The sequence below is a fragment of the Furipterus horrens genome, unplaced genomic scaffold, assembly GCF_987537825.1.
Source record: "Furipterus horrens unplaced genomic scaffold, mFurHor1.1.pri manual_scaffold_8, whole genome shotgun sequence".
Classification (NCBI taxonomy): Eukaryota; Metazoa; Chordata; class Mammalia; order Chiroptera; family Furipteridae; genus Furipterus; species Furipterus horrens.
Genome location: NW_028327178.1, coordinates 88,880,364 through 88,945,177, shown reverse-complemented (window position 1 = coordinate 88,945,177; position 64,814 = coordinate 88,880,364). Strand labels below are relative to the sequence as shown.

The 64,814-nt window shown below is 48.3% G+C and overlaps 1 protein-coding gene across 1 annotated transcript; it reads right to left on the bottom strand.

The window, feature by feature from the left end:
• Window positions 1-21,325: 21,325 nt before the first annotated feature.
• Window positions 21,326-56,538, bottom strand: RSPO4 (R-spondin 4). Its single transcript, XM_090285248.1, has 5 exons — window positions 56,290-56,538; window positions 28,231-28,419; window positions 27,410-27,550; window positions 24,580-24,765; window positions 21,326-21,495 (listed from the first exon to the last, which is right to left on the bottom strand). The coding sequence occupies exons 1-5, from the start codon at window positions 56,366-56,368 to the stop codon at window positions 21,392-21,394; spliced, it is 699 nt and encodes a 232-aa protein (XP_090141374.1). The 5' UTR covers window positions 56,369-56,538; the 3' UTR covers window positions 21,326-21,391.
• Window positions 56,539-64,814: the final 8,276 nt, after the last annotated feature.

Here is a 64,814-nt window from a genome sequence, read left to right as displayed (position 1 = left end):
GCACTGAATCTGGATTCCATTTTAGTAGGTGAGACTCAGTTTCCTTATAAATAACATGGAGAGAACAGTCCCTTATTAGCAAGGTGTGGGGGAGGGTCTTCCAGTTGCTAGATCTGTGTCACAAAGTACCTCGCCTCTTAATGGTTTAAAACAATGGCAACCCCAATTTTACTCAAAAGCGCAGTTCTGGCCAGGTTCAGTGGGGACTCAGCTCCATTTGGCATTAGCTGGAGCAGCTTGAAGTCTAGAGCCCAGGCCATTCGAAAGCTCATCCATTCACATGCTTGAGACCAGGGCTGGGCCTGTGAGCCAGAATGACTCCATGCAGCCTCTTCATGCATCTGGGGCTTCCTCACAGCATGGTGGCTGCATTTGAAGGGCAAACACCTCCAAAGTCAGGTAGAAGGCATATGACATTTTAAGACCTCACAAATCACATAGGGTCAACTCTTCTAAATTCTACTCATAGAGGCAGTCCCAGAGCCCCATGCAAGTTCATGGGGAAGAGGTTTGAACGTGGGACTGGTGAGGTTTCAGAAGAGCATGTGAAATGGGAGGTGTTGGAAAATATAATCGCTGTAGGAGGGGAGGATGAGAAAATGCCATTCAAGTATTTAGCATGTAAATAACTGCCCAATATATCGGTAGCTATTATTATATTATCCATATTATTGTAAAGAGCTAGCATATCTTTGCATAAAAAATGTCCTTTAGGCCCTCTAATAGCTAAAGGTGAAGCAGAAAGTGGGACTGTTTCCATTGACACTGCCAGAGGAGTTGGCCCAGAAACACTCTGGGACTTGTCCAAAGTCACCCAGCACAGCAGCATCCAGTCTGTTCTCGGCTGGACAGGCCTCACACGCAGCTGCCTCTGCTGTTGGCAACACTTGGTACTCCTTCCCAGGAGTATCCACCCTAGCCTCGGTTTCCCCTCTGAATAATGGGGTGTCCCAGCCCCAGAGGCAGAGAGGACCAGGGGGGAGAGCATCTACCCTCTGCTGTGCTGCTTAGCCTGGGCCACCAGCCACGCCAGTCCTATCCCAGGCCTGGGGAGTTCGGCCGCCTCTGAGTCCACGCCTGGCACTCATTCCAGGACGTGAAGAACGAGCGAGCCTGCCAGGGCAGAGCACAGATCTATTTTGGAACCTGGGACCCCATGGAGGCCAGAGGAGCCTGTGACCCAGAGAGCGAACAGGGCCCTCTGTATTTTGTTTGTTTTTATTAAACAAGCACAGCATGTCCCTCATAGAAAAATCAGAAAAAAATATGTTAGCAAGAGGGGGAAAAGTATAAATGTTGCCTGTGTTCTCACCAGCCTAAGGCAAAACCCATAGCCAACATTTTGGAGTAGTTTCCTCCCAATCACTTCTCTCTACAGATAGATGTATATATGTTTGGATAGATTTTCTAGAAAAAAATAAAATAAAGGAGTATTCTCTAAACTTTCAAACATTTTACTTACTTTGGATTTACCTTTTGAAAAAAAAATCAGAAAAATGGGCAGGATAATATAACCCCATATACCCATCCCTCTGAATGAGCGCATGTCAACATTTTGCATGCTAATTTGTCCCAGATTTTTAAAGAAATGAAATTTATTACAGGCAAAGTTGTCATTGCTCAGGTTCTCCTCATCCCACTCTCATTTCCTCTCCCTCCTTGCCCATAGGCCCATATATATGTATCCATCAATAATGTACATTTTTATATGCATCCATAAATAACGTACATTAAGTATTTTCAAAATTTAAATACATGCAATTGTAACAGGGAATAAAAACTTCATACTACTCTGGGTTACCATGAAATGGAATTAGAATTAAACGTACTAACAAACTAGTAAAAAGAACTCCCATACTGACCCTTTCTTTGTAAGCATATGGCAAACAGTTTTGGCTCCTGCTTGTACAATAAACGGCCGTGACCACAGCTTCAGGTGACGCCGATTGCCCAACTGCAGGAATTGGGCCTGCACGGACCAGCTCCAGAATACTGACATTGAAGATCCATATCGGGACCAGCAAGGACACTGCCTGAAAGGACAAAGCCAGTGCCATTTGCTCTCGTGGCGCCATTTGCCGAGCAGGCCTATGACCGTGTTAGACATGACTGCCATTTCACTCTTCTGAGCTTCTGTGGAAATTACTGGAAAGAAAGAGCAAAGCATGGCTAACTGGCCCCCACAGCCATAGGCAAAAGATAATATTGGAGCAAATTGTAGCTTAGGCAAGCATCGTGTTACAATGCCCCCATGAGCCCAGCGGTCTCACAACAGCACCCCTCCCCCCTTTTATAATCCAATTATAACCCAATAAAAGCTCACAGCCCCCACCCCTCAGTGCTGGTGTCTCTCTCCACACAAGGCTCCTCTCCTATCTTGGAGAGTGAATAAAAACTTCACTCTCTGCACCTTCTTCTCTTTGTGAATTCTTTCACACCCCATTCACTGACCACCCTAACACTATCTGCTCCTCTACAGCCTCTCCCCATGATCTCTTTGTTCTCCTTGTCCCTCTCCCTCCTAATAAAAACCTCTGCCTGCACTGAGATGAAGATTGACTTTGACACGAGACTCCCCCATCTTCCAGGCTATTCATCTTCCTGAACAAAACCACGTTCCTTTACATCAGCACCTACCTCTCAAGTATTGGCTTTCAAAGCTGCGGGCAGCGGGGCAGGCACTGGGTTGCACTATTAAGCTATAGTCTGGCTTGCACAGTATGTTTTCCAGATCTATCCAAATGCCACATATAGATCTTGTGACCAGAGTCATGTTTTTTTTTTTTTTTTTTTCACTGCTGTGCAGCATTGTTTCAATACTACTCTTTATCCAGCCTACGGAAGATGGACATGTAGGTTGATCCAGTTCTTCTGTTATTCCTAACTAGGTGGCTGTGGCCATCTTCTACATGCGCCCTTGTGTCCCTGATCAGCGGTTCCTCTAGCGTACTTATGGGGGAGCGCTCCTTCTGGGATGCGGGGTACAGTCAGTGCCAGCCCAAAGCCACTGCCAAGCTGTGCACAAGTGTTTCCATTGCCCTGCACTCCTGCCCTCCCTCAGTAATAGCAGGCTTTACTTTTGTGGCAGATCTGATGGTTGTGAAGCAGTGCATAAAAACAGCATATTTTATAGCCTGTTTTTCCTACCTATGAACTACTTTCCTCAGCAACAGATTCTTCTAGAAGCACATGTCAAAAAGCGGCATAAGTCTCCGCTGAAGCGCTGCTGGGATTTTCTTAACTGATCTGCTGTTGTGCTGTTGTTGGACACGGGGCTTTGTTTTTGCGGTAAGTTCTAAAACAGAACACAGACTTCTCCCACCACTGTAAACACGATCCTTTGCCATGTGACTTCGCAGCTCCTCTTATTAAGAGGCGGAGTCTATGTTTCCAGTCCTCCAATCAGAGTTTGGCCGTGTGACTTGCTTGGCCAATGGAACCTTTTCAAATGTGGACGCTCCCAAGGCTTTAAAGGGGCTGTGCACTGGCTCTTATTCTGGCTCCCTTGAAAGCTGCCCTGGATAGATTTCTGGATGGTGAGAGACACATGATCAAGTCATCCTGTCACCCAGCTGACACCGAACCAATCCCCAGATCCATGAGTGAGGCCATCCTAGACCACCCAGCCCAGGCCAGAAGAATCCTCCAGTTGACCCACAGAAGGTGAGGGAATAATAGATGTTTGAGGTATTAAGCCACCAAATTTGGGAATAATCTGTTAGTTACTAAGAGCTGATTACAGCTTCAGTTAGGTCTTTCCTTTGCTCAGTTCATTCCTTGCTGTGAACCTTGGTCAAGTTATTGAGTCTCTGTTCCCTCAGTAAAATGGGGGATATCTGTCTCTCAAAGCCATGAAGATCTAAGGAGATGGCACATGCCAGTGTCACACAGTGGGACTCCTCTTTCACATCCTGATGGTCCTAGATACGACTTTGCTAATTTCCCATTGGTTCTCCCTACTTCCCAACCCCCACACCTCCACCCATCCAAAATTTACTAAACTTGCCAGGATTTCTGGAAGGTATTGATATTTAAATGTAGGTGCAAACATGAAGGTGTATTTAAGGGCAGTCGTGTGAACATCCCTAGCTCTAGGTTTCCAGATCTCTTCTCCTTCCAGGACACCCCCTCTTGAGTTTGGGTCTGGCCACATGACTTGTTTGGCTACTGAATTTGGACACTTAAGAACCACTGTGTGATTATCTGTATTTCCTTCCCTGTGCAGAGAACCGGGAGCCTTGTGCCGAGGTAGCTGCAGCATTGATTGTTCACAATTATTGGTTCCTGTGTGGTTTCAACGAGCTTACCTGATGACCCACACTGGGGACAAGAAGCATGAGAAAGAAAAAAGATCTTTGTTGTGTTGAGCCATTTGTTATGGCAGCATAACCTAACTATTTTGGATTGAGCTCTGTCCCCCACCCCCAAAATTCATGGTGAAATCCTAACCCCCAGAACATGACCTTATTTGGGGAAAAGGGTTGTTGCAGATGTAATTAGTTAAGATGAGGTCATACTGGAGTAGGTGTGCCCTTAGTCCAGTATGCCTGGTGTCCTTATAAGATTATGGGAAGATATAGGTGCAGAATTCCATGTGAGGATGCAGGCAGAGATTGGAGTGATTCGGCTTCAAGCCAAGGAGCTCCAAGGGCTGATGGCCTCCACCAGCAGGCGGGAAGAGCCAAGGAAGGATTCTTACCAGGGTCTCAGAGGGAACATGGCCCCGCTGACACCTTGATTTCTAGCCTCCAGAGTTGTGAGAGAATTGATTTCGTTGTTTTAAGCCACACAGTTAGCTGTACTTTGTTATGGCAGCCCCATGAAACCAATATACTAACTTACCTTGGCTAGTACGACAGTCAATGAAGGTGACCGAACAGTCATCACAGTGTTTGTTTACTTAGACTTTTTTGTGTACCAGGTGCAATGCTCAGTGCTCCATATACAATATTCAGTTGTTCACTTTTACATGTGCATTTTATTTAGCATGTGCCTACCATGTGTGCAGCAGTGCATTGAAGATGTGCGTGACACCAAGGCCTGGGCCCTGACCTAGCGGACTCCTGAGCGCCCGAGGGTGGAGAGCCCCCCTTAGTCCACACTGCTTCACACTTCAGGCACAGGAGGGCGCCATGCTCACTGGCCTCTGGCCTCAGACATCTTGGGCTCACTCTTCCTTCCCTCTCAGTGGTCCTGGGCCAGACACTTCCCCTTCTCCAGGATCTGCCTTCGGAAGGTGAGATAATAGTCCCTACCTCACCAGGAGTGTGAGAGGATTACCTGAGTAAACGGATGAGGTGGGAAGGCTGAGCCAAGGCATGGCGCACAGTGGGGCTGATGGGGAAGGTAGAAACAAGAAAGATAGCCTCGGACATTCTGGAGGACAAGATCATACTCCCCACAGATGTACCTCCTTGGCAGAAACCGTTCTCTGAGAGTTGGCAGCAAGATGAAATTCTACGAGTGACAAATTCTCCAGTTGGCCTTGGGGCATTTTCATTTCACATTGGGGCAAGAGGAGTACACGTGGCCTCGGGGTTGCGGTCCGTAGGATCATGCATTTATTTAGACGTTTCCCCTGAATCGGTCATTTAAGGTCAACCCGAGGGGCTGCTGTTCCCTCTCCCTAGATCACTGTTTTCTCAGTGGGTATCTTCTTATCATACCAGGTAGGCTCAAGAATCTCCTCTCAAAGTGGTTTTCCCCGGGCACCCTATAAAACAAATTCTTTATCCCTTTCCTCACTGTGGTTTCTTCATGGCATTTTTATTATCAGACATCGTGTTTTAATTTATTTGCCCACTTGCTGTCTGTCTCCTTCATTTGATTGTGAGCTCCTGAGAGCCCAGACTGTATTTAAGGCATTCATTTCTGTATCCCCATTGTGTACAGTGTACCTGGCATATGTCGCTGGTTCGATCTTCCAGTCAGGGCACATCAGAGAAGAAAAACTCTGATTCCAAAAAACCTCCGCTGCCTTGCGGCATACCTCTTCAGGGGAAAGGCTAAGGGAGTATAAACCCTGACAGAAAATCCGGAGCCGGAGTCCCTAAGGCGGTTTGACGTTGTAGTCAACACCGGCAACTCCTGCGGCGCACCTGAAGCCAAGCTGTATTGACTCCGTCTTTCCCTTGGACCCTTCAGCTGCGAAGAGAGGGGGGGTCTGCTGCATGGGCAACAGCAGACCCTCCATATCACCCCGCCCAGGCTCTGTAGCTTCAGCTTCACTGGAGAGGACACTCCAGCGTCATCGCAAGATGTCGATTCAACACGGGAGGAGACAGATACCGTGTCACTCCCGAGTCGGACTGCACAACCATTCTCGGCGGTGCAGATAGACTCTTAAGAAGCTACACCATCGTCTCTCGAGACGGACGGCTGCCGACGACGGAGTACAGTACTTCATTCATCCATTTAACAGATGTTTACTGAGCACCTGCTGTATGCCAGGTCGTCGTCGTCGTCGGCAGCCGTCCGTCTCGAGAGACGATGGTGTAGCTTCTTAAGAGTCTATCTGCACCGCCGAGAATGGCTGTGCAGTCCGACTCGGGAGTGACACGGTATCTGTCTCCTCCCGTGTTGAATCGACATCTTGCGATGACGCTGGAGTGTCCTCTCCAGTGAAGCTGAAGCTACAGAGCCTGGGCGGGGTGATATGGAGGGTCTGCTGTTGCCCATGCAGCAGACCCCCCCTCTCTTCGCAGCTGAAGGGTCCAAGGGAAAGACGGAGTCAATACAGCTTGGCTTCAGGTGCGCCGCAGGAGTTGCCGGTGTTGACTACAACGTCAAACCGCCTTAGGGACTCCGGCTCCGGATTTTCTGTCAGGGTTTATACTCCCTTAGCCTTTCCCCTGAAGAGGTATGCCGCAAGGCAGCGGAGGTTTTTTGGAATCAGAGTTTTCCTTCTCTGATGTGCCCTGACTGGAAGATCGAACCAGCGACACTTAGCTCACAGGCCGACGCTCAATCCACTGAGCCAAACCAGCCAGGGCTGAAGTATTGTACTACCTAATCTAATGCAAGCATTTCTTGAGCACCTGTGGTCTACAGGCTGTAGATATGGAAATAAATCAGACATAGTTCTTGGCCTCAAAGAGCACAGGGAAAAGAGAAATTTGGAAAAATGCCACAGCAAAAAGAGCTGGGAAATTCACCTCCAGCTGCCACAAACTTCACAGAAGTGAATGAAGGGAAGGCAGAAGACAGTTACTGTGTGTTGAGGGCCTACTTTGTGACAGGACCTATCACATATTACATTGGGCTCAGTCCACACAATAGCCCATTTTACAGATTAAATATCAACAATTCAGAGAGGTGCAATGATGGCCAAACCCAAACTCACGGCAGAATCAGGACTGAACCCAAGTGGCCTGATTCTAAACTCTGAGTGCTAGTTCTTCTACCGCGAGGCCTCTCTTGCCCAAGAGAAAGAAGTTAATTAAGTCCAGCCTGAAGGGGCAAGCAAAAAATGTATGTATTTTTTTATATAAAATAAATTATGTATATTATATATAAATACCTTACAAAGTATTTTATATGATATATACAATATATCATATAAAATAAAAAATTTAAATATAATAATAGTATTTATTATAAGAGGACTTATTATTATTATTATTTACTCATGTAATGGCTACATCCAAGAGTAGCAGCCTTCAGGCACAGCTGGATCTTGGTTCTCAAACAATGTCGCCAGAACTGGCTCCATTCTCAGATGGCATCTCAAGTCATAGTGGGAAGGTGACTGCCTGCAATGCCAGCCCCCCATTCCCTTCCCACCTCCCCAAAGATCTAAAGCCTGAGGCAAAAAGAATTTCCACCACAGGCCTTGGGGTGGGCTAATCCAGTGCCCATTCCCATCAAGCTTCTCTCACCACAGAGGCTGTGTAGCCAATTATCCAGCTTTCCTGCCTCTCCTACAGCTGTGGGGGCACATGACACAGCGATGGCCAATGAGATGTAAGCCAACATCAGTGGGCAGGAGGAGAAATTTTGCTGCTCTGATTATAATGACTGGAACACAAACATGATCAGGGAGCATGGGTCATTTTGCAGCCCTGAGGGAAAGGCCTAAATATCATCATGACATTAGTCCCTACATGGCCAAGCTGCTGAACTCCTACCTTCAGACGTTTCCTAAGAGAGAAAAATAAAAACTTTGTTTAAGCCACTGCATTAAGTCCTTGTTACTTGTAGCTGAAACGTTCCTGACTGGTACAGCTCTCTGTCAAGTCCACGCAGAGTCCTTGGGGAAGCATCACCGTGGCTCCAATGGGGTCCTGAAGAGCTGGCCAGCAGAGGTGGGATATGCCAACTGACAGCTCCAGCTGCCACCTCCACCTCATTGGCTTGGAGTGGGCAGGGCTGGTTCCCCAGTGGAAAAGTGGGGGGCTGTCAGCAGAAGAGGACAATGGTGGCTATACACCCTATGCCCCAGGATCCGTGGAGATGGGACACCTTGTTCTTGGCCTAAGCTTTCTTCTGTCATTTCCTGGATCACAGAGTTCCTGGCTCATTTATCCTTCAGGCTTTTTATTGGGGAGGCGAAGGCAGGATAGTTAAGTGGAATTGTCCAGAGAGGGGTAAAGTACAAGCCGTAAAGACCACATTAAATGCAGTGTGCACAGTGTCCTTCCTGTGTCCAGGACCGGGCCATGCCCTTGTCTGAATCCATCCTATCATATCTCATTCCTTGCTACCCTAAAAGAAGAGGAAGACAAAACTCAGACTTCCCCCCTCCATTTCCCTGTAAGACTGCTGAGCCAGACAGGTTTGAGTTTAAACCCACCTCCATCACCCTAGCAGTTGGGTTGGCCTCAGGCTGTTATCTTATCTCTCTGTACTTGTGTCACTGACCCTGGAGATGGAAGGCCCCTCCATAGGGGCTTGGGGGGGGGGGGGATGGCATGAGAAAGGGTGGACCAAGTGCTTGGCCCATGGTGGCCCTGTGACCATCAGCAACACTGAAAGCACTTTCTCTGCAAACCCTTCCCTGACAATCCCAGGATCACAGCTAGAAAATCTGCTTCCACCTGAGAGAGGTGCCACCCATCAGTGAACCATCCCAGGCATGTGACAAGGCCACATTTCCCAGCCTCCCTTACATGTGGGAGCAGGTGGGAGCGGTCATGTGACTGAGCCCCACTCCCCTCCGGAGCCATGGTGGAAGATGGCAGGGCCATAAGATGGAAGAAACTTGGGTCCAGAAACCATTGCTTGGCAAAGTGCTCACTTGCTGGGCACACCCTGCCAGGCTTTCAGGGAGTGAGAAATAAACCACTGTGGTGTTTCCTGCATCCCACCTTTTGGGCTTACTCAGGTTGCCTTAACTCGGGTGGCCTGGAAAGACTTTAAAGGTAAGTGATGGGTGGCCAGTCCGAGAGGGCACCCTGTGTGGGTGTGAGCAAAGACAGATGGTGGGAGGTGAGGAGGACCGAAGAGCCAGCTGTGATCACACTGTGTGTTGCTGAGACCAGACTCTCCTTGTGCCCTCCTCCCTTGACCAGCAGACAACAGCTCAACATGTCAAGCCTAGAGTTGGGGTAAGAGACTAATAATAACACTAAAACTAATGGGAGCCACCGCCAATATTCAAGAGTACTCACCACTTGCCAAGCGCTGGGCTGACTGCTTCCTGGGTTTGATCTCATTTAATCCTCATGATGACCCCCAGCAAGGAAGGTATCGCTGGTGTCAGCCCCATTTTGCAGATGAGAAAACAGAGGCCCATAGAGTGTCTGAGGATACTTTCCAAAAGGCAAAATCTTTAGATTAGCAGCATTCCGATGAGATAAACTTCCTTCCCACAGCACAGCCTTTCCTTGGGGCTGGTGCCTGCATTTCATTATGTGCCAGCATTATCTAGGGGGCTGAGGACACAGCAATGAACAAAATAGATGGAAATCTTGGGCCTCGTGGGGAAAACAGGCAATAAATACATAGGCAAGTCAACAAGAAGGTTTGGATAAGGATGAGTAACATGACGACATTAAGTCAGGAAGCTTTGGGTAGGCAATGGGAGGAGGTGGTGCCATGCATTTTGAAGTCAGAGGAGACCTCCCTGACATTAAGCTGAAGGCAGAGGGAGTGAGCCACATGAAGTTCTGGGCAAGGGTGTCCCTGGCAGAGGAAATAGCACGTGCAAAGGCCCTGAAGTGGGAATGAGCTCGAAATCTTCAGGGAACAGAACAGAGGGCATTGTGGCTGGAATGGAGTGAGCAGGAGAGGGAGGGGCACAATGAGGCTGCAGAGGGTGCAGGGATGGGCCACAGGACAAGTTTGGGTGGGCAATGGTGGTGGTGGGGTAGGGATACTCCTGAAAGAACTCATCTGGTGCCAGTTCTGTGGGTATAGGTGGGAGTTTCCACAGGAGGAGAGAAGATTGGGGTCTTAGCTCAAATTTACCTTCCTCGGCCACTTGATCTTTCTCCCCCCCCCCCCCACCCCGACACACACACAAGTGGAGGCTAGATCCCTTGGGAGAATGAGGCTCCAGCTTGAGTCCATAGGCCCTTGGAATGGCATGCACACATTCCTGGCTTCTGAGCCTGGGGCAGGACAAAGGGACAGACACCCCTGGGAGTCAAGGCCTCACAGCTCCTGCCGTGTCTCCACCTTGGTGAGCTCCTGGTGCTTGTCACTGCCCACCTCTGGGCTCCCCTTTTCTCCTCCATTTGAGAAGGGGCTGGTCTGGCTTCACTTTTTCTAGCTGTCCGTCTGTGGCCAAGCTACTTAACCTCCCCATGACTCAGTTTCCATGGGGAAGACGCAGTCCCCTAGGTTATGGTAAGAATTAAATGTACAGTGACAGGTGCTCAGTAACTGCTAGGAATGACTGTAATCACTGCTACTTTGCCATTCTATTGCTATTGCTGTTGCTGTTATTAGCATTAATGCAGATCCTTTCTGAAGCCCCTTCTGGCTTTCAGATTGCCTGGTTGTTGCCTAGACCTCCACCCCCCAGATACCTACTGGATGCTGTGCCTGGAGCAGCAGTGCGGATGGGCCTTGACCTCCCCTCCTTTCCTGCTCCAGCCTTGCAGCTCTCCTGGCCCAATGCCCTTCTGCGGGAACCCAAGCTTTACTCCCCTGAAAAAGATCATCCTTGCCAGGAGGAGAAGTCAGGATCAGAAATCTTCCCTGAAGCCTAAATGGCTACTTGGGAAGATTTGTTTTGAGAGCCTGGAGGGAGCAGAATGGGGCAAGAAAGAATGAGGGAGGATGTGGAACCCCAAGCATTTGCTACCTCCAAGAAGATGGCTCTCCATCAGGTCCCAGGGGTGGGTTTCCCCACATTCTTCCTGCTTCCCGGCCCAGCCTGGCTCCTGGCCCCTCCACGTGGTGCTTCCCTTCCCTCCTCTGAGGGTATTCTCCCCCAGTCCTGCCCCAGCCCCACTGGAGAGCAGCAACTTGGGCTGCTCTCTTCTTGCCCTGCTTGATTAAAATGCAGAAGGCGCTTCTGTCCAAAAAAATGTGGCTAGGCTCTAATCACTCCCAGTCTTCTTGGCTGAGTGGCCACGCTCGGCTGCTGGCTGCCCTCACCCAACACTGGGAGGGACTGAGGGACTCAGGGACAAAGCAGCAGAGGCCAGAGTGGGTCACAAGCCAGGCTCAGACTCCCAGTGCAGTGCTCAGACTGGGCAGGAAATGCTGTGAGTAGAAGGAGGGGTGGGCAGCCCATCGATCATGCCCCCAGCTTTGGTTTCTTCATCTGCACCATGGGGATGATAATGGAAGATTTCATGCTTTGGCTGGTGCCTGGCCCATTGTAAGCACTTGATAAATCCCTCCTAAGACTTTAGCCCTCAGACTCTTTACTGTGCCCTCATCTCGGCTTTCCCATCCCCTCCTGCCACCTTCATAAAACTGCTCACAACCAGACACTCGCCACAGTCCAGGGAAGGGGCCCCTGGGGGCCCCCTTTAGAGCCCTGGCACCAAGCAGTCACCAGGGGCTCAAAGCACCTTTGTCGGTTTCGGGTGAGCCCCCCACTGTGCTCTGCACAGTGCTGCATGCTGCTCTCCCTTTTCTCATTCTAATAAAAACAATGATTGATGCAGTGAAAGAAGATCTAGAAGGATATGAAGCAAAGAGTTAAAATTGTGTCCGGATCCCCTTCAGTCCCCTTTCTGGCTCCCTACACACAGAAAGCTCCAGGGGGACGCGCCCTGCACACGTGGCCTTGCAGCTCCCTTTGTCCTCAGCACATTGAGGTTTGGCCGGAGCGTCAGCTCATGAGCCCTGCGTCAGGCTTTTTCATCACTGCATAGTTTGCCACCGAGTGGCTGGGCCACCCTGTCAGTGGAGCCATGGTCCCTGATGGAGCTCTGGGCTGTGGTTCTTTCCATTTCTAACAGGGCTGCAGGGAAGGCCCTCACCCATGTCTCTCTGTCCACATGGGCATTGTTTCTCTAAGGCAGATCCCTGGACGTAAGGTTGATGGACAGCATGTGCTCCTTCCATGTGGGGAAGGGTCACATCCCACCTCCGCAGCAGGCTGGTCTAGACCTGCATACCTGCTGCCTCGCCTCGGCTCGTGTGGGAGGGCCCTGGTCGCCCCCATTCTTCCATCCTGGCAGTCCCCTTACCCTCCTGCCTTCTTGTTCCACTCAAGTTGGCTAGAGGTTGAGCATCGTCTCATGGCCATGTGTTGGTGCTCATCTCTCAGTCACACAACACTGGTTGAGAGCAGTGTTCATTTCTGTCTTGGGGTGCACTGTCATAGGCACTAGCAGGAACCAGGGATCAGTGGGGAAGAGGCTGAAATCCTCAAAGGCAGTGTAACTTTGGAGTTGGGATTCTGGAGTCAGGTGACCCGGGTTTGAATTCTGGCTATGCCCTTGCTGGCTGTGTGACTTTGTGCAAGTTACTCAACATCTCTGAGCCTCAGTGGGGTCATCACAAAAGCCAATCGAGTAGGAGCACCTAGCTCAGACAGCTGTTGTGAAGTTTGAAAGAGGTAGGACATACGCAGTGCTTCAAACAGTGCTGGGCACGTTCCCTGTTGGTGTTATCGTTTGGGCACCCACAGTAAGGAGACCGGGAAGGATCGGGGCAGAGAGAGTAACAGCCATTGCTTACATTGAATGCTGAATGTGCTGAGTGCTTTGCATGAACTGGCTTATTTAATCCTTACAACTGGGGGAACCTGAACCTCCCAGAGATAAAGGGACACGCCGGCCTGGATCTCAGGTCTGTTTTTCAGGTCCCAGTGAGGAAAGGTGACTGGTGTGAGGGTGGCCTGGCCCAGCTGGGAAATGGGATTTCCTGGGCCGGAGCCTGGTCCAGAGCACGAGTGTTGATGAGAAGCAGATGTACATAGAACTGGGGCCCCCACCCATCTCTCCTCCGCAGCCTGGGGTGGGGGTGGCGATAGCTTCCAGATGGGCTCGGCTCTGACCTACACTGTAAGTGACTTTTTCTGGGTCCCCACAGGGCAGGACTTCAGGTCTCTTCTCTGGCTCTCAGCCCCTCTGGCTCTGGCAGATACCTAACAAGGTACCTGGGTTTGGGCTAGGGGACCTCAGGAATGTCAGCCTTTCTCAAAGCGTCAGTTTCTCCACCTGAGAAACAGGCATCCTCCATCAAGCTGGCCTGGCAGAGCTGCTGTGTGCTAGGAAACCCGAGGAGGAACATGAGAGAGTCCCCAGACTTGGAGAACTGTGCACACCCGATAGAATCTCCCAGACCAGGCCCAGAAGTAGAGCTTTTTGGTTTGGTTTTAATTTTCTCTTCGTATTTATTTTCTGAATGTATAATATTTATCCATTGCATAACATCTCACAGGTACGAAAGGGTGCATAGTCTTACTCTGCCGTCCTATCACCCAGACGCTCCTTCCCCCAGGCAACCCCTGTCACCAATTTCTTCTAAATATTTTCAGATATATTTAATATATATTTTATCTTCATCTGAAGACCTGCTTATTAATTTTAGAGAGAGGGGGAAGGAGAGAGAGAAACATCAATGCGAGAGAGAAACATCAGTTGGTTGCCTCTCGCATGCACCCAACCAGGGATCAGGCCACAAATTAGGCATGTGACCCGACTGGGGATCGAACCTCGACCTTTTGGTTTATGTGATGACACTCCAGTCAACTGAGCCACCTGGCCAGAGCTTTCCAGAGATATTTTATGTACATTCAAGGAAATCCACATAGGAATTTTTTACCCAATGGGGGCCAGCTTTATCCACTATTTAGTTCTGTTCTTTAGTTACTTAACAACACACTTTAGAACTCTTTCTACATCACTCCATAAATAGCACCTCACTCTTTTTGACACCTAAATAAGATGACGTTTAAAATCTCAAACAACTGTTTAGCATGGACACTGACCGACCAGAATGGATCCCAGCAGTGCACACCCCTGCCACTGTGCGGCACTGGCAGCTGGTGTCTGCTCTGCGTCTGCGCAGTGTCTTCATCGCATGGGTGTGCCCTGTCACTGAACCAGTCTTCAAGTGAGGACACTGAGGCTATTTCCAGTGTCTTACTTTTTCAATCAAGGTTGCAATAAATATCCATTTTGTACATTTGTGGGAGGATGTAAATAGGGTTATTCTCTAGAGGTGAAACTGCATTCTACATCAGTATGTCAAAAATTATTTCAGCCTGTACCTCATATCACATACAAAAATTAACTTGAAATGGACCATAGGTCTAAATATCAAATCTAAATCTGTAAAACATCCAGACAAAAACACAGGAAAAAAATCTGCCTGGCCCATGAGCACAAAGATTTTTTTAAACAAAAGACAAAAAGCATGAACCATAAAAGAAAAAAAATATGAATTGGACTTAACCAAAATTAAAAACTTCTTTTCTAATGATAATGTCAAGAAAATGAAGACCACAGATTGGAAGAAAATATTTGTGAAAGTAAATCTGGTTTTAAAACCTTGTATCCAGAATATATTAAAAGAGCTTTCACAATTCAATAATAAGAAAAGAAATGAGCAAAACATTTAAAGATCCTTCGCTAAAATATAGATATTGATGGCAAATAAGCACATGACAAGATACTCAATGTTACCTGCAAATGCAAATTAAAGCCACAGTGAAACACCACTGCACACTTCTTAGAATGGCTGGAATTAAAAGAAACTAATACCAAGTGCTGGTGAGGGGACATAGCAACTGGAACTGGAAAAAACAGTTTGACAACTTTTATAAAATCAAACATATGATTACCACATGACCCAGCAATCCTATTTCTAGGTATTTACCCGAGATAAAAATTGTGAAAAAAACCGTACATAAATGTTTATAGCAATTTCTTTCACAATCATCACAAACAGCCATCCTCCAACAGGTGAATGGATAAGCACTGGGCAGGAATGAACTGTCGATTTACACACACAAACAATATAGAGGAATCTCAAAGGCGTGATGTGCAGTAAAAGAGACCAGACTCCAAAGGCTACCTGCTGTGTGATCCCTCTTCTGGAAGAGGCCAAGCTGCTTGGAAGAGAGAAACCTGATTAGTGTTTGTCAGAGGCGGGTGGGGGTCGGGGGACGAGATCAACTGCCAATGGGCCTGAAAGCTTTTTTGGGTGATGGAAATGCTCTAGATCATGACTGTGGTGGTGGTTCCCTGACTGTATGTGTTTGTCAAAATGCAATGAACGTTACATCACAAAGGAATGAATTTTATTTACTGTAGTAAATCATATCCCAATAAACCTGATATTTAAGAAAACCACACATCTGTTGATAAATTTGGTAACTGTTTGTAGACGCCCACAGAGACAGAGCTTGTTCATGCTCATAGCATGCGAGTGAGGGCTGTGTTTCAATGGGAGAGTAGGGAGTGGGGAGTGGGGGGTCGATGACCAGACTGGGGGCTGTTTGCTGGGGCCTTGGGGTGGTGGCTGGATGCTGGTCCACTGCAGCCTGTGGATGTCACAGGCAGTGGCTGCTGCTTGACAGGTGGCACCAGATCTCATTCCTGTCCAGAGCCACTTTGGGGGTCCTTCATACTTTCATCCATTCAGCTGTGTCCTACCCTTGTGCCAGATTGGGACTGGGCACTGGGACCCAGAGATGACTCAGATCCAGGCTTTACCCTCAGGGGGCTCCTAGTCTAGGGGCCAGACAGACACAGAATCAGGGAAAACAGAGGCATATCAGTGCAGAGCTAAAGAAGGAGGCACCTGGCCTACCTTGGGGGTTGTCAGGAAAGGCTTCCAGGAGGAAGCAGGGTCCAAGCTGAAACCTATAAGATGATCGAGGTAACCATAGCTCCTATAAACATGTACAATGTGTTCAGTTTTTTGTGATCATACACAGGCTGCGGAGAACAGCCATGTACAATGTACACTTGTTATTTTTGCATGTGGGTGAGGCTAATTAGAAGACAAATTCGTAGAATGGATTACTGGGTTAAGGGACATATGCATTGTAATTTTGATACATGTCAATTTGTCTTCCATAGATGTGGGCCCTGTCCCTTCCACTAGGAAGGCAGGAGAAAGCTCCAGCTCACCTACCACCCGCCCAAGGCCCTTTGGTTTCAAATGTTGGCTCCTTGCCAATCGGATAGGTGAAAAATGGTACTTCTATGTGACTTTATTGTCACTTACTTAGAGTGAGGTGGACCATCTTTTCCTGTGTGTGAGTAAGAGTCATTTGGAGTCCTTTTCGCAGATGCCAAGCAGAAGACCGGAGTGGGGCTCTGGATGCATTTCCTCCACATGACTGATACTCATCTCCCTGGGGGCTGAGTGGGATGTGCCCAAGGGGTCCCTGTACATAAAGCAGCCCCCTGGGGGAGGGCAAGGTTTGAGTTTTCACTTCACTACTTACTTTCTGAGCCTCAGATTCTGCATCTGTGAAAAGTAGGAATAACAAAACCTACTCACTTCAGAGGGCTATGGGGAGAATGGATTGAAGTTTTTGTTTGTTTTAAGTATTTTTTATTGATTATGTTGTTACAGTAGTCCCAATTTCTTTTTCCTTTGCTCAGTACACTCTCAGTACACTGCCCAGTACACTCCCCTTCCTTCCAGCAATCCCACCTCCCTTAGTTCATGTCCATGGGGCATGCATATAAATTCTTTGGCTTCACCCTTTCCTATATAATTCTTAACTTCCCCATGTCTATTTTGTACTAACCAATTATGCTTCTTAATCCCTGTACCATTTCCCCATTTCTCCCTCTTCCCCCTCCCAGCTGATAGCCCTCCAAATGATCCCCATACCTATGATTCTGTTCCTATCCTGATTTGCTTAGTTGGATTTTGTTTTTATTTTTTAGAGTTAGTTGTTGATAGTTGTGAGTTTGTTGTCATTTTTATTTATTTGTTTATTTTTTCTTTTATTTTTTGGTTTTTCAATTACAGTTGTCCCATTTTTCCCCCATTGCTCCCCCTATTGTCATTTTAATGTTCATAGTTTTGATCTTCTTTTTCTTAAATAAGATCCTTTACCATTTCATATAATAATGGCTTGGTGATGATGAGCTCCTTTAGCTTTACCTTGTCTGGGAAGCACTTTATCTGTCCTTCCATTCTAAATGATAGCTTTGCTGGATGGAGTAATTTTGGTTGTAGGTCGTTGCTTTTCATCACATTGAATACTTCTTGCCAGTCCCTTCTTGCCTGCAAAGTTTCTTTTGAGAAATCAGCTGATTGTGGCTAACTGTCTGTTTTTCTCTTGCTGCTTTTAAGATTCTCTCTTTATCTTGAAACTTTGGCATTTTAATTATGATGTGTCTTGATGTGGGCCTAGCTTCTTTGGGACTCTGTGCTTCCTGGACTTGTATGACTATTTCCTTTACCAAATTTGGGATGTTTTCCTTCATGATTTTTTCACATAAGCTTTCAATTTCTTGCTCTTCCTCTTCTCCTTCTGGCACCCTTATGATTCGGATGTTGGCAGGTGCTTTTGTATATGTATTGAGTGGACGGATAATTGAGATTGACGAATGTTGAATGACTAACTTGAGCCTCAGTTTTCTTTTCTGTAAGTTAGCTTGCAGGGTTTCTGTGAGAGTGGCAGGAGATAAGGATATGACAATGTTTGCACATTAAAACAAGCCATTTCAATGAAAGTTATTATGATCTTTATTGGGGAGAGGAAAGCAAAGGAAATGAAATACTCCCCCAAAGCACGTAGCACTGTCTGTCACATACGTAGTAGGCGCTCAATACATATAAGACATTATTATCATTAATCATTATTATGATTACCATTGTTTTTGTTATTATAAGAATGCAATTTCCTGAGTCAGAAGGATCACATAGGATAGTCTGAAATTTTCCTATACGCGAAAACAGAAATATAACGCTATCCCCTGGATGTCTTAGCAGTAGGTCAGGAACCACCACAGTCAGGATTACTGGCTGTGGGATGCCAGGCTCGGGTCCTTCTCTGAATGCCACTCAGCAAGGTCACCATTGCAACTCTCATCGTTCAGCCTGAGGCAGAAGGCAGACTCTCCTCTTTCCCACGTCTTGCTAGGAGAGAAAACAGACACATCCTCCCTACTTCAGAAAAATGTCATTACAAGCATAGCTGTTGCCTTGTTTCCGGTTGGGCGGCGCCCTCTAGTGACAGAAGGTGGGAATGAGAGGCGGGGCCGTGTGCAGCGTCAGGTGGGGATGGAGACCGAGAGAACGCAAGGGGGGAGTGGGGGGCATCCGCTGCAGAGACGGCCCTGGTGTGGCCCCGCTGGAGTCAGGGTGGGAGGAACCCCTCAGCTCGAGCTAAACCGTTGTTCTCTCCCCTTAGAATAGCATTGGAAGGGCTGGTGGCTGGCACTTCCATCTGGGCGCTGCCCACTGGCCTCTTGCTGGTTGCCCGGCCAGTTTATGAGTTTCTCTCTGAGCCCCACCTGTAAAAGGCAGTTCCATGGGAAAGCCGTCCTCCCAGTTGAACGCCTCAATCCTTAGGAGAATGTGGGAGAGGCTGGGGTTGGAAAGGGTTGGGATTTGGAAGGGAGGGAATGTCTGAGATCCAAAGGTTATAGGAGAGTTTAGGCCTGGAACTATCTCCTAATTTGAAACATAAAAAAAATAACCTTGAACATAGACCCCAGTTGGGGACAGAAAACCAGTCTCTGGGAGGGAAAGAACACAGCCAGGGAATTGCAGGAAGGGACACTTCCACTCCCATGTTGGTCTCAGAATTGTGGGTTTTAGAAACTTCAGCATCCTAGCATTTGAAACTTACCAGAAAAGTCTGTATTTAGATCCCAGTGCTCTGGGGCTGGAGGTCACCTGAGAGCCACCCTTTCTGCTGAGCTTGTCCTGGAATACTCATTCCAGAATACGCTTGCTCTCACCATCTGCTCCTAAACTTGTTCACATTCAGTAAGTCTGGGGTGGCACCCTGAAGTCTGAATTTTTAGAAAACACCCCAGATGATGTTAGAAAACACCCCAGATGATGCTGTTGGGCCACCCAGGTTTGGGCAACGAATTAAACACATTGGGATTTTCACACCTCTTAGGTGTCCCTTAGCCCCTCAGCCATGTCGTACAGAGCACAGATGGGTTCCTGGGGCCACCTCCGTGATCATGGGGCTAAAAGGCACTGGGGGTGGGAGAAGCATGGTGTTGCTCTCTTCCCTCTCTGGCTGAGCCCCCTTCAGGAGAGGCGCCTGGAGGATCCGAGGGCCCAAGCCCACCCCCAGGCTCTGAGCATTCCAGTGCAAACAACCCATATGGTTTAGATTCGGCTTCTCCAAACCCATCAGCAGGAGGCCCAAGAAATATTTGCAAGTTTCTTTTTTCTTTTCCCTTTATTAAAAAAAAAAAGTTGGGATCTTGAAACAACAGAGCATTTCAGAGGCACAAACTTCTGCAGGATAGAAGCTGGTGGTTGGGCTGGGTGTGGAGTGGGGGCTCTAGCTGTCCTTAGGGAGGCAAGAGGGGAAGTGAGAGTGAGGGGGGCTTTGGGAGTCAGGGGTTCCCCATGTACCAAGCAGAGGGAGGCCTGAGGCTAGACATTCTCTTGGGGTGGGGAGTGATATTTTATCACATTCAGCCTGCCCCAGCCTGCTGACACCCCCTTCCCCAGGCCCCCAGGGCCCCTCAGATTCTTCCTCACTTAGCTGCTGAACACTCTGAGTTCAGACCAGCCAGTGCAAATTGAGAGCGCCCCTTCCTGGGGATTTGAGGAACAAAGGTGAAAGGGGCACCATGGTGGTGGAGTGACAGGCAGTGAGAACAAAGCCAGCCCTAGACTCCACCCACTGTTCTTCCTGCCTGGCATATGGGGTGTCACAGTGAAACACCAGTGCTCAGTGCTGGTGTGGGTGATAGGGAATCTTCCCCTGCTCCTGAACCAACAACTTCCTTTATTTCCCACCCCCCTCCAAAGGCCCTGAAATCTCCTCTCAGCTGTGGACTCGCTGAGCAGGGCAACCAACAGGTGGAAGGCACAGCACCTGGGTTCCCCATGTGACCTTAGGTAAGTCCCTTCCTTCTCAGGCCTCAGTTTCCCCATGGATACAATGGGCAGGAGGCTCCAGGGTGGGGAACAGAGTGGCCTGGATATTCTCCAAGTTCCTTTCAGGTCTGATGGCCTCTTGTGGGCTGAGCCAGTCCCCCCAGGCATGCCAGCCCACCTGATGCAGTGCTTGGATCCCTGAAGGACACGGGAGACAGTCCCATGGGAACAGGGAGGGCACTGAAGCGGCTGCAGCTGGCAGCTTCCAGGAGGGCAGACTCTGTTGCCCCAGACAGGTGCAGGGCTGGTTGTCCAGCCAGAGGCCCCAACGTGGCTCCTTCAAGGCCAGCTGGGTGTTGGGGGCCCCCAGAACCTCTTCCAGAGGCTTCCTAGGGGAGCTGTGGCTGAGGGCTGTGGAACTGTCCTCCAGGGATTGGTTGGAGCAGAAGGGCAGAAGGCAGGGGTAGCCCTGGGGTCAGGACTCAAGGGGTCTGCCTTTGTTGTGGCCCTGGCCCTGCCCTTGGAAACCCCTTTTCTGCAAAAGTGGGGTCAGGACAGGGTCAGGGAAAGGCCTAGAAAAAGATATTTACTTCCTTTAAGGAGCAGATAGAAAGAGTAGCTGGGGGGCAGGGCATAGACATTTGGTCTCTCAAAGTGTGTGTGTGTGAGAGAGAAAGAGAGAGAGAGAGAATGAAGAACAGGAAGAAAAATGAAAGAAAAGGAAAAGAAAGGCAGACATACAAGGAAAGTGAGGATGAAAAAGGGAAAGAGGGAGGGAGGACAGGAAGAAAGGACAAAGGAGAAGGAACTAGATATTGAAGAAACACAGGAAATAAAGGAGAAAAAAAGGAAAAGCAGATGACATGAAAAAAAGAGAGGAAGTGGGGGAAAAGAAAGATGAAAGAAAAGCAGCAGCAGCAGCAGCAGCAGCAGCGAGAGAGCAGAAGGGCGAGGGAGGAAACCAGGGGGCTCGGGGGAGGGTGGTCCCGGCGGCCCGTCAGGCTTGTGGGGGGCGGGGCCTCACGTCCAGCTTGAGGTCCATCTTCCTGTCTTTGCGCGGCCGCCGCTCCCTCCGGCCCTTCTTCTGGCTGGGGTTTCTCTCTGCAGCGGGAGCACAGGGCGTGGTTTCTGAGGCCAGTTGGGCCCTGGGTGGCCCCTCAGTCCTGAAAGATGAGGGTGTCCCCCACTTCTCACCAGCAGGGCCCAGAGTAATATTTAGGTTCTCACTGGACAGACACTCCTGTTTGGAGTCTGGACTGTAGGCTAACTGACCCCAAACTGAACACTTCTCTCAGTTCCTCAGGGGCTGAGACGCAGGCTAACCTCCTGAGGAGGCCTGGAGGTTCACATGGGGCGCCCCCGGACTTAGGGTGGCCTTGAGGGGGCGCCCCTGACCCTCCTACATACACTCTGTGGTTTACAGGGATCTTCGCTGGAGACCACGCGTTTCGCCCAGGTCTCCACAGCAACCTCCCCACTCACCTGTGGGCCCCGGCTCGGCCCCTGGAAATAATGACAATCAAAACAATGACGGCAATAACGGGAGTATTTAGCTAGTGGTCCCACACGGCAGCCATGTTGCAAATGCTCTATGTCTGTGAAACTCATGTCCCATATCTCAGATGCAGATCCTGGTGCCATTTTCAGGCGGTACCCAGCTTACCTGGAGGAAACGTCCACATCCTCTCCCTGGCCTGCCTGCCCCTCTCACCCCACCTTCCTGTTCACTTGGCCCCAGTCACTGGCCTCCTCGCTGTTCCTCCAACACAGCCATCCACGCCAGCTCCGCACCTTTGTGCTGGCTGTGCTCCCCGTCCAAATGCTCTCCCCAGTTGCTGTTTAGCACTATTATGATCAGCAGGCGAGAAGACAGAGAGGCGTGGGTGGGAGAGCAAGGCCAGCCCTACGATTCTGGTTTATAGAGTGTCTCCACACCCAGGCCATTCTCATATATTGTTGGGCCCCCATGCTGTCCTCTGAAGGGTGCTGTGTGCCCACTTAAACATGGAGAAACTGAGGCTCAGAGGGTTACTTCCCAAGGTCACGCAGCAAGGAATGAAAGAGCTGCGAGAGGCTGGGGGAAGGTGATTTGATTTCTTGAGTGTCACCTGTGTGCCTGTCTCCCCAGGAGTTGGGGCTTCTCCCTCCTCAGGGCAGATGTAGGGTCATCTCCTCAGACCAGGCTGCCCACTTATGGGGCTCCCTAGACCCATGTTTGAGCCTGCAAGAGTCACAGAAGCTAGATTCCCACTCTAAGCTCCAGGGCTGTGTCAGGCCACAGGGGAGGACAGCATCTGCGGGACAGGGCGAGGGGGTGCCTGAGAGGCCCTGGCCAGCTTTGAAGGTGGGAATATGAGGTGAGTGGCTTTGGGTCTCCATCTCTTCCCTATGCCTGCCTGATGTCTGCCCACCTACCCACCTAGCCTCCCATCCCCTCATCCAACCAATGTTAACTGAGCACCTACTATGTGCTAGGGCCTGTCCTAGGCACTAGAGAGTTGGCTGTAAACAAGGCAGACTAAGAGCTTGCCCTTGCAGGAGATCACAGACACTGAACAACACAAGAATGAGTGCCATCGCTGCAAGGAGATACAAGTGCTATGACGTGGTTTCATGGAGGGCCTCTCTGAGTTGAGACCTGGATGATGCAAGGAGCCTGCAGAAGAGTTGTAAGAATTAAAGGAGTGATATTTACAAAGCATTTAGCACAGTGCCCAGCACATGGTCAGTGCTTATGAATGTTTGCAGCAGCTGCTATTATCATCATCATCATCATCATCATCATCATCTGTGAGAAGAGCTTTCCTCTTTCCATCCCTCTAATCTGCCACCAGCTGTCAGATGCCATGAGAGGTGTGCTTACAGTCACAAGTGCTATAGACCATCTGTCTGCGCGCTTCTCTGGGCCTGGGCCTCTTAGCTTCTCTGGTCCCAACTGCCCATGATGACTCCCACAGGCCCCATTTCTGTTATCTGCACTCCCAACCCAGATACCACAAGTCCTTCTGATACCAGGGATGTCCCTGGGTTCAACTCCTGGCTCTACCATGTCCTAGCTATGTGCCCAGCTGGCCTCATCATTAAGCATGACTTTAGATTCCTCTTGGCACACACACTTAACCTCTCTGGGCCTCAATCTCCTCACCTGTAAAATGAAAATAATAACAATATCTACCTCATAGTGTCATTGTGCAGATTAAATGACTTGATGAGTATAGAGAATCAGCATAGTGCCTGGCACATAGTAGGAGCACAGTTAACATTAGCTAATTCCATATTATTACTACTCATCATTCACATCTTACCTACCATACTCTGCAGCCCCTCTTTTATACATCAGTGGTTCTTAAGAGCTCCCCAGGGGGTATTTTGGATGTCTATGTGATAGTCTTAATTGTCTCAAAGAAGGGGGTTGCAGAGGCATTCAGTGTATGGTCCCTCACAAAGAAGAGTTGTCCCTATCCCATCCAGCTCTCAGGTAGCTGAGAGATCTTCTTGCTCAGAGCCGAACTCCATCTTGCATGTGAATGCCAAGGATGTTTGAACACTTGCCCCATTCACTGACTAGCCTAGGGCTGCCAGGGCCCTGTTAATCAAGAGGTCAGACAGTTCTGTTGACTTTATTAAGAGCTGGTCACCATTAGGGAAATTACATCTCTGACGGCAACACAAACATGCACTTGAGCCCTGACCTTGGCTGTCACCTTTGCCATGACTGTACCTCACTGAGCATGCTCTGTTCTCTGGTGTGCTGGGCCTGGGCACTGCCACAGACACATTTCTTTTGTTTCTCTTTTATACTGTGGTTAGGGCACTATGCTGACTTTTCTTCATAATGACCTGGGCAAGTGGGTTACATTAGCCAGGCATTGTATTTCAGAGTAGTACAGAGAGTGTTCCAAAATCCTTGTGATTAAAAGGCACATGGTCAGTCTGAAAGTGTTGAGAACCCTTGATGTAAAGGACAAACTCGATCTTCCTACTGATCTGGGGCTGACTCGCAGCAAGGATGACTCTCCTTTGAAAGGACACTGGGAGGGCAGTGCTTAGCCCACATGAAGTTGTGGCTAATAGACTTCCAGGTAGCCTTCCATGTGCTCTCTGTGAGACCAGTGTCCCGAGGCCACTCAAAGTAACCTGTGGGCCCTTCCTGCTGTAGCCCTGCATGCCCGGCCTCGTGCTCACCTCCTGGGCAGGGCCTCCGGATGGGACATTTCCTGGACTCGGACAGCACCTGGCAAGTCGCTGCTTCTTCTTGCCCAGCACGGCCTGTCTCTCGTACCCGGCTCTCCAGACCCCAGGCCGAGCCACAGGCCTTCCCATTGTGCATGCAGGGGCTCCAGCTGCCCCAGGGACCCGGCTCACACTCCTCTGTGGGGTGGAGGAAAAGACAGACAGACAGACAGGTGGAGTTAGCTGGCAGGGAGTGTCCTTCAGCTCCAAGGGCAGGGTTTGGGGGGTTCAGTTCCTTCGCATGCATCTCTGCATGCAAGGGACTCAGGATGTACAAAGGGCAGAGGGGAGACATTTAAATTGCTACTTATGAGAGCCTGGGATGAGAGCTATTCTAAAGCATGCACAAGCTGCTGTGGGCTATCATAAAGGGGAAGGCTTCCCCGAGGAGGTGACACAGAGGCTAAGGGGAGAGAGTAGTTCGCTGTGAGGAGAAGGAAGGGAATGCACCCCAGGCAGGCAGGCGCAGCCCTGGGGCTTGGAAAACCATGTTTGAGAGACACCACAGCCAGAGTGGGGGCAGAGTGAGGGTCTGGGAGGGGAAGGACAGGAGAAGAGACCAGAAGGTTGACTGAATGGTCCTCAAAGCCAGGACACGGGTTTTGAACTTGATCATGTGTCATTGATCAGCTGTAGAAGGCAGAAGCTATGCAGTGCTGTTGTGAGGAAAAATTAGGTATGGACATTAAGGCTTTAGTAGGGAGTAATTAAAAAATATATATATATATATATAAGATGTATATTCTTTCACATTTGGTGCTTGTAAGAGCCCCCAAGAGGTAGCAGAGAATGGAGGAACTGTTAACAACCCCATTTTGGAGATTAGGATATTGAGGCTTAAAGCAGGGGAGGGGCTGGCTAAGGGAACAGAGCAGGGGCTCACGCAACAGAACACAGCAGGTTTAACATCCCATAGGGTCCGGAACTGGGCCTCCAGACCTTAGAACAATATCCTCCTCCTAGATGTTTTCTTTTGACAAGCAAAGACTGAGCACCTACTGCATGCCAGGTGCTGTGCTGGGTGCTGAGATGCAGCAGGAACAAAGCACACCTGGCTCTGCCTCCTGAGTTCACATCTGGAGAAGTCAGGCTGAAGGGCAGGAGGCTCATGCAGTAATGGGAGAAGTACAGGCAGCTGTAGGAGCCCAGAGGCAGTGCAGGTCCCAGCCTGGGGGATGGGAAGACTTCCTGGAGGAGGAGACTCCTGACCTGAGTCTTGAAGTGGGTGTGGGGAGGATAGCCAGGCTCAGGGAGGGGCAGGAAGCAGAAGTGCTCCAGGTGGAAGGACTAACCCCTGCAAAGTCTCTTGGAGAACTTGGCCTTGGCACTGGCCTAGAACTGGGGAAGTTGGAGTATAAATTCAAATGGAGAGAAAAAAAAAATGATGGGGTAGGGAGGCTGGCAGATAGGGACCGGATTGCACAGGGCCTGGGAGGGCTCTCCCTGAGGACAATGAGAGCCACTGAAGGGCCTTGAGCCGAAGAAAAACCAGATCATACTGTCATTTTGGAATAATCACTCTGACTGCTCAGATGAGAGCCAGCATGGACTGGAGGCAGTGAGACCTGAGACAGGTATACAGGCAGGAGGCTGTGGCCAGCATCCCGGTGATGCGCAGTGTGGGGAGCAAGAGATGTGTAGGGGTGGAGTGGGGAGAAGGGGGCGGGTAGGGGTAGGGTGGGTTTGGGGGCTTTATTCTGAATCATTTCCACCCCTCCAAAGTTCTTTTGGCCACCTGACATCTGTATTTATTTTTGTATGTCTCTTCTGTTTCCCCAGCAAAATGATACATCCACGAGGGCAGAGGCTTTGCCTGTTTTGTTCATTAATATGTCCCCAGCTCCTCAGAAATTGCATGGCACATAGCAGATGCTCTAACAAATATTTCTTGGCAAAGAATGAGCAGATTGGATTGGATGTAGGTTAAGAGAGGAGGGTCATTAATGATGCTCATATCTCCAGCATGGGCAGAATGGGTCACGAAGCTGGTTATTGACAGAGGAAGAACCAGGCCGAGGGAGGGGAGGGAGGGAAGGAGACATCCAGAGGGCAGGTGTGGAAGTGGTCTGGTGCTCAGGGAGGGATGTGGCCAGGGACAGTGAGTTAGGAGCCACCAGCGTTTGGAATGACTGTCAACATAAGCCCAGAGGGAATGTGTGGGCAGAGATACATGATTCAGGTGAGAACACCAGGAATGGGCTCATGTAAGGACAGATCACAGAAGAAGAGCTTCCACAGGAGTCTGAAAAGGATCAGTGGGGAAAACAGAGCAGTAATAATAATGACAGCTGATATGTCATGTATAATAATGACATGTAACAAGCACTTCCTGTATACTTAGTCACTGAATTAAGTGCTTCAAATTTTATTAATTGCTTTAATCCTCATAACAACCCTCCCCCATGAAGTAGGTTCTATGTTCCATGGTAATTTTTTTTAATGTTTGGACAAACCGAGGGACAGAGAGCTTAAATAACTTGCTCAAGGTCACTAATTTTAGAGCTAGGATTTGAAACCAGGTCAGTCTTATGCCAAAATCAGTGCTCTTCTGTACTCAGCTGCCTCCCTTGGTAATAACCATGATGCCAATGTTGGTAGTAATAGTAATCATAATGATGGTTTTAGCAGACTGAAGGATTCCTATGTATACCTGGCATGGTGGTGCTGGGCCTGCCATCCTTGTGACATTCTACTATGATTTCTTCCAGGTCTCCTGACACCCTCACCAACCCCTGCTCCAGGGAGAAAGGGGAACGGGAGGGATGAGGAGGCCCCCACTCACCCTGGCACTCCCGTGTGCTCTGCTGAGCTGCAGTGCCCAGTGGGCAGGTGGGCAGACACTTTCCCTTGTACAGGTAAAACCGCCTCTTGCACTGGATGCAGAAGTCCTGGCTGAAGCAGCTCTCACACGTGGCCCCACATTCTGAAATAGAGCCAGGACCACCCCTGGTGAGGATGGCTGGCCAGGAAGAGGGTGTTCTGGGACACTGAGGTGGGAAGGCCTCTGAGGAGTCCCAGGCCCTGTAGCACTGGAGGCAGGATTCAGGGTCTCCTTTGAAGCCCAGACTTGATCAAGGTCCAGCTGGGTTGCATTCAAGGAGAACTTCCTTTCTCATTTAAACTGAGGCCCAGTAGGGGCAGGGAATGAGTCCAAGGTAACATGGCTATTTGTATTTAAAGCTGAAGCTCAGAAAGGGCAAGTGACTTGCCTAAAGTCACACAGCAAGTCTGGAGTAGGAGTGAGGACTCCCTGCTCCATTTCCATCAGAGCTCAGAGGTGGTCATGATTTGTCTCAAGTCACAGCAAAAATTAGAGATAGAAATTAGGACTCCTTTTCTCATTTGAGCTAGGCTCAGAAGGGTGAGTAATATTACCAAGTCCACACAGCAAACTAGGGCAGAGGTGAAGTTTCTCTGCTTTCACCAGAGAAGGTACTGACTTTCTTAGGGCTTTAGAGCCAGCCTGAAACCAAGCAAGTATCTGAGACTGGGTTCAGGCATTCGCCTACTTCCCCTGTGGCTGTGTTGGGGTAAGAGATGGGATATGGGCCAGAGGTGCCTAGGAGCCCAACACTAGCACGGGACAAGGGAGGAGCCACGTACTTTTGCATCTGTTGACCTCCTGGCCGCGGACGCCGAAATAGCCGGGGGGACAGTCATGCACACATTTGCCGTACTGGCGGATACCTTCTCGGCGGATGAACAGGAAGAGCCTCTGCTGGCAGGTGGAGCAGCCATTCTCCTCTGAGCAAATGACACAGCCTGTGCAGTTGCCCCCCAGACCAGTGCCTACTGCCAGCCAGACCAGGGTGAAGGATGAGGGAGAGGGAGAGAAAGATGGTCAAACCATATGTGTGAGCAAGTCACACAGTCTCGCTGGGATAGTTACTGAGCACATACCCACTACACAAATGACTACATTTCCCAGCTTCCCTTGCAACTAGGAGCAGTCATGTGATCAAAAGCAGCCGTTTGGCCTCTGGGAGCCCCACATATCCTGCTGATAACTCCCAGTGCTGTTGCTTACATTTGGGATCCCTGACTGACCCAGCTGGCTCATATGGAGGTAACTGATGCTCCTGGGAAGAGAAATTGCCACAGGGAGCAGAGTAAAAGTTTGTGTGTTTCCGAAGCTGTAGACCCGGCAGGACCTGCAGCTAGAGAGAAAGTGCGATGTTGTGAGACGGATTTCCAGGGCCAGAGAGAGGACATCAACTGAGAAGTGAATAGAGCCTAGACCTCCCACCCTATTGACAACCATCTTAAGTTCTGATGACATCAAAGGCTGGCAAGGATGAGAGGAAATGTCCATCCTGATAGGAGCGTATACTTTGGAGAAAAATCTAGCAGCACCTAATAATAAATTTGAGGATGTGCTTCTGTTATAAACCTTGAGCAGTGGTTCTCAAACTCTAGCCGGCATCAGCATCTCCTGGAGAGCTTCTTACAACACAGATCACTGAGTTCTACCCTGGAGTGCCTGATTCTGTAAGTCTGAGGTGGGGCCTGAGAACCTGCATTTGTAACAGATACCCAGGTGATGCTAATTCTGCTGGTCCAGGGAACCATTAACTTGTGTATGTGCACAAACAGACATGTATAAAGGTGCTTATTGCAACATTAACAGTTGCAAAAATCCAATAACCGTCTATCAAAATACGTAAATACATTGTGGTATAGTCATATACCACAGTCATAAACCACATATATGACCCAGCTGTGATGAATGACAGAGGCAGTTACAGTTGTCTTCATGGCTACATCTCAAAGACAGTGCCGAGAGCAAAAAACCAAGTTGTACAATGAATCATACAGTAAGAAACCATTTATATCAAGTTCAACGATGTGCAAAACAATATTTTGTAACATTTATTATATATAAAATTTGTATTAAGAGTAAAAGACATATAAGGGACTGATAAACACTAAATTTTGGATTTAACACCTCTGAGGTGAGAGGTGGGGAAAGAAATTGGGGAAGAAAGCAGGGAACTTCACTCATATATATAATATTTAATACCTTAAAATCTAAAGCAAATATGACAATGGCAAGGCTGCCAAATACACAAGTTTTCATTATATTATGTTTTATTTTTAAAAAATTTACCATTTTTAAAGTGTATTTTGTTGATAATGTTGTTACAGTAGTCCCATTTTTTCCCCCTTTGCTCCCCTCTGCCCAGTAACCCCCTTCCCTCCAGCAATCCTGCCCCCCCCATGGGTTCATATAAGTTCATTCCATGGGTTGTGCATATAAGTTATTTAGCTTCACCCCTCTCTATGTTATTAACTTCCCCCTGTCTAGTTTGTACCAACCAATTATGCTTCTTAATCCCTGCACCATTTCCCCATTTCTTCCCCTTCCAGCTGATAACCCTACAAATGATCCCCATACCTATGATTCTGTTCCTATTCTGGTTTGCTTAGTTGGATTTTGTTCCTATTTTTTAGATTCAGTTGTTGATAGTTGTGAGTATGTTGTCATTTTAATGTTCATAATTTTGGTCTTCTTTTTCTTAAGTAAGTTTCTTTCACATTTCATATAATAATGGCTTGGTGATGATGAGCTCCTTTAGCTTTACCTTGTCTGGGAAGCACTTCATCTGCCCTTCCATTCTAAATGATAGCTTTACTCAATAGAGTAATCTTGGTTGTAAGTCCTTGCTTTTCATCACATTGAATACTTCTTGCCAGTCCCTTCTTGCCTGCAAAGTTTCTTTTGAGAAATCAGCTGATAATCTTATAGGCACCCCTTTGTAGGTAACTCTCTGCTTTTCTCTTGCTGCTCTTAAGATTCTCTCTTGACCTTGAACCTTTGGCATTTTAATTATGTGTCTTGGTGTGGTCCTTTTTCGGTCTAGCTTGTTTAGGACTCTCTGTACTTCCTGGACTTGTATGTCTATTTCCTTCACCAAATTTGAGGAGTTTTCCTTCTTTAATTTCTCATATAAGTTTTCAATTTCTTGCTCTTCCTCTTCTCCTTCTGGCACCTCTATAATTCAGATATTGACATGTTTAAAGTTGTCCCAGAGGTTCACAAGCCTCTCCTCATTTTTTTTCAATTTTTGTTTCCTCATTCTGTACTGGTTGACAGTTCTTTTTCTTCTTTATGTTCCAAATCATTGATTTGAACTCCAGTTTCCTTCCCTTCACCATTGGTTTTGTGTGGATTTTCCTTTGTTTCACTTAGCATAGCCTTCACTTCTTCCCTTATGCATTTGCCATACTTAAGCATATCTGTCAAGCCTGTGAGCATCTTTATCTCCAGTGTTTTGAACTCTTCATCTGTTAGGTTGGCTATCTCCTCGTCCCTTAGTTCTCCCACTGGAACATTGATCCGTTCCCTCTCTTGGGCCATACTTCTCTGTCTCCTCATCTTGACAGGCTCCTGTCTTTGTTTGCCTTTGTATCTTAGGTAGAGCTGTCGCTCCTGTTATCTTGTAAGGGGCGGAGCCTTGGGGATTCATCAGTACAGGGTGACCTGTTTCACCATGTTGTGGCACTGTTGGGGGGTTGGGGTCTGAGAGGGAACAATGCCACCTGCTCAGCCCTTGCCCCTTTTCCAGGCACTTCTCCCACTTCTGTATGGGACTGGCGCCTCTCTAGCAGTTGCCCTGGCTGTCATTCCCAGAGTGGGTGAGTCTGTGGATGTTCTAGGACCGGTGGGTCCTTTTAAACAAGCAGACTCTGCTGAGAGACTAGCAGTTTCTTCCTCTGACCCAACCTCCACTGGTTTGCACAGTCAAAAGCAATGAAGCTTTATTTTCCTCGGAGCTGGGACTGTGAGATGCGTGGTCTGGTCTGGTGCTGGGAGCGCTCCCCAGGTGTCCCTCCTGACTTTTAAAAATGTGTGACTGTACTTTCTGCCGGCCTACCGCTGCTGCTGCTGCTGCTGCTGCTGCTGCTGCTGCTGCTGCTGCTGCTGCTGCTGCCGCCGTCACCACACCTCGTCCTCTACACCCTGGCTCTGCCCCTCCTACCTGTCTGGATGAGTATTTCTTCTTTATATCTTTGTTTGCTAGACTTCCATGCAGCTTGGTTTTCTGGAACTTCTGGTTGTCTCTAGTTTTGAGGTAGTTGTATTCCTTCTTAGTTGTGGAGGGAGATGCAATGTGTCTGTCTAGGCCTCCATCTTGGCCAGAAGTCCCCCTTATTTTTTATTCTTGATTGTAGGTTGGAAATATTTCATCATAAAGTATATTAAAAAAAAACAAAAAACATTTAGACCCATTGTGTCCTGGGGTGGGGGTGGGGTAAAGAACTACAGTCTTTCTGCTCCTCCTCCTGCCAGCTCCCAAGCACTGGCCCATCCTGAAGCTCAGGTCTGGAGCAGGGGAAGGTTACAGAATTCTGAGAGCAGTGGAGACCTGCACTCCTGAGCACTATGCTACCTGTTCCCATGTCCATTCTCTCTCTCCTCCTCAGTAACAGAACCCTGATTTTTAGCAGAATTTATGTCTGTCAAGAACAAAGACTACATTTCCCAGACTTCTTTGCAGTTGTGTGTGGTCATGTGTCTAAGTTCTGGCCAATGGACTTTAAGTGGGAGTGCCTTGTGCCACGTCCAGGAAATGCCCCTCAAAGGAAGGGCAGGGCTATTCTTTTCCCTTTCTTCCTTCCAGCTGGGAGGCTGAGGACTAGGTATCTGAAACCATGGCAGATGACAGGTGACAGAGGGACCTGACAGCACAGCCGTACCAACCCAGGACTGTCTATCTCGGATTCTTTTATTGGAGAGAGAGGAAAGTGTTGTCTCTCCTATTTAGGTCATTGGGCCTTTCTGACAGATACTGAGGGACTAAATGATAATGACTGATGGTGTCACAGCTGGGCACAAAGGGATGTCATTGGAGACTAGGGTGCCTCTCCTCAGTGCCTGAGCACTGTTTAAGTGCCCCTCACCTGAGATACCACTCCAACAACAAAGGGCAAAGGGACCCTCAATTGGCTTGAAATGATCTCTGTTATTTGGCAGGAAAGGAGTTCAGATTAGAAATTATGTTCAATTACAGAAAAACAAAATGGTATTTCCTGCAAACTGAGTTTGTGGACTGAGACTTATACCCTGAGAGGGGTGTTGTTGCCCATTTTGCAGCTGAGAAAACAGGCATAAAGAGCTGAAATGATATGCCCAGGGTCCCACAGAATCAGTGGGGCAGGGACCATGTCAGTAGGCCCTCCACAGCCCCCTGGAACACTAATTTAGGCCCTCCTCTGTGCCAGGCCAAGCCTGGGGCCTCAGGGGTGAACCACACACAGCACTGCCATTACAGGACCTCATGGGAGAACTGTAGCCTGCAGAAGTGACTGATGGCAACACAGATGGGGACAAAGCAAAACTCTAAATAACCACTGTCGCTCAGGAAAGCTTGGGAACCACTCAGCCGAACCCCTGCAGTTTCAGTAAGGAACCTGAGGCCACAGGGGTGGCCCCAAGTCAGGCAGCCAACAGCAAAGAAGCCCCAACTGGAGCTACAGCATTAATGTTTGTATTTCGACAGTTTGAAGACAAAAGAACCCAACAAGGACCCTCCCCTTGACCTCGGACAGTGTCAGGGTGTATGTGTACATTTGTATGTGCATACAAGAATACACCATGGATCTCAATTAGCATCTTTCAACCCCAGGTCTTTGAAGAAATGTGGCTCTGCCTTGGTCCTGGCGTTTGGCTAGGGTGCCCTCTAGTGCCTCTATATTGTAATGGCACCTCTGACATTTTGAGTTCTGATAGTCTCACACTGGGTTTTCCTCACATCTCTATAACCAGTTAAAAACAGCAATGCTGTTTTCCTCCATCCCCAAGGTCATGGATGTAGAGAGTTAAATGCCAATGTTATGAGTAATAAGTAATGACAACTAGGGTTTGTATAATGTGGCTTTAGAAATATCCAAGCTTAACGGTTCTTAAATTTGACTGCACAAGAATCCCCAGGGAAGCTTATAAAGTGTTTGGTGTGGACCCAGGAATGTACATTTTAGCAAGTCCAAAACTAATGTAATAGGCATTTTGGAAGTGTCCTCCTCACTCACAATCTCTTTTCTCCGAGAACTGGCCCCAGCAACCACGCGTGTACTGTGTGCCCCAGTTCCTTGGTGGATGACTGAACCAGGGACTCGCAGCTCATGTGGACTGGGCCAGTTAGACTGTGTATCTTGAGAACTTTGACTCTGAATTGGCAGACAATGGTCTAGGCTGGCCTCTTGACCTAAGAACATTTGCAGGAGGGCAGGGCGGCTCATTCTGGTGCACATGTGTGACAAGCTTTGGTGAGCATTAGCATCTGTGGCCCCTCTTTGCTAACAGAGGCTCCATCCGTTTGCACTCCCTGAATCTGAGGGTCACATGGAGCCATCTCTACCCAGATGTGCTTGGCCGATCAGAGCATCAGGTCCCCTTGACTGTATCGTGGGTTCAGACAGAGACATGTATCTCAGCATGAGCTAGTCTTGCTTGGGGTGTTTTTTTTTTTTTTTTTTTTTAGTCAGTGAGTGTGTGTGTGTTCTTTTCTACTCTGTTTGTATTTGGGAGGATGTAGATCACAGCTGGTAGGCACCAGATGAGGGGAGAGTGTCCCAAGAATAGAGGCTACACAGCAACAGCAGAGCCACGAGATTGGCTGTGCACCTGGATCCACTCCCTGGGGGTGGGGTCCATAAATTTTCTTATTTTCTCAAGCTACTTTGAGTTAGGTTTTCTGTCACTTTCAACCAGAAGACTTCCGACCTCCACAGAAACAGAGAGAGAGAGAGAGAGAGAGAGAGAGAGAGAGAGAGAGAGAAATCAGATGCAGAGAGAGAACAGCAAGCAGAAACCTCATGGGCCCCAAAATATTGAGTTTTTGACCACCTTCCACACTCAGGTTCCAGTCCCCCTGAGGCTTGGCTCACCCCATAGGTCCCCCAAAAGTCACATTTTCACTTGAGCTAGCTCTTCTCCTGTCAGCTTACAACCAATAGGATGTAGCTTGCCAGAGAGGACACAATCATGGTGGAGCAGGGGTGCCTCAGCAAGGACAAAGGGCCTGCGGTACCACCACCATGGCATCCCAAGGGGCATTAGGTTCTAGGGAGCATGCTCTGAAAACCCCTGGGTCCTTCTACACCTCACCTGGATCCTGGCCTTCATTGCTGCCCTCTTCCAGCTCAGATGCATGTTTCTAAATGAAAGCATTGGAGTTCTAATGGCTACCTCCCTGAGTTTTCTTGGGGCACCAGAGGGGATGGAACCACTTGTGATTTCCCTTAACAACTGTTTCCTGTAATCGAGACCATCCTTCCCCAGCCAAAATGCCAGTTGGACCAACAAGTATGGCCCTGTGTTACTCCATCAGCTGGCGGGGGTGGGGTGGGGTTGGGGAATGACATCTGAGTCACTTTGCCTTTCCAACTACCTGGGGGTTGAGTTGAAACTTGGATGTCCATGTTAGGGACAATGATAGCAGAATTCATCATGTCAGGCTGGGCAATTTACAAAGGGATACAGGCTTAAAACAACTCTGAATGCATGCAGTAGCCCAGTATTGAATGATTCATTCATTCATTCATTCATTCATTCATCCATCCATCCCTTCATTCAACAAGTAGTTACTGAGGCACTACTCTGTGTCAAGTCCAGGTGGGGAGCAGTGTGCTCATGGGCAAAGGACTTTAACTGTCTGAGCATCAGTTATTCTAACTGTTAAAAGGGGTAATAATGCTTATCTTGCAAGGTTGTTGTGATTAAAGGAAACAGTGCATGGGGAACTTTTAGCTTACAGCCCTGCACACAGCAGACCCTTGATAAATCATCTGTTATGATATTGAAGCAGATGACATGTTTTCTGCCCTCAAAAATCTAAGGGCATGTGTATGGTAAGGTGCCCATGTTCTAATCCAGGCTCTATCATTCGCTGAGTGACCTTGTACAAGTACTCTAATCTCTGTGGGCCTCAGCTTCCCAATCTGTAAAATTGTGACAGCAATTCCTAACCTCTTGGATCTTGTTACGAGGTGTGTGCAGATGAACCAGCAAGTGCCTGGCACATAGTAGGTGTTCTCCATAAATGTAAGTTCCTTTTCTGTCCCCGCACTGTCATGACACATGATGGGATTGTAAACCCACATTTGGACACTCCTCCCCTTTCACAGGTGAGCAAACAGAAGCCAGAGACGTTGGTGGCCAGCAATTACCAACTGCCATCGCCAGGGAAATGGTCTGTCATCCTTGGGACAGTGAAGGGCTCAGGGCAGAGATGCGAGGAGATAAATTTGGTCTTGAGCGAAAGGCAGGTTATTCTTCCTGCTGGGATCTGGGAATGACTTGTGCTCTTCAAATGATGGTTTCCAACCTCAGGGCGACCCACATAGTGGGCAACAGAAGTCAATGGCTCAGCGTTTGCAAATGACCTCTGTTTTTTCAATTTGGGGATTTGGAGTAGATCCAGGGTTGCCGCCCACCCACCTTTACTCTGAGAGTTTTCCTTGAGGGGGTCAAAAGGCACAGGGTGGCATCCAAGACCCTGAAAAGTATACTTTCTCGCAGACAGGTTCATCTGCTTGGCAGCCCAGAGCAAGTCTGTCACTGAAAAAGCCTCAATACCCAAGTGAGGAACATCAGCCCCACACTTAAATGAAACAAAACAAAACAAAACAAAACAAAACACAACTCCCACTCAGCAATTTGGATAGATTGCCAACATTTTAAAAAAGCAACTTTCACATAAAAAGCTGGTATTTGGGCTTTTCTGGAAAAGGTCAGAATATCTGCCAACACTGGGCCTGCATTCCTGCAAGGCAATAATTGGTTGGAGTTACACAGATGGGGCAAATGCACTCCAGTTTGCTGCAGTCCCCACTGCTCCCTAGTATCCCTGCCACTGAGGGCAAAGGTCAGCTGCTATGTATTATTATCCTTGAGCTGCTGTTTCTCTTCCATTCACTTCACTACTTCATGTTGGAAGACCACATGGCACAGGGGTTCTTACACTAGGGCATGCGTCAGACTCACCTGGAGAGCTTGTTAACACAGAGATCGCTGTGCCTCCTCCCAGGGCCATACTTTAAGAGTAGAGAAGGGTTAAGAGTCAGATTGCTTGGGTTCAAATCCTAGCTCTGCTCCTTATCCTTGCCCACGTGATGTAGAACTAGTACCTTAACGTCTCTGAGCTTCAATTTTTCCCTCTATAAAACAGGAATCATATTGGCTGACCCGACAGATACTGTTGTGGGGACTTGAGCAAGCCTGACACTTAACGAGGGTCTCAGTAATATTACTGTCACTGCCTGTGGTGCCCCTATGGGTGTTTGCAATCCTGGACTTACTTTGGCAGTCAGTCTAGAACTTTTTATTTTGATGTTCACATTTTAGGGGATAGAGTTTCTTCATAACCGGGGTGTGCCCAGAGAAGTGTGTCTTGCATGAGAACATCATGTGTCACTGTGGACTGAGGATTTAACACAGCTGGCCCGAAGGACCCCCTGGGGGGTGAGAAGGATGGGGAAAGAGAAAGACACCACTGCCTTCTGCCCCAGGGTCATGTAACCTGGGGAGGGACAGGCCCTGCTCTGTCCTTGGGAAGGACCCAGAACTATGTAGGGGGGCCACACGCAGGGAGTGCTGGGAAGTGTATCCTCTAATTCCTGCCTGGTAGTGGGGGGATGCTATCACCAATGACCAGAGGAAATAAACAACATCTGGGCTCCCCCCTGCCTACTCGGGTGCCACATATGGAAGGCAGTCACTACCACGGGAGGATGGCTCAGAGGATCCCCAGCACTTTCCTGCCTAGGGGGAAGATTGCACCATTCCCAGCAAGAGATGGGTCCCAAAGATCACTCCTGACTTCAAGACTCCTGGGGGATTCAGGGCTAGGGGTGTCCGGCTCACCATACTCTTTTGAGTGCTCAGGAGGAGACATAGAGGGTCTCACATTCAGCAGAATGTTGAGGTGATCTTGACTTTGGGGCTTGACAAACCACTACATCCAGGCTGGGTGATATAAGGCAAGTGCCTTCACTACTCTGAACCTCAGTCTTCTCTTCCGCAAAATGAGGACAATAGTAGCGATCACCTCCCTGGGACTTGTGAGGATGATGTGAACTCATCCAGGCAAAGTGCTTTGCACAGCTCACGGCAGATGAATAAGCACTATTTTATTACTTGACTCATGGGAGATAAATGGGAGACACCCAAAGGTGCTCCCTCGAGGGCTGGGGCTCAGCTTAGCTTGATCTCCTTCAAATATCCATAGCCTTGTACATTGTAGGTACCTACTATTTCTTTAAAAAATTTTATTTATTTATTTATTTATTTATTTATTTATTTATTTATTTATTTTTAGGAAGAGGGGAAGGGAGGGAGAAAGAGAGGGAGGGAAACATCAGTGTGTGGTTGCCTCTTGTGCACTCCTAACTGGGGACCTTGCCTGCAACCCAGGCACGTGCCCCGACTGGGAATCAAACCAGTGACCCTTTGGTTCACAGGCCAGTACTCAATCCACTGAGCCACACCAGCCAGGGCCTACTATTTCTTAAATGAATGAATAAATGATGGCTTAATAAACGTTTTCAACAACTGTTCTGAGGGAAGCTGCAGTCTAGTTGGGAGGACCAAGATCACACAGTGCAAAGAAAGCTGATAACATCTGCCCAGTGTTGCTCAGAGCCAAGTGAAGGAGAGGCAGAGGTGGCGATGGGAGCAGGACTAGTTTGTGTAGGAGGAGGAGAGGTTTCTAAGAGAGGTGAGTACAAGATGGCATCTGAGTTGGTACCAGGCAGGGAGGGAGCTTGGGTAAAGGAGCAGATGGCGACCCCCTGTTAAGGTGTCAATACATGACTGTCAAGGGGTGAATGGATAAGACCCTCAGAATATAATAATAATAGGCACACATCCAAAATGGAGACTTTGTATCCTTTGCCCTCCAAACTTGCATTTCCGTCTGTCATAGCCAATGGTCACTGTACTCAGTCAAAAGCCTTGGAGTCATCCTGCCTCTACTCTTTCCCTCATAACCTACATGCAGTCTATCAGAAATTGGTCCATTCCACCTCTGAAATATGTCCAGGATCTGACCACTTCTCTCTACTTCTGGTGCTGTCGCCCTGCCCCCTGCCCCCTGTGTATCACCTACAAAGACCTGGAGCCCCCCCAACCCTGCTCCTGCATGAACACGTTCTCCCCCTCTCTCCCAATTACTCTCCATGCTCCTGCCACACTGGTCTCATCCTTGCTGTTCTTCAAACACACCAAGACCACTCTTACCTCAGGGCCTTTGTACTTGTTCTTCCCTCTGCTTGGAATGCCCTTCCCCCATTCATCCTCAAGGCTCACCCCTCAGGTCTCTGCTGGAATGCCCCCTTCCTAGGAGACCTCCCTCACTACTGTACCTGAAGTAGCCCTTCCCCTCATCCCCCCTCAGCCTGCTTTGTTCTTCTTCATTTGTTCCCACCTGACACACGGTATATTTAAGTTTTTAGTGTCTATTTCTCCCCACTGACAGGTGAGTTCCAAGGAAGGATAAACCAAGCACCCTACGCAGACTCTTCAGCACATGGCTTTGCTCATTGAAGGTATCCTGGCAAATGTTGCATATCACAGCCTCATTTTTTGATAGCTGCTTACCATTCCACGTGGAGACGCGGCAAAATTTATTTAGGTGCTGTTATCATACCAATTCCAGAGAGGAGGAAACTGAGGTCCAGGGCAGTGATGCTGCTCGCTTGAAGTCCCTCAGTAAGTGGCCCAGCGGGTAGTCAGACCCCGCAGTGTGACTGCCGGACCTGAAGCCTCCATCTCCAGGCCACATCACATCCTGGCTGCCAGTGTATCCCCGTGTCTCCATTAGTCCTCCACAAAGAATAACAGGTTACCTTACAAAAACTTTGCTAAGTTCTGTGCTGTGCTAAGGCCACTGGCCTGTTCAATGTCCATGTGACCTTGACTGAGATAGGAAACTGCCCAAACAGTGGCCGTTCAGGCTGTTCCAAAGCTGACCCATCTCTTCTGTGTCTCATTCCTTCACCCCTCACCCCCAACAGATGGAGCATATTAGTGTGGGTGTGTTTAGTCACAGGGTGAAATGTCTTTCTGTCTTTCAGGTCCTCCTTAAACGCTGTATGACTGATTCTCTGGCCACCCCCACCTGAGACTGGGCAGATGGGAAGTGCCCACCCCATGCTGAAATCCACATGGAATCCTTCCAGACATTGACTTCCCTGGGCTGGGGAGTGGTGGTGGGCCAGGAGTCACACCTGCATCTGTTGTTTCCCAGCCAGTGGTGATCCTCGGATTTAAATCTACATCAGAACCACCAGGGGCTGCTTATGAGAAGCAGAGGCATCGGCCACCTCTCAGTACATATGTGCTGTTGGGTTAATGCTTATGATGGTGTGCCTGGTGTCGTATATGTATGAACCTGTGTGATCTTCCAAAGTGCCCTGCGAGGCCAGCTGGGGCTTCCTAAACTGTAGTGTGCACACAAAGTGTCCCGGGATCCTGGGTTCAAACATTAATCTTGATGCTAAAGATCTGGGTGGGGCCTGAGATTTTGCTTTTCTACAAAGCTCCCCAAAGGATGGTGAGGGGCTGGTCCCCCAGGCTTCATTTTGAGAAGCAAGGAGTTGAAGAAACCAAGGTTTAAGGATGAACAACTGTAAGTGGTAGAACTAGACAGGGTTCCCAAACTCTATTGAGTCACATGATGATGATGAGAGGCGAGGGTAATATTTGGAAGGGGCAGCCTGACTCCACTTGTTGCTAACGCAAGGGGTATTTTCTCAAGGGGCGCAAGTGGAGGGCAGTCTCTTCCAAACTCAACACGGCAGGGGGGGAGGGGTTGGGTTCCTGTGTACCTAAGCATGTGGGTGCCTCTGGGACAACGGTGGGCACGTGCTGACAGATGAGACCCGCATCCAGAGGCTTCTAGTGCTGGGGTTGATGCATGGGAAAAGCCTTGCCCCATGCTGGCCTGGCCTGGTCTTGCTCTTGGTGTGTGTGTGTGTGTTGGGGGTGGGGTGGGGGTGGTGCTGTACATAGTGCAGAGCAGGTATCCCTCCCCCCGCCACACCAAATCTCTGCTTCCTTGTTGTCCCTGAATGCCCCACCTTGGACCCATAAGATGCGTTCCGCCCTCCATTAGCCAGTCATTAAGAGCAGTCCCATCTGTGTTCCTGGTGGGAGCCCTGGGGGCACCGAGCAGCCCAGAATGGCCACCAGTGACCTTCAGAAAATCATAGATCTTTTTTTTTTTAAAGATTGTTGCTGGATCCCTCATTACTGGGCAGGCTCACACTGTGGGCAGGAGCAGCTGGTGGAGGCTGGGATCAGGGGAAGGCGGTCATGCCCTGCAGTCATACCTTCCAGGGCCCATCTCTCCAGAGCCCAGCACCCTGAGAACACAGAATTTTCACGAAGCTGCCAGGAATGTGAAAATGTCAAAAAGTCAGTCTGTGTTGGAATTGTCATAAAACTGTCTTGTGTGTGAAAGTGTCATAAGGTTTCCAAGTATGTGAAATTGTTTAAGAAATTGCCTCGTAATTGTCCTACATGTAAAATTGTCATGAAATTGTGGGGTATGTGCAGTTGCCATTCTTTTGAAAAAATATTGAGAGGCCCTGACTGGTGTGGCTCAGTTGGTTGGGTGCTGTCCCACAAACCAAAAGGTCGAGGGTTCGATTCCCAGTCAGGGCACTTGCCTGGGCTGTAGTTTTGGTCCCCAGTTGGGGTGCACGCAAGAGGCCAATGGTCAATGTTTCTCTCCCTCTCTTTCTTCCTCCTTTCCCCTCTCTCTAGAATCAATAAAAGAAAAAAATTTTTTAAAGAAAATATATTGAGAGGACAGTTCCTCTTCTTTTCATGTTAAAGGGATAAGTTTGCTGTGTGTGTGGCCTTGGAATACCTTGTGCCTCAGTTTATTCCTCTGTGCCTAGCTCATAGGGCTATTTTGAGGATCAAATACATTATGCTCAAAACAGTGCCTGGCACATAGTAGGTGCTCAAGAGATTTTACTACCTACTCCACCCCCACAAATGGAATCTCCCGGAGACAGGCCTGTTTCTGTTTGCTCATGGCTGTGCTCCTAGTACCTGGCAGAGTAAGTCAATGCCTGGCACACAGTAGGTGCTCAATAAGGACTTGTGGGCTGTGGAATGAACTCAAAGAGGCTCTTGCTCCTTCCAGTTCTGTCCCCAGTGGGGCGGGACAGTCTGGCTGTTTGACCCTGGGCAGGTCTCTTGCCTCTCTGAGCCTCCTTTGGCTGCTGCAAAGGGCCCCGAGAGCTATGCACAAAGTGCCTGGCAAGACTGGGGGGCAATAAACGTGGCTACTACTCCCTTCCCTCCCCAGGGAGGTTATAATTCCTTGTTAGGGTTTCATGGCCTCTCGCGGCCCTTTGGGAGGCTGTGAACACTTCCGCTTTGGCTGAGTGGGAGGACATCTGTGGCAGTTAGGACCAGGGAGGGACATGTCCAGCCAATCTGGAGACCCATTGCCACACCTGGGGGCAGGGGAGATGGCCACTGTCCAAAACAGGAGGCTCTTATGAGCCCTGGGGAGGGTATGAGTGCCAAGATTTTAGGGAAGGGGGGGCACTTTCTAAGAAGAACTGAACAGCCCGTGATTCCTAAGATTAATCTGAGAAAGTTACCAGGTTTTGCAGTCTGCTCTGTAACCGGGCTCCTTTACTCAGTCATGTTGAAGTCCTTGGTGCTGGGAACCAGAAAACACCATGTTCCTGTCTGGCCTTGGACTTAGACGCATTGTGTGACCTTGGCAGAGTACTTCTTTGCCCCATGCCTCAGTTTCCCCAACAGAAAGACAAAGGTTTGGTCTTGATAAAGGGCTTTCAAGCCTTTTTTCAGCCAAGGAAGCCTTGTTTGTCCCGAGACAAGATGGGATATAGGTGCTCAATTAATAGGTCAGGTAAGAGCTGAGGCCCGGATGGGGATGAGGTGAGGGTCTCAAGCCCTGTCTTTTTGGCTTCCTTTGCCCACTTCTGGAGGCAGCCTCTGGGGATCTGGATAATCCCTAAGCCCCCTTTGAGCCCCAAAGTTCCACAGCGCCGATGGCAAGAGGACAGATGGTGGAGCACCGCAGAGCACTGCAGAGCATTTAAGAGCATTGGCTCTGGAATCAGACAGCCTGGGTTTAAATCCCAATCTGACTTTTCTGAGCTGCACTTTCCCCATCTGTAAAATGGGTTTAACTGTCCTTATATACTGCTGTGAAGATTCAATAAGTTGGTGTGTGCAACATGCTTAGAACATGGTTTGGCAGGTGGTAGATGCACAGCTGTGGGATGGCTGTGAGCAGTGTGGCCAGACTCGGTTATGAAAACCCTATAAGGTATTATTATCTCCTCTTACAGACAAGGAAGTTAAGGCACAGAGAAGGTAAGCAAGATGCCCAGGATCCCACAGCTGGGAAGTGGCAAGCTAGGATTTAAAGCCAGGCAGTCTTATTAACAGGTAGTTATTATCATGTATCAGAGAGATCCTAGCTCTCAAAACAGGTACAACACAAACACTCCCTAAGGAAGCTTTAGGTATATGATCAGCTCCCAGTGCATAGAAAACTTGGATCATACTGCCAGTTAGCATCAGGGCAGGGGGCTGGGTCTAAAAGTTAGGGCTGGCTGAGACAAGCCTGAATCTGGCCCTCATAACAGACCTATTGGCCTTCTAGGGACAGGCCTAGCCTCTCTCAGTCAGAGCCTGAGGGACCTGGAGGTTCTAAGGGGTGGCAGAGAGTTGGGAATTCAGTTTGGGCCTCAGCTGCACCAGGCACAGGGTAAGCATGTATCTTCAGGGACACTTTTCTGGGCCTGGCTTCTCTCCACAGGGTCCCTCCCCTTGTCAAATCCTAGTGGAAGGGAAAGAGCCCAAATGTGAACTCATTCCAGTTCTGTGAGTCCTCAGCGAGTCTCTCCCTGTCTCTGGGCCTCAGTTTTTCTGTCTGTCAAATGCATGGTTAAACATAATATTTGTAAGGGTCCAATTCATCCGTCTGTCTGTCTGTCCATCCATCCATCCATCCATCCATCCATCCATCCATCCATCCACCTGGCAGGTATTTCTTGATTGTACCAAGTCCTTTTTTAGAGTCCAGGCATATAAGAGTGAAAACAAAATATAAACAGAAAAATCTCTCTTCTTTGCTTTTACTCCTTAAACAAAGCTCAAAGACAAATCCCAGAGCTGTAGAAACATTGTAGAAAGATGCACAAAATGATACTAGATCGTGAAGGCAGATTTCCCAGGCACTTGCGCCACGCACAGCACCAGGCTACTCTGGGGGCTCTGTAGAAGTTTGTTGACTGACTGAATGAACAGGACTTACCTTTCTGATCCAAAACTTGTGACTAAGGGTGGAAACAAAGTCTGTGTCCTCCCCTCACTACCTGCCCGCCACCATGTTTTCTAAAGAGAGCTGACCCATGAGCATGGAATTGGGACCAGATACCCCCTCTAGGACTTAGTGAGTGGGGCCAGTTGTCTTTGTACCCTCCATGCCACCCCCTCACTGCTTCCCCAGCCCATTTAAACAGATGTCTGAAGGAAATCCCAGAAGGATTGTGCCCGCCTCCAGGGGCTGGGGCAGCGTGGAGTACTTCCCTACCTCCCTACACCCAGGTGGGGTGGCAAGAGAATTACTCATGGTTTGGAGGAAACCACAGCCATGGAGATGGGCATTTCATCCCTTGATTGGACACACACTTGCTGATCCTCCCCATGTCTACTGGGAGAGAGGAGAGAATAACCGAGAGATGTAGAGGGGCAGGGGCAGTCCTAGGGAAACCTACACTGCCACCCTTCAGCCAATTCTCTGTCTGGGTCAAGTGGACACTGAAGGAAACTGTTGAACTTGAACCAAGCTGCAGATCCTCAACCCAAAAGGGCAAAAGGTTGTGGGGTGGGGACCATAGTGAGGGAGCTAGGAAGATCAGAAGAGGTCAAGGCCATGCTCTTGCCCAGCAAATCACACCCATGCCACAGTGAGGGTACCTGCCACACACGGAGGGTGTAGAGGGAGGCAGAGGAAAGTGTGGGCCCAACTCTGCTGCCCACCGGTATTGGAGCTTCGAGTTTTCTCTGTGCTCAGAGTTGTGAGGTCACAATCATACTAGAGAAGTAATAGATAGTGGTCTCTGTCCCATCTTTTCTTCTGCTCCCAACACAAAGAGGAGGGGTGGAGGGAGCATGACACATCTGCCTACAGAGCAGAAACATGGAGTCAGGAGCCTAGTCAGTGGTGGGGAAGGAGAGAGCTATGAATTGGACATGGATTTTTAAAATGTAGCTCTGATTTCTGCCCAAGTTTATTAAGGGTTAAAGAAACATAATGGAGAATTAGAGGGAAAAAAGTATCCCTGTCATGTTTGTAATCTTCTGTTATATACATGTTCAGTCCAATCATTAAGCCAGTTACACACAAAGTAGGCCAAGGATTACCATCTTTAATATACAAAGAGCTCCTAGAGATCAATAAGAAAAGCAAGACCAATCCAAGGTGAAAAAATGGGCAAAGATATTAATTCAAAGAAGTAATTCGAAGAACAAAAATAAATGGGCCAATAGCCACATGAAGAGCTTTCCCACCTTACTAATAATCTTCAAAATGATGGTTAAAGCAAGAATGAATTATTACTGTGACCCACCAGATAGGCAAACTGTAATTCCTTTTGAGAAGGGAATTTGGGGAGTGTCTGTTCAAGTTTAAAATCTGTAGTAACACCATTTTAGAGATGGTGTCCTGAAGCTCAGAGAAGGGCCAGCACTTGTTTAGAGCCACACAGTGGGTCCCGGGGGGGCAGGGCCGGAACCCTGGTCCCTGGGTGGGTGTTTTCGTCTTTCCCATCTGGCCTTGTGCACAGCCCGGCCGCTGGCCCCTGACTGGAGAGGCCAGACCCACTATTCCTGTTGCTGCGCCTGCTCTGGGGTTGAGGGTGGCTGGGGCCTTGCTGTTCCCCACCACAGATGAGACTCCCAATCAGCCCCATTCAGCAGCGAGATGTAGAGTGTAGTAGTGCCAGTGGGACCTCACCTGCAACATGGGAACCATATCCTTCTTGCCCAGTTAAAACCAAGATTGAGGGCTGGAACCAAGATGGACCCCTGCAGCTAGACACGTGGGTCTCTGCATTCTGGCAGATCCTCAGAGGACCAGGACTGCAAACAGGCAGAACCAGGCTGATTTTGGGTGAGCATCTGTGACATGCAGGACCCTGTGCTACTCGGGTCCTCGTGTGAAATCATTTCACACCCACCAAAACCTTACAAACTCGGGGGCTACACCTACCCCCAGTTTCATGGATGAGAAAAGTAAGGCTCAGAGAGGTGAAGTGGTTGACCCAAGAACTCACAGCAAGGAGTCAGGTGGGAGACAAACCAGAGCCCAGGCTCCTAACTGCTGGGGGCCATGCCTCCCTTGTGGCCTGTCAGCCTCTCCCTGCTGACTCCTGCTCGGTGTCTCTCCAAAAGCAGAGAAATGCTTTTGAAAGCCATACATCTCTCAGGGCCCAAGACCCCCCAGAGAGGCGTCCTGAGTGGTTTGTGGGGACAGACAGAAGCAGAAGGAGTTACTCCAGACAGGAGGAGAGGGGCTATGAGAACAGTTCAGTCATTTTCCATCTGAAACAGTCTGCACTGTGGGACAAGCCCTTAGCAGCACCACCCGCTCCCCCCACCGCCGACCTTCAATAAAATCTGCTTTATGCACAAATATCCTGAGTGTCTGCTTGCTTTTGGGTCGGGGGTGGGGGGAGGAAGAGAGTTGTTGATGCAGGAGAATAAGATGATCTACAAAGTGAAGCCATTCAGCCAAGGCAGCCCTGGTAAAATGTCTGCCATTGGTGGGGGATGCTCAGCTTTGGCGGAAACTTCAAGCCAACCTCACCCATCCCAGGGCACCAGCTGACATCTCTCCTCCTCTTACATTAGTACTCACTCTGTTGAGACTGCCTCCTCCACCAGGCTGGTCCCCTGAGGACAGGGTCTGACTGCCGGCAAGTGTTCAGCAGATGTGTGCTGACTGCAAGCAGTGACCCAGGACATGCAGGAATGAAAGTGAACAGAGAAGTGTCACCTGCACTGGAGAGCTCCAGCAGTGTCCTGGGAAGGGCCAAGGGCTGCCGCATCAGGATTGTCAACACTTGTCAACGAAGAATTGCTCAAGGTGGTTTGCTCCAGGAGAGAGAATTGAGGGCTCATGCCCTTCTTGTGAGACCTTCATATAGGACTTTTTATAAAATCAAAAAGGCCAGACCATAGGCAGGAGGAAGCCCTCCTCCTTCAAGAGATTTGACCACATAAACAGTATCATAATGATTTCTAGTCTCCAGAGGACGCACAAAGTTAAGCGAGAAGTGTCAGACTGAAGAAAGGCATCTTCCATGTCAGAATCAATGGGGGATATTAATGTAGGCCCTACAAGGAAGTCTTCTTAATGGACAAAGAAAAATCCAGAAAACCCAATAAAAAATTGTGAAAAATTAAATTACAAAATAATTTAAAAATAAAAAAATTAAAAAGTACAATACAAAATTTTAAATAAGAGGAATAAAATAATTAAAATTAATTAAAAGTCTCTATATAAAATAGTATTTTAAAACTAAATTAAAGGATAAAATTAAAAACAAAAATAAAATGTAAGAATGAAATAAAAATTATAAATTTAAATAAATTATATTAAAATTAAAAATAACTTTAAAAAATAAATGAAATAAATTTTAAGAGTAAAATGGAAAATTGGCCATTTGTAACAATTTAAAAAATAAAAGAAAAATAAAATACAAAACAAAAGCAGGGTCTTGCATGACTGATGTTGATAATGTGCTATGAATTAAGGAGTCTGATTGACTCAAATGCCTGCCAGCAGGGGGGCAAGAAGGGAGGAGGAAGAAAACCGTGTCTGAAAGGCAGCATCTGACTGGGTTTTTCCAGCCTGCTGTGGGCAGGGGGTAGGCTGACAGGCCCCACCATGGCCTCATCCACAAATAGCCATCACATCATTTATACATTTATAATGTGCCAGCACCACACACACGCACACTCTTCCATCCTCATTGTTGTCCTCTGAGGTCTGATTTCATAGAGGAGTGAACAGAAACTCAGAGAGGGTGAGTCACTCAGCCATAGACACACAGCACTTTGGATCATGCTATCCTCTGAAGCTGGGCTCCTTAAAGTAACCTTCCTGCGATGAGTTAGGTCTGCTGAGGACTTTCACATGGAGGCAGAGGCATGTCTGACAGGAGGCTGGAACATTCTGAACACCAGAAAGAGCTGAGCTCCCCTGAATCATGACTGTTACCACCATTTATTGAGCACCTACTGTCTCCCAGGTGGGTTACATGCATCATCTTCTTGATCTCTGTGACAACCATATGGTATAGATGCTATTAACATTTCCATTGAACCTATAGGGACACTGAGACTCAGGAGGAAAATACTTTCACTCAAGCACAGCAGTAGCAGAGCTGGGGGCTGAGCCCAGGCCTGGCAAGCCCAAAACCCACCCTCCATGCCTGGCACTCGACACCCTTCACAGTCACTAACTGAGAGTCCTTATGTGCAAGGAAAGCATTTTATGCTTCATTTTTCAAATTAGCCGACAGAGGAACAGAGAAGAGAGATGACCTGCCCACGGCCACTCAGATAGTGAGCAGCAGAGCCCATGGCCTTCGTGACAGCCTTCTGGCCTCTGCTGTTTTGGGACTTGCCAGAGACAGCTGTGCCAATTTACCAATCCCAGAGCAGACTCCAGAAGGGCAGTTATGACATTCCTTCTCTGTGTGTTTACACCCCTGAGGATGTGGGCACCGCTATCAGGATTCAGGGAAAGTGGAGGCTTCCGGAGAAAGGAGTGGTTACCCCATGTGGTCTGGGTCCCCCAGGCTTGGGAATGCCTTCCTTTTGAGTTGGTGAAATAGAATCCCTCTCCCGCAATGGCACAGTGGAGCCTCCACCATGGGCCACAGAGCAGGTCCTATGAATCATGTGGCATTACTACAAGAAATCATCCCATAGCAGGCGATGGTGGTCCAGCCTGAGGCAGCAGTGCCCAAGAGGAGTTAGCTTCACTCATCCCTGGAATCAGACCGGTCCCTGTAGGACCCGGAAGAAGCCCCAAGCGCGAGGCTGAGGGTGTGTGTGTCCTAGAGGCATTGCTGTTGCACTGGGCTAAGAAAGCAGGCTCCAGCCATGGAGACCTGGGGGCACATCCCAATCTCTCCCCATCCTGGCTGTGTGTCCTTGAAAAGTTGATTGTCCTCTCTGAGCTTGGTGGGCTTCCTCTGTAGACTAATAAAATCAGATGGACTCATGGGCTATTGTGTGGATGGATTGGGAGAAGGCCTGGCGGGGTGGCCATGCACCGAAGCTTTGGAATCAATTATCTAGGTTTAAATCCTGGCTTTGCCAAGTTTACTGAGTCCTGTGGACTCAACCACAGGGAATTGCTAATATGAGGCTATCTTCTACCAACAAAAATGGCAATTTCTTATACTTCAACTAATGCTCCTCTCACTTAATACAGTTTGCTCTTCTACAAGATGTGGATAATAACAGTCCTCTTACAAGTTGCTGGGGGTATTAAATAAGGCCGAAAGGCAACTGGGCTCGGTAGTTAGAGCTTGGGGTCTGGGACCGGGTAGGATTTAAACCTCGGCTGTGTGATCTCAAAAAACTACTTAACCTCTCTATGCCTCAGTTTTGTCATCTGTAAAATAAGGATAACAATACCTACCTCATAGGTTTATTAGGAGAATTTGATCAGTTCATGTGATCAGTACTTAGAACAGTGCCCGACATTGGCCATACAGGTAACCACTGGCATAGAGTAAACGCTCAACCATGAAACCAAATCCGAAATAGACTTTTCTAAACCTTTGATGCTATTGAAAATTAAGGTTTTTAAGGAAAAAAAAAAATGTGTTAAGAAACATCTGTGGGTGTAGCTATTATAGGTGAGAGTGTGCTTCTGGGTGTTCAGCAAGCCCAGGGCCATTCTGTGTCCTGATAAAGTCCAGGGCATGAGGGTCTGAGGCCATGGCAGCTCTGTGTCTGGCCCAGTCCTCCGCCAGGTCCCTTTCAAAGCCACAGACTCGATGTGGCACTCGGGTAAATCTAGGGGCCCCTCAAGGCTCCCGAACCCAGACGGGCCTCTGGTGATTAAGAAACCTCTGCAGACAGCCTTAAGCTGTGCATGGCCTCTTGGTTCCATCCCTTCACTGACATTTACCCTTAGGCCTGGGAAACAGGCAGAGCAGACAGAGCACACCCAAGTCACACAGAGGGAGACTGAGGCTTTGAGAAACTCCAAATCAGACTTCCCCGTTCTGGGACAAGCTGCCTTCCTCTACCTGATCAAAGCTGCCCCCACCCCGATCTCTCCTGAACCTTCACTTTCACCCTTGGCTGAGCAGCTTCCCTGCTTCAGTTTCCATTTTTACACGTGTTGGTCTCAAAGGTTGCAGTTGGCCTTTTCAGTCCTAACATTCCATTACTCAGAACCGTCTCCAGAACTCCAGAGGAAATGAGAGCTGAACTGCTCTGCTAACTGTAAAGTGTTGTGTAAGGGAGAGGGTGGCTAATGGCAGTATTGTATAGGTTTTCTGGAGAAGGCAGGGTTGGCTCCTGTGGTTCTGGAATCAGGAAGACCCAGGTCACACTCACAGGTGCTAGGTGACTTTGCACAAGCCGGTTCCCTCTCTGAGCCAGCCTTCCTCTTCTGTAAGGGAAGACGGAGAGCCATACCCACCCGGCAGGGTCAGTGTGAGGGTCCGTGTGAAAGAAGCACATGTGGCCGGTGCTCACTGGCTGCTCAGGGATGTCTGATGCAGAAGGGCATTTAGGGCCCTCATGGATCACTCTATCTTCCAAGGCCAAAATCCACACACCTTGGGAAGGACATGGCTGCCAGATTCAGGGCCGTTAGAAACAAACATGAACTAAGGACCTGCAAAACGTGTTGGGGGCAGTCACTGCTTATTAAGGCAATTCAGCGTCACCTTTGGCGCTCCAGAGCCAGGCTCCCTGGATTCACGTGCCTGCTGCTGTGTGACCCACTGGGCCTTAGTCTCCCATCTGCAGTATCAGGATCTTCTTAGACCCTGCCTCCTAGAGATGTCATAAGGGCTGCATGGACTCAGCTGGTCCATGCTTTTTGACAATGGTGAAGACTAACATTTTTACATCAGTTCACACAATACACGGAACACACACACTCATTCACACATACCCACACCCATGTGCACAGACATCCACACTTGCACACAATTGTGCATGCACACATATCCACTGGTGCACACATTCACATGTATACAAGAACTAACACATTCTCAAAATAAGAATTTATCTTAACACTTGCAATGTACTCTAATATTTTCTAAAACGGAGGTTGGCAAACTACAGCCCATGGGCCAGATCTGGCCCCCAGCCTGTTTTTTCTATGGCCTGTGAGCTAAGAGTGGGTTAATATTTTTAAAGCATTGTAAAAAACAACAACAGCAAAGGAACAAAGAAGAGAATGTGACAGATCACATGTGGCCGCAAAGCCTGCAGTATCGAGTATCTGGTCCTTCACAAACATGTCTGCCGACCCCACTCTATTTTATTCCATTCTTTTCCATTCTGTTCTGCTTCGTTCCATTCTAGTCCACTTCATTAAAAATGCTAGCTCTGATTCGCTAAGTTTATTTGCCTGATTTGATGATGAGTTTCAAACCTCAGTTTGAAAAACTTTGAATTAATGTGAGCTTCAGTTTTTTTCACTAAACAGAAGGATGGAAAGATAGTAGAATAAACAGTGGACTGATAGACAAGAAGAGGGAAGGGAACAAAATGATTAAGGTCACCTTATCCATGTGACATCTAAGGCAAGCAATGTCCCATCTTTGAGTCTCAGATTCCTCAGCTGAGACTGGGACCACCACACACCTGCCTCTCAAGGCTGGAGTGAGGAGTGGCGGGATCCTGTCTGTCATTCCTTCCAAAGGATCTGCTCCTAGCATCTCAAGGAGATGCTGAGCCCTTTGACAGCAGAGACAGTAGAGCACATCTCTGCTGCCCTTGTCAACACCTAGTCCAGAGCCTGGCCCAGAGGAAGGGCTCAATAAATACTTCTTTGTGACTACGGTGACAGGTGAGTGGCATCTGAGGCTTTCCATGACTGACTCTGGCCACACAGTTCCTTGGACCCTTTCCACCTAGACACAGCCTCCCCTCCTCTTGCAGGAGTCCCCAGCCTTTACTCTGCTGCCACCTGTGCCTGACAAAATCCTACCCCTCTGATGGGACTCCTCTCAGATGCCTCTGAGTTGCGGTCCTTGGCAAGTTACCAACAGGATTCACGTCTATGTCTATGCATAGGCTTGGGAACCTCCAAAACTCTGGGTCTGCATCCCAGATCAGTTGTTGGAACTTTCTAGACAGATCACTGCCGCTTTCCTAGCCTCAGTTCCCTCATCTGAGAGTCAGGTGTAACACAAGGCAGAGCCATAGTGAGGATGCACAGCCCCTATGCAGAGCCCCCACACATGGCCAACCCTCACTAGGTGGTCTCAGGGGTCTCCTTGGGAGGCTGGGTGATAGTTGGATGGTTTCCATCCATGGGAGAGGGAAGTGGGTTCTTCTGAGGGATGGGAGTCATGTGAAGTGAGAATAGCATCTCCTTTGACCTGGCTGCAGAGGGAGAGGGCAGGTGAGCAGAACTTAGTTTACTGAAGACCTACTACGTGCCAAGTATCTGCTTCCCTTTCCTCCACCAGCCTGTATTTCATGATGAAAAGCACACTGAGAGGGGCAGAGGGACTGGTCCAAGATAGCATTCTACCGATGCACAGCGCCATTCCCTGAGCACTCCCCAGGCAGGTGTCACCCCTTGCTCTGCCCGTTAGGAGTCCTGTTTCCCCTCCCAGCACTGCCCGTTTCATCTGGATGCCAGCGTTTAGGGGGACGCACCTTGTTCTGTGCCTAGCAATGGTCTTGATTTGGAGGCAAGAAATCTGGTCATCCCCATCACTGCCACTGCCTCAGGCACCTGCTTACCCAGTCTCAGCTTTGTCTGCCCACAAGGGACAGTGCTGCCTGCCTGGCTGTCCACACAGGACTTTGCTGTTTACACAGAATTATTATATTCAGTCTGCCTAACAAGCTTTTGGGCCCAGTCCTTTTACAAATAAAGGAAAGAGGCTCTGAGAGGGGAGGGGACCAAGGTGAGATTCAAACCATGTGAGTCTCCCCTCCCCCCAGTCCTGGCAGCATTCCACTCTGCTGGAAAATGGAAGGGGGAAGTGGCTGAATTCTTATGAAGCATCTACTGTATGCCTTTGAGCACCTACCTCCCCTCTGGGACTGTGATGAATCTTCTCAACAGCCACAGAGGTAGGGACAATTGTTCCCATTTCACAGATGTGAAGCCCTGGATCAGAGAAGGCATGTGGCCTGCCCAAGATGTCACATTAAGGCAGGAGAAGGCTTAGAATTTGAGCCTAGGGCTATCTGAATTCCAGGGCTCCTCCCTCTGTCCCTCACCACCTCAGGTCTATAAGGATCTAAAAGCAGCATAAGAATGTGAGGGACTCTAGCCCCCCACCAAGCCCCTCCCGGCAGTCCGGGGATGTCAGGCAGAGCCAGCCATGGTCTGTCTCCTCCGCGTTGCCTAATGAATCTCTGTGTTGGGGTGGGGGTTGCAGATCAGAGCCCCTCACTCTTTCCAAGTGTCCCATTCCCAGGACACCCCGGCATGTTTTAAGAGAAATGTCCCCATCTGGTTCTGATTCCTTTATATTTAATTAATCAAAATGTTGTAATAGACACTTGAGATCCAAGAACCTTCCTCAAGCCTTTCCTTTCATTCTTTCTTGTCTTAGAAACAGAAAAATTGGGTTTCATCAAGAAACAGTGACGCCGGAGCCCCAGGAAGCGTGGGTCTGTGGGAGCCAGGGCCCGAGGGTGATGGCTCAGACTGGGCGGCTGCTCGCCCAGAGAGTTGTTCCTCCTGACCGTGCAGAGTAGGCTGAAGGCTGGGGCCAAGGACTGGGCATGAAGGGGAGGCTGGGGAAGGGCAGGGGTGTAGCATCCCTTCACACTGGCAGCTCCTCAAGGGCAGGCCCCAGGTCTGTTCACCTTGGCATCCTCAAGGTTCCAAACAGAGAGCCTGGCACAGAAGCTACCCTGTAACGTTTGCTGAATGAACATGTGAATGAATGAATGAATGAATGAAGCATGGCCAATACCTAGGTACATTCAGGACACATTTTCCTGCCAAAGATAGCTCAGAACGTCAGAGCTGGTATGACCCTCAGGAATCTCATATGGAATTTTCCAAGCAGCTGTCTTATGAAAAAAATGGTCTCTGAGGTGTGATGAGCTTGGGAAAGTTCCTACTCTCTAGCCTCACTCTTCACCGTGAATGCTCCAGTATGTCATGAAGTCAAGAAATCTAAACCCAGCATTTCCCAAACCTATCTGGCTAGGGCTCCTATGACTACCTTGCAGAATATGAAATAAGAAGAGTTTTTCTGCCCCCCACACCCACCTCAGAGCTAATTGGGAAACCGAGGCTGTGGGTGGGAAGGGGGGAAATCCACTCACCCAAAGGCACCCAGTACAAAGGGTCTGGGGGTGGGACTGAAATGCAAGGCTATCTCCATTGCACTGCCTCCCTCTGAAGATGCTGGGCTCGGCATGCAGGTGTCCCAGACACCAGAGATCAGCTACCATGGGGAGTGGTGCTGAGGACCACTTACCCAACTGGGGCAGTGTCAGGAGCAGTCATGCCTGACTTCCTCACAGAGCAACTGGAAATGGGGTGGGGGTGGGGGTGGAATTTTTTTTCTTTCTTTTTCTCTGTGTGTGCATATGTGTTTAGAACTTAGAAACATCTTAAACAGCTTCTAAACCAGTTCCTCTTCAGATGGGAAAACTGAAGCTTGAGAGGTGAAGACCAACACAGCTCAGGAGACACCTGTGTTCTATCAGACAGACTGGGATTCCAGCCTGTTTTACTACTCTCCTGCTGTGCAACCTTGGACAATCAGTTTCCCTCTCTGAGACTCAGTTTCCTCATACAGAAAATAAGTATTTCCCCCTCCCTCTGCTGGGCTGTTTTGAGTAGCCAAGAACACAATGGACAGGAAATGAAAATGACTAATATTAGGAGCCTGTGCACTCAGCTACTCACTTGACTAACCCATTGACTCATTTAGTAAATGAGCTTTTATTTTTATTTTTTGTCATTTTCTAGAATTGATATAAAGATTTTAGAGATCTTCTAAAAGATCTTCAGAAGGTTAAACCAAGGCTCAGAGAGGCAAAGTGACTCCCCCAAGGTCACCCAGCTAGTAACTGGGGAAGGCAGGATTTGAACCCAGGTAGACTGATTCATTGAGGAGTGCCCCAGGAGGCCCCTAACTCCTCCCTTCACAAGAAGTGCACCCACCTCTCTATCCCTGGATCCTTCTGTTCAGTCACACCAGGGGCTGGAGCCCTTGGACCACAGTTTCCCTGCCCCACCCAACCCCACTTCCCAGTTCTCCCACAGCCGCTTTCTGCTTCCTACTCCACTCCAGGGGTGATTGCGTCCATACATAGGGCTGTTCACTTAAAGGGACTAGAAGACCCCCGAGAGCAGACTCTCATTCTCATTTCCATGTAGCCTTGCTCAGACCTAACATCAGAGGTGAAAAGAAAGAGGACATTGGTCTTCCATTCACCTGCTGGACAACTTAGCCAAGTACTTAACCTGTCCAAAACTTGGCATCCAGCTTTATAAAATAGGATGACTGCTATGTTGTGAGGGTGTAGTGGTGATCCCCTTAGTGTGTGGAAAACCCTTGGCACAGTGGCGGGCATTCGACTGTTGATTCAAGACTGGCACCCAGAGGTTGAAGGACTGCCTCGCTCAGGTGCAAACTTGCTCACCCTCCTCTGTCCATGGGCTCTGTCAACCCGATTCTGTAGTGACAGCCTCAGACCCACCTCCTGAGGATGTTCTGACTCTCTCAGTGAGGGGCAGTGGCATAGGACCCTGAGGTAAGGGTGTAAGGGGTGCCTGGTTTTATGCCCCAGGTACATTCATAGTCTGAACCTTGGTTCATCTTTCTAGTGGCCCTAGGAAGTCAAGATGAAAAAACAGAGGCCCTTGGAGGGGCTAGACTTCTTCCAGGTCATTCCCAGAATAAACAGACTCAAACTCAGGTCTCAGGTCTCCCTGAGTTCATGCAGCTCATGCCCTCACCCCAAGGGGGGTCCCCAAAAGTCACTGAGTTGGCAGAAGTGACACAGTGAGTCAGGGTAGGTGATGGGATTGGGGACTCCTACCCTGCCCCAGCCCGTGGGTCTTTATGTCACCTCCTGGCTTATCATGGATGTATAGGATGGTTTCTAAGTCACTAACTCTGTCCCCTAGCCCCAGTGCCCTCCAGCCCAGCACCTGAGCCTTGCTGTCTGCCCACAGACGCACTCCTTCCTCCTAGCATGGGGGCAGTGAGAGAGAGAGCCCTGCCAGTCCCTTTCCTCCTCCGAGAGCCTCCTTGGTCCAGCTTGCGAAGCGGGTGCCATGGGGCCTCAGTTTCTTACTGTAAAGTGGGACTGACACGTCTCTGGAAGCGTCAATAGCCCACGGGCACTCGGCAGATGCTCCAACGGTCATCTCCCTGTCTGCCCTGCGCGGCTGCCCCTCGTACCTTGCTTTTTCCTTCGGTTCAGGGGGAGCATGTCCGCAGCGTGGGCGACGAGCAGCAACAGGCAGATTGGCACCCGCATCTGGGCAGCCTGGTCCGGGCGGGTGCGCGGGGCTCCTGGCACCCAGGTGGCGTCCGCGGGGACTCCCGGGGAGGCCCACCAGCCCGGCGGGATCCCGACGGCCGCACGCCGAGCGCGGGGGCTGCTGCAGGCTCTCCCGACCGGCCGTCCGCCCAGGGGCCGGCCGCCAGGTCGAGTGAGGGCGTCTGCAGAGCGGGGACACTGCCCCGGCGGGGAGGAGCCGGCGGTGGGGCGGCGCGTTAACCCACCCTGGGCGGTGCGCAGTCGGAGTTGGAGAAGGGTGGGGGGCCGGGGGGTCGACCGGCCAGGGGCCAGGTGGCCAGACTGTCCTGCAGTCCGTGGTCTGGTGTCGTTCCCACCGTAACATTGTCCTACTCACGTATCTTCTGTCAGCCAGACCAGGTGTACACATACACACCCTCTCCCCAGATGCCCTGTACACACACACACACACACACACACACACACACACACACACACACCCTCTCCCCAGATGCCCTGTACACACACACACACGCGCACACACACCCTCTCCCCAGATGCCCTGTACACACACACACACACACACACCCTCTCCCCAGATGCCCTGTGACCCCATCCCTCCGTTCTCACCACCTCTGCTACCCAACTCCCGCCTCTGATTTTCCGTTTCTTTCTCCCACGCCTTCCTCTGTTTTTCTCATTCTGTCTCGTGTTCTCCTCCTCTGCTGCTTCTTCCCTCAACCCCACTGTAGCCTTCTTAACTTCTCTCTCGCTAAACGTTCTCCTTCTCAGGGGTGCTCACTGTCTGTGTGTCTCCACCTCCCTGACCCTCTGGCACTCCATTTTCTCTCTTTCTTGAGGCCCATCTCTCTGCTCTCCACCTGCAGGTTGGGGTACACGCCTTAAGCCCTGCTGTCTGGCTCTGTTTATTTCTGCTCTGTCTCTTTCAGAAGAGTCCTAAGTCCTTTCTGGCCACTGACCCTGAATTTTTCCTGCATATCTTGGTGGAAGCCCCTAATCTTTGACTCAGTAGCCAGCACCTCATAAATTCTATAGTGAAGGGGCTGGGGACCTGGACTGTATTCCCTCCAACCTTATCTATGGCACTGGGAGTGGCTGGTCCTATTTTAACCCTTTCAGAGCCAAATCCCTTCTCCCAGCCCAAAATAGCACATGCCTGCCCCCTGTTGCCTTACCCACTAAAAACAAGAACAACAATAATAATGCTAAGTATCATTTTTGAGGCCTATGTGCTTCATGTTGTGTTAAGCACTTTATGCATACTATAATCTTCAAAACAGCCCAGTGAGATTCTATTCTGATTAGCCCACTTTACAGGGGAGAAAAGGGAAGTTCAGAGAGGCCCAGTGACTTGCTTAAAGCCGCACAGCAGATCAGCAGGTTCTCTGGGTTCAGAGCCTGACTTCTTAGCCACTTACTTGGGACACAGAAGAACTTACTGAATAATTACTCTTCTTTTTTCTTATGTATGTGGTTATATCTGAAAGAAAAAGAAGGTAAATACTGATTTCTTCTGTAGCCCCCTTACTCTATACTTAGGGAGTCCCTCAGTGCAATTGGGACATTTGAGGACATGTCAGGGAGAGGGGAACACACAGAGAGTGAGGCAGCTCTGGCCTGGCCATTCTGTGGGACTCCACGAACACTGGCAGACGCATCCTAAGGATGATTATGGATTGTCAGAGCCATCCCACCCAAACGGTTCCATTTCATGGATGGAGCCACAGATGCCTCTGGACTGGGGGTGCCTAGCTCAGGCAGTACAGCCATTCTAGGACAGAGCGAGGTGTGCAACCAGGCATCCCAGCATGGTCCCCTCCACCATGCCCTACAAGAAATCATGTCTGATTTCTCAGATCTCAGTCTTCTCCACTACCCCTGCCCCTGACCCCTTTAATCCTAGAGATCTCATCTCTCGAAGTACTGCACAAACGTCTTCAGGCCCTCATATCTCTGAGCCTGTCATGTGTGGCCTCTTCATGGAATGCCGGTTTGCATCCCATCCCCCTTCTTCATTGACTCGTTCAGGACTCAGCCCTGGATATATCCTCATTCAGGAAGCCTTCCTTGATTCTCAGTTCAGGCTCAGTGCCTCCTTATCACAGCTTTTATCACACCAGGTGGTAACTTGAGGTGTGTCTGTTCCTTCCTCTAAATTGTCAAGTCTCTGAGACCAGAGATAAGGTCATATCTGAGTTTCTGGAGCCCAGCACATGCCAGACAAAGGTGCTCAGCATGTTTGTTGAATGAATTAATTAATTAATGAATAAATGAATTTCTTTGGATGCTCAAGTCTCCCAGCTAATATATGAAATTCATGTATCTGGAAAAATGAGGTGACCTTAGAAGATCAAACTTTAGAAAGTTAGAAAGTCCACTTCTACCCGACCATCCCCAGTCCTGAAGTCTCCAAAGTCCAGAGCAGCACAGCCCCCAGGTAAGCAGGGCCAGGGAAGAGCAATGTGCATTGGGAGTCACGCAGAGGCCAGGGCTACTCAACAGCCCCCATTTCTGCAGGCTATAGCCTCTTACCCCTTTGCCTCCCATTCCTTCTGCTCAAGCTACTCAGCCCTCCTTCTATTTCTCAGACCCTACCTGTCCTGTGTCCTTATCAGGGCTTTTGTTGTTCCACTGCCTGGAAAATCCTCAGATAGCCTCAGGGCCTGTCTCTGCTCAAGGTTACCTTGTCAGAGACCCTCTCTGACCACTCCAGATAAAATAGTACATCTATTCCCTGTGTCCCCTTATCCTGCTTATTCTCCCTAGTATCAAGTCTCACCTGGTCTGTTCATGTTTATAACTTGCTTGTTTGTGAGTTCCATGACAACAGAAATCTTCTATTTTATCCCTGTGCCTGACACATAAAGTCGTCGTCGTCGTCGGCAGCCGTCCGTCTCGAGAGACGATGGTGTAGCTTCTTAAGAGTCTATCTGCACCGCCGAGAATGGCTGTGCAGTCCAACTCGGGAGTGACACGGTATCTGTCTCCTCCCGTGTTGAATCGACATCTTGCGATGACGCTGGAGTGTCCTCTCCAGTGAAGCTGAAGCTACAGAGCCTGGGCAGGGTGATATGGAGGGTCTGCTGTTGCCCATGCAGCAGACCCCCCCTCTCTTCGCAGCTGAAGGATCCAAGGGAAAGACGGAGTCAATACAGCTTGGCTTCAGGTGCGCCGCAGGAGTTGCCGGTGTTGACTACAACGTCAAACCGCCTTAGGGACTCCGGCTCTGGATTTTCTGTTGGGGTTTACTCCCTTAGCCTTTCCCCAGAAGAGGTATGCCGCGAGGCAGCGGAGGTTTTTTGGAATCAGAGTTTTCCTTCTCTGATGTGCCCTGACTGGAAGATCGAACCAGCGACACTTAGCTCGAAGGCCGACGCTCAATCCACTGAGCCAAACCAGCCAGGGTGTGACACATAAAGTACTTAATAAATATCTGTGGAATGAATAAATGAATGAATGAACACTCACTTATTCCTTGATTCTTGGGGGCACCTCAAGTACCTCCTGTTTTTGTGGGTTGTTTCTCCATTTGTTCAATGGCACAGCTGGAATTCTGTGACCTCTGAGAGTCCTTCCAGGCCTTTCAGAATTTGATATTCTAAGGTTCTGATATCCAGAACTCAGGGCCCATGTTGCCCTGAGATGCTCAGAGGGTCTTGGGTTTTCTATAGCTTATCGGGGGAATCCCAGTGTGTTCTGATCTTCCTCTCCCAATATAGGCACCCAGGGAGGCCAGTGGTGCTAATGACATCCCCAAGAGGTGTGCACACCAGGGGCATGTTTAAGGAACCACTGGAAACTGTTATAAATAGATCAAAATGGGTATAATGGCTGAAAGACATTATGCTCATAATGTGTGTTCCTGATCAGCAAGTCCTTCTCCTTTGCAGGATGGCAGGGTCTCAGGTCCTTTGCAGCTTGTACTCTGCGTTCGTTAGTACATGGATTAAAGCTCACTGTGGAAAGGCAGGGCACAGAGGACCACCTATAGAAGGGACAAAGCATATTCCCCCACACCCCACTGGTCAGAATGCAGTCACATGGCCACACCTATCTAAAAGTGTTGCTGAGAAATGTAGTCTAGCCACGTGCTCCGGGAACATCTGGCCAGTCTGCCACACTGGGCCACTCTTATTCTTGCCCGGATGATGCAGTAGCTCCTACCTGCGTTGGCTCTGACTCCTGCAAGCTCTTCTTCCTAAGCAACCAGAGGACCTAAATTTTTCCTAGGTGAAGCCTAAACTCATCAGAGTTGCAAGGGTTGCAAGATGGCCCCTGCTAGAGTGACCAACTGTCCTGGTTTGCCAGGGATTGAAGAGTTTTCTGGGATGCAATTTTTACCTCATCTATAACTTTGTGTAACCAACGCCACATCAAAACCGAACCATCACAACACTCCCTTATGCTTCCCCTTTATGATTTCACCCACACCCTCCTTTCTACCCTAACCTCTGGCAATAACTAATCTGTTCTCCATCTCTATAATTATGTTGTTACACAAATATTATGTAATGGAATAATGCAGCATGTATCCTTTTTTAGATTGGCTTTCTTTATTCAGCATAATTTCCTTGAGATTCATCTAAGTTGTCGCATGTATTAATAGTTGCTTTCCATTGCTGAGTAGTAGAACATGGTATGGATGTGCAACAGTTTGCTTAGCCATTCATCCATTGAAAGCATTTGGATAACTTCTAGTTTTCGGCTACTAAGAATAAAGCTACTATGGACATTTGTGTACAAATTTCTGTATATTCTGTTTGGCAAAGCATTTGTGCATGGCTTTTGCACATTTTAAATTGACTTTTTTGGTCATACTGTTGCATTTTAAGAGTTCTTTATTCTACACAGAAGTCTTTTATTAGATATGTGATTTTCTAATATTTTCTCCTAGTCTGTAATTTGTCCTTTCAGCCTCTTACCAGCATCTTTCACAGAGCAAAGTTTTTTAATCTTGATAATGCCCACTTTATAAATTTTTTCTTTTGTGGATCATGTTTTCTGTGTCAAGTCTCAGAACATTTGCCTAGACCCAAGTCTCAAAGATTTTCTCTTATTTTTTTTTCCTAGACATTATATAGCTTTACGTTCAAGTCCATGATCCATATTTTTGGTATTAATTTTTGTATAAAGGCTCAGGTTTAGGTCAAGGTTTATTTATTTATTTTTTGCCTATGGATGTCCAACTGCTTTAGTATAATTTATTGACAAGGCTGTCTTACCTCTATGAAATTGCTTTTGCTCTCTGTCAAATATTAATTGGGCATATCTGTGTGCATCTATTTCTGGGTTATCTATTCTGCTCCACAGACTATGTGTTGTTCTGTCTGCCAATACCACACAGTCTTGGTTACTGTAGCTTTATAAGCAATCTTGAAATTGAGTAGACTGACCCTGCCCATTTAATTTTTTTTTTCAAAATAGTTTAAGCTCTTCTAGTTTCTTTGCCTTTTAATATAAATTATGTAATAATTTTGTCTATATCTAAACAAATCATGCTGGGGATTTGATCAGAATTGCATTAGACATATAGATCAGTTTGGGGAAATTTTACATCTTAACTATATTGAGTCTTCTAATCAATGAACATGGTATACCTTTCCATTTATTTAGAGCTTTTTTTTTTTTTAATCAATGTTTTGTCATTTTCAGCATACAGGTCCTGTACATGTCTTATTAGATTTATAACTAAGTACTTCTTTTCTTTTCCTAAGCCATTGTAAGTGTATTTTTAATTTTGCTGCCCATATATTTATTCCTAGTATATAAGAATATAACTGATTTTTGTATATTGATCTTATATCCTGCCACCTTGCTGAATGCACTTATTAGTTCAAAGAGTATTTTTATAGACTTCTAGGGTTTTTAAACACAGCAAATCACATCACCCCTGAACATAAGGACTGTTTTATTCCTTTATTTCTGATTTATGTGCATTTTGTTTCCTTTTCCTGCCTTATTGCATTGGGTAGAACTTCCAACACTATGCTGAGTAAGAGTGATGAGAGCAGATAATCTTACCTTACTCTTGGTCTTAGGGAGAAAGCATTCAATCTTTCATCGTTAAGTAGAATGTTAGCTGTAGGTGTTTTGCCCTTTATCAAGTAGAGGGATTTCCTCTCTATTGATAATTTTCTGAAGTTTTTTTAAAATCATGAATTAGTGTTGAATTTTGTCATATTCTTTTGTCACATATATTGATACAATCATGCGATTTTCCTTCTTTAGACTGTCGATATGATACATTCCATTGATTGGTTTTCAAATATTGAGCCAGAGTTCCTTCCATGAAATTAGCCCCAGTTGGCCATGGTATATATTTCTTTTTATATATCATGAATTTTATTTGCTAACTTTTTGTTAAAGATTTTATATCTATGTTCATGAATTATATTGATTTCTCTATGTTTTTTGTACTGTCTTTGTCTTGCTTTGGTATGAGGATAATAATAACCTCAGGATCAGCAGAAGAACACAACAGACCAAAATAGCTTTACAAGGGCTCTGGAAACTAAACTGTCATTGCAACTATAACCACCCAAATTAAGTGAGAACCTACACACTACACCTGAACAGTGAAGGCTACCTCCTAAAATAAAAGATTTAAATAGAACCTAGAGTTTCCTAATATGATAGCCCAAATGCAGAGGCAATGTAGAAAATTACCTGTCATATCAAGAACCAGAAAACCACAATTTTAATGAAAAAAGACAATCAACCAATGCTAATACAATATGAAGATGATTCAGACGTTGAAATGATCTGACAGGGCTTTTAAAGCAGCCATCATAAAAATACTTTGACAAGAAATTATAAATTTTCTTCCAACAAAAGGAAATGTAGAAAATCTCAGTAAAGAAATATGTTATAAAAAACCCAAATCGAATTATGAAACTGAAAAATACAATAATTAAGAAAACAACTTGCTGATGAGCTCAATAATGGAGTGAAGATATCCAATGATGGACAAGTACCCCAACTCCCTCCTCTAACCAGTGGGAGAGCCCGAGGAGTGTTGTACTCTGTCTTCAAGAATCCCAGCAGGGCTGAGCTCCAGTTGTCCCCAATGGTAACTGTCCCACTGACCCACCCTTTATGGGCTGCCTTTCCATCCTGTTTCACTCTATATTCTCAGCCCCATGTTTCCCAGGATCAATTCTCAAATAAGCTTCTTGAACTTAAATCTTTGTCCCAAACCAAGCCAGCATTTGATTAGTTCTCATGAACCCCTTATGAGGTTGTGCAAGTAAAAAACAATGCCTAATCCAGAGTAAGTTCTCCAGAGTGATTTTCATCATCTGTGCTACAGTTTCATCCTCTAGAAAAGAGAGGTACTGAACTCCACCCCCACCCCCCCTTTCTCCACTGGGCTTCATCCTATTCTCCTCTTAAATCACAACCTCTGCAGCCCTGTCTCTCTTCTTTGCTCCGTCTGGTTTTTCCCAAGGGAAGGCAGGCAGCCTTGTCCCTGGGGTGCTCAGGCAAACAAAGAAGCTGCTTCAAGCCAGCCACCCCTCCCTCACCAACCGCAGTGGAATCACAGCCTCCATGGTGGGTTGGGTTATTGTTTTTAATACCAGTGTGAAATAAATTGAAAAATTACCCATAAAATACAGGTTTTCAGCAGCTGGCCCGAAATTTCTTTCCATAAACAAACAAGTTTAAAGAGATGCCTTAATGCCACCCGCCAACTCCTCCCCCAGCCTTTTATGTCCATCTCCAGGCTGGAGTGGGGTACGCGGAGAGACTCAGCCTCCTGGGGCCCATGGCTGGCTTGAACCTCTCACCCCTGCTCCGTGAAGAATCCCCCAGATCATCCCCCACCCATGGTTCCAGCATGGACTTGGGAGCCAAAACTTCCCGGATTTGAATCAGAGATTTCCTACCTATCAAGTGTGACTTTCAGCAAATTACTTAACCAATCTGTGCCTCAGTTTCCTCTCTGAAAACAGGGATAATATCAGTACCTACTTCATAAGGTTGTTTGGGGATTAAATTCATAAGGCCCTTAGAACAGTGCCTGGTGCAAGGCCATGCTGTGGAACTGGTAGCTATTATTAGTTTTACAGGGGATGAGAAACTAGGGTAGGAGATGGAGTAGGAGTTTAGTGACATTTGGACTTTTCCACAATGAGCCTTCTTTGGCGTTTTCATGGAGTGTTTATATAAACATCTGTCTAACATCCTGCAGTCTGCAAAGCTTGCTGACATCCATTATTTCATTTGGCCTGATCTTTAACCATGGAAGGATTCAGAACAGGGGTTATGATTGTCCCCAGTTTCCAGAAGAGGAAACTGAGACCTAGCAGCTGAACTGACTCTCCCATGGTCTCAGGAAGTGCTAGACTCCTTTCTGATCACTTGATGATCCAGGGTGAATCCTGATCACGGTAACAAATTGAACCCTAACCCAACATAGACAGAGCCATGTTCCTTCATCACA

Bases quoted from the DNA above. Each gene is read 5' to 3' on its own strand.
- RSPO4 (XM_090285248.1), bottom strand. From the start codon at position 56,368: ATGCGGGTGCCAATCTGCCTGTTGCTGCTCGTCGCCCACGCTGCGGAC. The intron at 27,551-28,230 runs GTACGTGGCTCC...GCTCTATTTCAG, and splicing joins GGAGGTCAACAGATGCAAAA to AATGTGGGGCCACGTGTGAG. The intron at 21,496-24,579 runs GTGAGCACGAGG...CTCCCGCTGCAG, and splicing joins CCGGAGGCCCTGCCCAGGAG to AGAGAAACCCCAGCCAGAAG.